The 72,089-nt window shown below is 47.5% G+C and overlaps 1 protein-coding gene and 1 long non-coding RNA gene across 6 annotated transcripts; both read left to right on the forward strand.

The window, feature by feature from the left end:
• The first annotated feature begins 389 nt into the window (after window positions 1-389).
• LOC135373631 (uncharacterized) lies at window positions 390-20,324 on the forward strand. Of its 5 annotated transcripts, XM_064606725.1 has the most exons (10): window positions 393-621; window positions 1,061-1,135; window positions 1,399-1,584; window positions 1,705-1,873; window positions 1,981-2,119; window positions 2,892-3,034; window positions 4,599-4,728; window positions 6,018-6,185; window positions 7,399-7,545; window positions 19,716-20,319. In XM_064606725.1, exons 4-10 carry the CDS (start codon window positions 1,785-1,787, stop codon window positions 19,899-19,901), a joined length of 1,002 nt encoding a protein of 333 aa, XP_064462795.1. In that variant the 5' UTR covers window positions 393-621; window positions 1,061-1,135; window positions 1,399-1,584; window positions 1,705-1,784; the 3' UTR covers window positions 19,902-20,319. The 5 variants fall into 5 exon arrangements, with proteins under 5 accessions (XP_064462797.1, XP_064462795.1, XP_064462794.1 ...); XM_064606724.1 differs by having other exon boundaries at window positions 1,061-1,584; XM_064606727.1 differs by having other exon boundaries at window positions 390-1,584; window positions 4,671-4,728; window positions 19,716-20,324.
• A 4,183-nt stretch (window positions 20,325-24,507) lies between these two features.
• LOC135373629 (uncharacterized) lies at window positions 24,508-31,864 on the forward strand. The gene is made up of 5 exons (XR_010416527.1): window positions 24,508-24,597; window positions 25,153-25,342; window positions 26,931-27,136; window positions 27,519-27,761; window positions 31,488-31,864. It is a non-coding gene; the product is annotated as an uncharacterized LOC135373629 (long non-coding RNA).
• Window positions 31,865-72,089: the final 40,225 nt, after the last annotated feature.

Here is a 72,089-nt window from a genome sequence, read left to right on the forward strand (position 1 = left end):
CCGCCATACACGGGCTTTTAGATTTCCAATACATGGGCCCTATTGAGATATTCACAGGTGAAGCCTGCTTTATGTTTTGTCTCGAATTCTTGCGCATGGTACGACCAGCTAACCTGCATCCACCTATTGCTTCCATTGGCACATTGGCCTCCACCATGCGCAAGGACACTAATCTAGGCGATAAACCAAGACTTGACGTGGCGTCACACTGCACACTCTCGTTTGTTTAATTATCGCGGTGCCGGTTCAGTAGGGTGGTTAGATGGATTGCAAGGGATCTAGCAGATTGGGACGTTTTACCTCCCCGATACTGCTGCCGTCCTCGGCCGTGATCGAACCCACGAGCTTGAGCTCAGCAAGCCAACACATCACCAACTGAACTAAAGACGAGGGCTGCGATCTCCTAGAACCTTCCTGTAAGCAGCTGGCGCTGTGAAAGCATACACCTGTTGAAACCAGCGGCCAGTATCTGTTACGAAGAAGCAGAAGGAAGCAGCGCGAGCTAATGCGAGGACGTGCAGAAGTTCCAACAGTCAAGTCGTCGTTCAGTCATGCATGGACCTCACCGGACGTAGTTTCTTGTGCTCACACAATCCCGCTTCACGTTGCACCTTCTGGAAGGTGAGTGTTACGTTAAGAGCTTTGTCTGCATGATGCTATATCTGTCAAGATACGCGCATCTCATGCGCGGTTTAAAGCACAGTATATAGCGTTCGCAGTTTCGGGGATGTTGGTAACTCCCAAGCTGAAGCCGAGGCGCACTTTATGCGATAATTTTCCTTTCTTCGAACTATGAGTAAACAAAAGCACACGGTTAAGGCAGGGGTATCCGTGATATAGATCGAATCTCCGAATGGGAAGACCTAACACTGTAGTAAATTTTATGCCTGTAACACCAGCACCGACACTTGTGGTAGACTGTTAATGTAATATGTGTAGCAGTGGATGCTCTGTAAGATTCATTCCATGGTATACGATATTGTCGAATGCCTTCTTATATTCAGTGTTGCGACTATAATTTCGATACATTTTCAAATACAATAGTTTTAATTTTCCGTAGGTGCGCAACATCAACCGCGGGGGTCTACAGCTGAACAGCAGCGGCGGACACTGTCGACCCCTCGTAGATGAACAGGTGGAGCTGTGTACCCGATCATTGAGAAAATAAAGTAGCTTTTCTGTTCGGTCCGGACAATCCTCACTGGCCCGTAACGCGTGCGTTTTGCGAAGGCCAGGCACTCGAGTCACCTCGCTCCGTGTTATTCTTTCACAGCTGTGGTTTTGAGATCACGTTATCAGTGCTGTTTTCAGGGAATATCCCGAGATGGAATGTTTTAGCGTAACGGAATTCAAGTGAAGCGATTACGTCGTGGCTACTAATTTTGCTATTCTTAGTAGAAAGCCTAACTCTGACCACGACGGAGGCAACCACTCGGGAAGTTTTCGTTGATACTACGACGGCGATTACTACGACCACGGTGCCAGCTAAGACTACCCACACCACGGCGACTACTACCACGACTACAACCACTACGACAACGACAACAACCACGACTACTACTACTAGCACCACCTTGAAACCACGTAAGTGGTTTATATTGTGAATCCTTGATATTGACGATTATCGCTGCAGAAGTGTTGTTTCTACGTTGTGAACTCTGTTCACTGCGTCACTGCTAATCCATAATGTTCTTTCATGCCCAGCTTTGCCTCATACGTTTCTTGCTTGCGTCAGTTCAGTCGTTCAGGCAATATTTCACCCACTGGACGATGTGTGTTACTTCATGTTCTTCACCGCCCAAGACATCAATCAACTAAAAAACAAGAATCTCGGTCTTGCGAGAAGCAAAATTGGTATCGACATACCGAGCTCGTAAGTGAAGTAGTTCTATCTCTGAAAACGAGTATGCGTCAAAATTAGTGTACTGAGAAGCGCGTGTCCTGGTGCATTGGTGGACGTGTTGGTGGACTCTGTTTCAGAAAAGCCAACGCTAATCAGGGCAAACTTGAAAATTCCATCGCAGCGTACTGGCCAAAGATCAGAGACTTCGCTGTCCTGGACATGGAACTCCGTCCAAGTGTTTCAACTTATGTCGGTCATGTCGAAGCCTTTCTAACAGTAAGCCAGGAGTTTCGTCTTAAACGTTTCTGTCGAAAAATTGTGTTGTGAGGTAGGGAGGGCTGACGCCGACGCTGCTGGGATAAGCCCGTTGTAGTTATGTTCATCAGATTAGAGTGTCACCTTGTAGTCTAGGGCGGATTGAGATAAGGGGGGATCTGAACGTTCCGACACCCCTCTCTTCCTGTCGTTACATAGCTTCAATTGTCCTTGACCATGTAGCAGCATATGCTATCCACGACAGGACCCACACCCCCACCCTCAGAAAAATCCTGGATCCGCCCCTGCTTGTAGTACCTATGTCTTTTCCCAGCGTGCCCTTATTGTGTCCATGACCGTGAAAACGGTTTCATCGCGGCAGTTGATTCGTGCAGGAAAGTTATCATCGAAACGTAACACATCACATGGAACATGTAATAAACATAGTCCGGTGAACTGTTGTCAGCATGTAGGCCCTTTAATGTCCTATTGGGAATATTAGGGGGCGTCAAAAGGGGCGTTCTAGTATCCGCCGCGTGATAGTCGACAATCCCTTACTTGATTCCTTTGTGACGGATCTCTGAAGCTGATACATTGGTGATTTTGCCACAGGATGCAATTTTATGCGCAGCGTGCCGAAGAAGCCAACATTACAGAAACCTAACCATTCGCATACCACTCGCTTATTTCAATCGCCAACTGAGTTGAGTGTCCTGCGCGTGCGTTGTCGAAATTGCCACCAATACCAACAATGACAACGTTCTAGTGATAGGCGTTGATTGAATTCTTTCAGGAAACGGACAGACTTATAAATATCCATATGAGAGCAGAACCAACGCCTAGGAGGAACTTTGGCTACGTGCTTCTAGGTGTGGCCATACTCCGGGGAAGCCAACAACCAAGCACCCTCATGGCTAACTTCAATCAACTTGTACAGTGAGTAGACCATATGTGTCCGACGTGAGGGTCCTATACGAATATCTTAGCGGCAGGCTTCGAAAGGATGGAAATGTTGCGCTGATTACACTTGCACACACTTGATGGTTCAACGAAACCGCGTTCAAGTCATACGTACCAACACTCACATAAGCATACTGTTTCTACATGGTCGTTGTCCCGAAAGAGCCGCGGGTAAACTCAGTTGCCCGTATTCACCAAGCCACTTAAACCGTTGTTTAATGATGTCTAGTTTAAATCGATCACGTAGTCTCTCCGGCTCTGAAGCTGAAACGCACGCGCACTATACACATTGTCACGAGCTGATTGAGGGGAGGGAGAAAGTAGCTCACAATTTGCTCCATTTTGCACGCAGCATCTGCAGATCGTTAAATGTATCAACCAGAACCAGCAACGGCAGCACAGCAAACACTATTGTTGATGATGCATAACAGATGCACTAGGTGTTGTATTTAAGGAACCACGCATAATCAGCGCCGCTTTTGTTGCTGGAGGTAACTGCTCTTTGTGCGCGACCTCCTGTCAGCTTTGGATCGGAAAGCGACTTATGTGTTGCTGCCAATGTTGACATCACTAACGTGGACGATATCGGTTCTAAATTTGCAGAGCGGATTTCAAAATTCCGCTCCATACCGATAGTTAACTTTTTTTGGCGGGGGGTTTATTGCCTCACTTACTTCGCTCACGGGTCTATCACAACGTTCTTTTTCCGTAATTTCTGCAATTTCGACTTGAAAAGTAGGCAACAGTATCTAGCAAAAACTATTTTGGTTTTTTTCTCGAAATGCTCAGTTACAGCTGCTCCGTGCTAGACCGGCTTTAAACTACCCCCCCTCCCCCTTAGTTTAAATCAGTCCTATGCGAATACATGAGAGTTCGACCATTACTAGACCGCCGGGTTCACGCCGCGTGAACGGCGAAAAAAAATGACATTGAGGGCAGGTATTCATTGGAGTGCAACAACATCCGCCTTACGAACGCTTCTAGTCTACATGTAAGTCTAAACTTACCTGTAATTCGCCAAAAAATTTCCGGCGAAGCGTAGATTAGGCCTCTGCACTGTGCACACACTCTATGGAGGCCGCCAAGGGCCTCACGGCAGTCGGCTTAGAACAGCAGGGTGGTGATTGGTGGTTCGCGGACGAAGTTCTCAGACGTCTGCGTGTCATCAGACGCCAGACAATGATTGGTTTTGCCACTGAAATGGCGTGCTCACCCTGCGGTTTCCTAGTATCTGGTACCATCTCCACCACCACACACTAACAGCTGCGACTTCGCCCCAATTTCCAGCTACCGATAATTTTTACTATGTATCCTAACGTATGCATTGCATTGTCGTGGTCATCACGTGCGTCCAGGTTCGTACTGTGCGTGTGTGGACGGTGCGGACAAGCATTACTGTTCGGTTGCCGCTATTCAATGGAATAGGCTCCCTAGTGCGCCGAAATGAATGTCTCGTAAGTCTTGCGCCGATGTCTACCAGCTAGAGAATCTGCGGTATGGGCTTCTGGCTGCTTCTCATGATAGAATTTTCTGTTTACAGAGTAATTAAGCCAGACGCATTGGTGTACCGAACGACTCTCAATCGTAATATAACGGACCCAAACGTATGCAGGGCTACAGGACCGTCACCCTGGCAGGGACCTGGCATGCCGTCTATGCAGTCATCATTCGTAAGCAAAGTTGTCTACTGTTTGGAAACGGGACAATCCGTCGCGTGGGTACTATTACACGATGGAAATAGTGCCACTCGCAATATGACATTGGCGCGGTTTCACCAACGCTGCTTAGCTTCGAACTAAGGTCAAGGGTAGCTAAAAACTAAAATTAACACTTTAATTACTTTTAGCAACATTAGTCAGATATGTGCTGAGTGTTTTAGTGACTACTCTTGATGAAGTGAAGTTGAAGGTTACAATCAAGTTCAGTGACTGCTGATCTCAGTTGAAATGTTAATCTGTTGTTAATAAATGTTAACAACTGTTTCTATGAGTGAGCCGTGCACAGCTGGACAGAACAGTTGAGCCAGAGATTTCCCTACACCCCCCTCAGGGGGGGGGGGGGGGGTTACACCCTCCCTGCATTTTTGGACCCCCCCCCCCCCCCCCCCTGAAATTCCTCAGGTCACACCACCCAACTCGGCCACCAACACATTCTAGTAGTAAGTCCGGCGCAGCGAATTACATCCTGTACTATCAAACTTGGTCTGTAGGACCACAGTGATGCAGATGATCCTACCATGCATTTGTCCAAATTCATCTGAAAATCACTGTTCCATTCATATAGTACGCGCATAAGGGGGAAAAAGCGTTCGGGCATGCAAACTCAATGTGGATCACAAGGAATCATTTGCGCCCAACTCAATGAAGCGAGGTCTTCACCGTTCGTTGCTAGGTATTCATTGAGTTTCGTGAGCCAAGGTGAAAGTCTTTTTTCTTTGTCGGTCGTGCGATTATGCATCTTCTGCACTGTGTTGTAACGTATTAACATGTACAAATAAAACGGGAAAGCTCCGCAGATATGTCACCTTTGTGCCACGATTATTTCCGTGTCTAAGAAAAATTTCGTAAGTGGAACCTTCACCAAGCATACCCCCCTTGAAAGCACGGCACCCCCTCAGCAGTGAATTTCTGGGGAAATCACTGGTTGTGACGAGCAGGTTAGTACGCGTCGTGGGCCAACTTCACAGGTAACTGTGCCGACATGCGTCTGGAAGGTCTGCAGGAAAACCGGAGAGAGCACATCCGCCAGAAGATTCATTCCCACGGCCTCAACCAAACAAGCCAACCAGCCATGCTATTTCGTCTTTCGGCAAAGATCGAGGCGCGTTCCAAGGCAAAAGAAGGGCAAATGCCACGAGTTTTGCTGAATGAAGTGTTCATACGCTCTTAGCTAAGCAAGATGTGTGCTCACCCCATGCATATAAGTGTTGATGTTGAAGCTACCATTACTGTTCTTGCAGGTTGAGTCGTTGTCATTCAGGCATGTGACTGGGTTCCAACCGCTGCCTTTGAAAACAGCAGAATTGCTCTCTTTTAGCGCTGCGGCCCTTATAACTGCCTACACGGATCCTTATACACCACTCACTGCTGCATGCCGGAGTGTCACCCAGGCGAATCCAAAAGAATTGGTAAGCCGAGATTGACTGTCATGGTTTGGACAGTGAACGTTATAGGGGTAAGGAAAAAGAACCTCGAGAAAAGGTGGCAAGAACGATACACAGAATACAGAATCCTCACTTCGGTTGTGTCGTTTTTGTTCCGTGTCACTTGGTCTTTTGCCCCTTAATCGTTATCCCAGTCAGTCTGCGCCCTACATCGCCTTCTAAGGGAAAGGAGACACATTCCCCAGTGGCCAAAAGGATAGCGTCACCAGTCAGGCTTTTAGTGACAGGTGTCCTCGTTGAAAATGAGGAATACTAGCTGCAGCATTGTTCTATGGGGAAACGAGAAGCACCCAACGTCTGCCGGAAAAAAGCAGTTTGGGAAACAGACAGCGAATGACACACTCCGAATGACACACGTGAACTTCGTGTTGGCCAATGCGGGCTCTCGCCACACTCTCGGTGCGAATGTGACTACACCTTATATAGTTACCGTAACGCACTGCCCGGTTGTGTCGAGGCTGGGTGAAAAAAGTGTTATGCCAGCCCGGATTCTGGCAAAAAAGAGAAAGAAAATGGCAAGGAAATGACTAGGCGAGTTCTCCATTACTATATTGCGGCGAAAACTGGAAGCAGACGAGACAAGCGTCTTGGCTACTCTCCCGTTAGCGTGCCCTACTTCACGTCCTGAGGTCCTCAGCTGCAGAGGGAGCCGAATATTACCATATTGTTCCCATAAAATTAGTGATTAGTGATTTTTTATGTAAGGGTTGTCTGCATGTAGCGTGGCGACATGTTGCACGTACCACAGTGTTGGATAGTGGGTGATTTCGACCAGCTGGGGTTCATTTGACGTGCGTCGTAAATCTCCGACAGACGGTGCTGAAATCAATGTTTACCTCTTCCACATTGCTACAGTCCTCGGTCGACTTTCCACACGTTACCGATTGAGCTACCGAGGACGGTTATCTTTCTCGTGCACACGTTTCGTGATGGAATAGTCTTTGGATGGAAAGTGTGACGTGAAAGGCGTTTTCACTGTCACAGTCCTGTTTCGAACATCATGGGCTATGTTCTCAGAGATCCGGCAGAGAAATTTAGTTGGAAGGTTGGGTTGGTTCGTGAGCGATTCCAGTAGTGTATGCGTGTTCTAAAAACGCTAAATGATAATGTATGCCATTTGATCTGTTGCACTAGTTTTGTAGTAATGCTGGCTTTTACCTTGAATCCGTATTTTCAGGTGTGCCAAAATGGACGATATCATGATATAGTGACCAACCGTAATATGTACCTTGAAACCGACACCATCCGATTCGACGAATGGGGCGGTACGTTTGACACCACTATCATAGTAGCGTACGACTCGGATTGCACTATGTCGACAAAGGTATGTATACCATTGCGAAGGTCCTCTATCTTAGTAGCCTTACCACAGCCAATGCGTGTATATATAACTGTATAACTGTATATAAAAGTGTATATTTTATATTTATATTATAAAAGTGTATATAAATGTATATAAAAGTGTATATTTTATATTCCCTTATTCTCTCTTACACTGTATCTTTTTACATTTCTGGTGATTCGCTTATACAGGGTGCCCTAGGTAAATGCGAACATCATCTTTAATCATCATGCATCACTTTTGCATCACTTTTTGCATGCATCACTTTTTCCGAGGTGCCATATAGCATATGCTGAATGGTGCTCCTTAGAAGGGCATTAGTAAACTCCTAAGGCAATGTCTTAATTTACTTGCAATAATTATCTTTTAATTATGATTATTATTATTCTTTTCAGAAAAAGAAATCCGTTCGGTAGATCATCCGCACAAAAATCGTGATAGACAGTTTTTTGTTCATTGCGCATCTCGGAGACGCGTCTTTCCTTCACTCCCAGTGTGAGAGAGGGAAAGACCACGCATTCGGCTCTTGCGTGCTGGAAGAACATTAACATAAAACAGAAAATGCAACCCAACATATGGGCAGTTCCGGTGTCATAGGGTGCATTTGTTTTGTTTCTGCAAGTTAGAGCTCAACTTGGACGCATGAGACAGCACTGCGCTCATTCACCTCTCACACTGGGGATGATGGAAGATGCGTCTCCGACGATGCGCGATGAACAAAATGAAGAAGAAATCGTGTTTCTTCACGATTTTTTTTTTCCGAACGATCTATCAATTTTTTTTTTTTAAACTGCTCTGGTATCAGGTGACCGAAGGGACCAGGTGCTCTCATTCGGACAACTTCCAAGCTGCGCTCTGATTTCGAGTTTGCTAATGCCCTCCTAAGGAGTACCCTTCAGCATATACTATATTTCAATTGATTTGATCTCGGAAAAAGTGATATACATATATTTTTAAAAATATGTTAGGTGCGGCACCCCATATTCAGTGTGTATCACAAGCCTCTGTGGGGCAAATTCCAAACGATAGTTTCTAATTGTGTATTCTACAGAAGCGCCGTGCCAAATGGCGTATTTCATAAAACGCAACATCTCAGGGGTGTGCTCCACAGCGGTGTTTGTCAGCTTTTTGCCTGAAAAAGGGTATTCATTTGCAGACACTCTATGAAGGGCGTAGAAAATTTTCTGTGCTCTTCGTGTGACTGCCACGCTGCCCTTGCGTGTCGGTATATCTCGGGCAATTATCCGGGATAGGCTTGACTACTTAATGAAATAAATGAGTGGATCGATGAAAGAGGTGAGCCTATGGGTCACGCAGACAGGCCTTCCGACAGGTGGCTACGAAGGACTCTGCTCGCTGTCGCTGCGCGCGCCCTCGAGGCCCCCATCTGCAAAGACCACAGCGTATAACCCGGGAGTACCTGCGAAATTAAAGCAGTACGCTGAAAATTCGAGAGAAAGGAAAATGTGCGCGTGCTGTTGCATCATGCTGCGCACTAATCATAATGTTGATAATCAGCTAACAACGAACGAGCGTGAAGTTGTGGAGGGGTCCCACTCAGCAGTTGGCAGTAATGTTTTCGCTTTTAATGTATGGTAAAGGTAGCGCCTCAACGTACACGAAGAAAATGTCACTCGACGATTCTCCTGTTGTGGCACGTTACAAGAGGGGTGCGAACTTTTCGCTACAGCATCTTGGTTGTCTTGGATTTCATTATACACCCCGTCCCTCGCTGCTCGTAGTGAATGAGTGGAGCTTGTGTGCGCACGTACACGTCCTTAGTATTCTTTTCGGGGAATAAGTTTCGCACGTAGTGGCAGTGACACGCTGAGATTTGTGGAAAACCCGGTGTTTCCACAACCTCGGGGCGTCAGTTCGTCCGTTCCGTCGCCAAGGAAGACACAGCAAACGAAAAGGTTCAAACAACAAGCAAGGATTTATTCCATACCTTTACACAGCAGTTCGATCCGCAACCGCCGTAACAACCGGCAACCACCCGAAGACCCTTCCGCACGGGAAAACGCTTGCTTAAATACGAACAACCACGCCCCCCTACAACAGTTCCGCAGCCACAACAGTAGATAATGCCAGCAAATAATGATAACAACCATCAACGATAACAAAGTTCAGCCCGGCGAAACGTGAAAACAGATAAAGTCCTACAATTCCCCCTCCCCACAAGACTGGGCGACCCGCTCACTAACAGAAGATGAAGAGACGAAAAGTTCATGTGAAGAAGGACCAGAGGTCGACCTGACGTCTACAAATGGCAGTAGCCACCGGAAAGTCCGTGGGGCCTCGCCCCCGGAGGTCCCAACGCCGCACCAAGCGGCGACCAGGGTCAGGTAGTCGAGCGGTCCTCACACGTCGTCCGGCATATCGATGACGCAGTCCTCGGGAAGACGGGGTGGAGGGGCGGCCGGAACGTTCAGGAGGTCTGGGCGTTGGCGCTGGAGGAGTGCGACAGCCGCCGCGATGTCGTTCGCCGCCGCACGCTCCCAGCGTGCTGCGCGTGCTGCATCGAGCCGGGACTGATGTAGGCGTCCTCGGCGATGAGCGGATCGGTGGATCTCCGGCACCGCACACATAGGGCAGAGTGCCCGCCGTTCCTCTTCGGACAAGGGGGAGAGAGGGTCCGCCGGATGCCCATGCCACCGGGTACCCATCCGCAACCACGGTCCATGTAGCGATGTTCCTCGGAGGCAAGCGTCGTCGAGGCTGCGTCGAGGCTGGTGGCCTGGCCGAAGGAGGCGTCCCTGGAGGGGTGTTGGTGGGGTTCTGTGTCCTCTGGCGGGAGCACCCTCGGCTACTGCTCCGGCCGGTCTGGTTGTGACGTGGAGCCATCTTTAAAAAAATGATAAAAGAAGGGAACGGTCAGGAGGGAACTCCCAGCCGAGAGGGTCTGTCCAGCCCTCGCACAACACTAATTATCGTAAACAGTCGTGAAAACGGAAGACAGACAGATAATTAGCGAGAATACCAAACCAAATCGAGAGCACTAGAAACTAGCGGCCGATGAGGTGGCGTCACTTGCGCTGTCTACGGGGACGTAGGTTGTAGCGTCGTCTTGCAGGTCCGGGAGGGGCTCCCTGGTCCGAGTCCTGCAGGGGAGGAGGCGGGAGGTCGGTCTCGTCTCCGTCCGGGTCCCGGAGGTGATAAGTTTTCAGGTCCGAGATGTGAACTGGCCCAGTCTCTTCGCCGGTGTTGCAGCGACGAAGCCTGTAAGTGAGGCCGGAGGAGCACGCACTTACCTCGAAGGGGCCGTCCCACCTATCTGCGAGTGAAGCTGCAAAGCCTCGTGACGCATCACTTAGCGGGTGAGTCCGTCGAAGGACGAGGTCACCGACGCTGTAGGTGAGGTTCCGACGTCCACGGTTGTACTGGCTAGCCTGGTCCAACCTTGCGACGTCCACGTTCTCCCGAGCCGTCCGGGCTGCATCGTCCAGTCGACTTCGGAGGTCCTCAGCAAACCTTCAATAAGGAGGCTGGGTACTGCCATCCCGGAGGCGTAGAGAATTCTCCACTGGGATAGGGGCCTCTCGTCCCAAGTTCAGGAACGCCGGGGTGAAGCCTGTAGATCTGTTTACTGTTGTCCGTGTAGCGAACGTCAGTTCAGCCAGGCGAAGATCCCAATCACGGTGGTGCTGACTAGTAAAAGCAACCAACATCATTTTCAGGTTCCGATTAACACGTTCGGTAATGTTAGCCTGAGGGTGATATGGGGAAGTCTTCTTGTGCTGAATGCCTAAGACAGCGCAAGAATCTGAGAACACCTTACTTGTAAAGTAGGTAGCGTTATCTGTGATGAGCTGAGCAGGAAACCCGAACCGGCAAAAGGTGTCGAAGAGTCTTTCCTACACTCTCTGGGAAGTCAGCGTCCTGAGAGGAAACAGCTCAACCCATTTCGTGAAATGATCAGTAACCACAAACAAATACTGGTTACCTCTAGGACTACGGGGAAATGGTCCCATAACATCACAAGCAACTATCTGCCAGGGTCTATTGCTCTGAACAGGCTGTAAGCGCCCAGGGGGTAAACCACCACGAGGTTTTGCTCTCTGGCATACGGGACAAGTACGAACATACTTTGTTACATCCTGCCTCATTCCTGGCCATGTCGCAACACGACATAACTTTTCGTAAGTTTTCCTGCCACTGCTGTGACCTGCCAAGGCCGAATCATGAAAGTAACGTATGAAAGACTTACGCAACTTCCGTGGCACCACGACTCTGAATGGGGATGAGCCGTCATCGTCATCCGCCTGGGGTATGTATCTGAACAGGATGCCATCCTCGCCCAGCAGATAGGAGTCGTGCCGTCCGTCAATCGTTCCGGTGCCTGCCGAGTCCTGCTCAGCTAACCATTGAGACACCCGCTGACAAAGGCCGTCCGCTCTCTGAGCGTCTAGGAGCTGCTCTCTGCTCACGACCGTGCCCCAAGACGAAGATACGTCTCGTGCCACTTGTGCTGCTGCCAGGAGCTGGGAAGGAGCCTCGGTGCCTTCCTCTTCCCCCTCCGGTAGAGGCGCACGGGAAAGCGCGTCTGCTACCACGTTCGTCGAGCCCCGCCTGTACTCCACGTTGAAGGAGTAGCCTTGTAGCGTCAGGGCCCACCTGGCAAGACGTCCAGATGTGTTGCGGAGCCGCTGCAGCCAAGAAAGTGCCTGGTGGTCAGTCTGGACGGTGAAAGTGGTGCCGTCCAGGTACAGATCAAACTTCCTGAGAGCGAAGATGATCGCCAAGCATTCCTTTTCCGTGACGGAGTAATTCCGTTCTGCGGGATTCAGCGTGCGACTTGCAAAAGCCACTGGACAGAGAATAGCGTCATGCTCCTGCAAGAGAACTGCGCCAACCCCATAATCGCTAGCATCTGTTTGCACTACAAACGGTTTGTTCAGGTCAGGCAAATATAGCCTGGCCGTATTAGCGATCGCGTGAGAAAGAGCTCGAAATGATCGTTCGTGCTCCCCTCCCCACTGCCAGGGTGTATCGTTGCGCAACAACCGGTTAAGCGGCTGCGCTAACTCAGCGCAATTAGGAATGAATTGTCTGTAGAAACCAACCATACCCAAGAAACGCTGCAAGGCTTTTACGTTACCGGGAACCGGATACTCCATGATCGCCTTTAGCTTGTCATCGCTAGGACTGATGGTTCCTCCGTCCACCATGAAGCCGAGGAGGCTGATCCTAGGCGATGCCAGCTGCACCTTGCGGGGGTTTATGGTTAGCCCCGCCTGCTTCATCCTTGCAAGGACGATTGACAGGTGTTCCAAGTGTTCCTGAAAGTTTGTGGAAAACACTACGACATCATCCATGTACGCCATCGCGAAGTTATACTTCGCATCTCCCAATACGGTATCCACTAGCCGTTGGAAACTGGCGGGAGAGTTAGACAGACCGAAAGGCATCCGTACAAACTCAAACAAACCCCTATGACAAGTAAAGGCTGTTTTCGCGACATCCTCCGGGGCAACTTGGATTTGCAAAAACCCTCTACTACAATCAAGCGTTGAAAACACTGTCGCGTTGCCCAGGGAATACATAATAGACTCGATGGACGGAAAGGGGTAAGAGTCCCTTACAGTTACTGCGTTAAGTCGACGGTAGTCGACGCATAACCTAGCCGTACCATCACGTTTCGGAGACAGGACGACAGGAAACGCTCAAGGGCTCTGGGACCTTTGAACTGCACCGGTTTGGAGCATTTCATCAAGAGCAGCGTCCAACAAAGCACGCTTATGCACACTCAATGGTCACGGATTACAACGCCAGGGCCTAGCGTTACCCGTGTCTATGCTATGCTGTAACATAGACGACTTACCGGGTTTTTCCGTGAAGACACCGTCAAACTGCCGCAGTACTTGTTCAAGCTGACGGCGCTCCTCCTCGGGACCATGAAATGACCCCAAGACAGTCGGGAGCGGGGGACGGTTCAACGGACGTTGCTGCAGCTTGCTTAGCTGAACTGCTGTCCTGTGGCACGGCGAAAGGAAAAAATCCTGACGATCCGTGGTAGACGTATCCTCCATTGGGCAGGTCCAGCACAAGTTTCTGCCGGATGATGAAGTCCCTGCCCAGGATAACGGGCACTGCCAGGCCAGGAAGGTGGACGAAGCGCTGCTTTCGTCGTCTCCCATCAAAGCGAAGCCAGAGCACAACTGCTGTTTGTGCTGGAATCACGTCATTGGAAGCAAGACGTAGGGTGACATCTGTGGATTGCAATTCCACATTCCGTGATGCGCAGTGCTCGTAAACACAATCGCCGATAAGGGAGACTGTAGCTCCCGTGTCGATAAGGGCGATGTAATCTCTCCCCAAAATTCGAACAGCGATGTTTGGTTCCTTGTCCTCGATGTTATCTCGGACAGAAAAAGCAAAAGGAGCTAAAGCGTCTCCTTTTATCTTGCTGCTTGCAAAGCCAGCTTCTGAATTATCAGGGTCACGGATTGTAACCGTTCGTTCGCTCTTTCGGCAGATAGCCGACGTCGCTGAGCGATTGTTTACCGGCGTCGGCTGCGACCGTTTCCCGTTGGCACATTACGGGGGTTTGGTCTTTGCTGCGGACAGTCCCGACGAAAGTGGTCCGGGCTGCCGCACGTCCAACAGCCGGCTGGCATTCTGCGTTGCTGACGCGGAGCATGCCGTTGCTCTTGCGGCCTCCTTGGGGTTTCGCCAGCTAAATAGCCGGGTTGCCCATGATTATGGGACAGGACGGGTCTGCCAAGGCTCGTTCCTGCGGGGATCGCCCTCTGTTCATAACGGAAGGGATCGGGTGCTCGGCGTGATGGCTCCGCATAATAATTGCGGTTCGGCTCATCCAGTCCCACTGCAGGTGGGCGCTCAACCGAGGCTGCTCCCGCTGACCACGCACAGCGCGGTTCTAACGCCAATTCAGGCGGCGGCGGGGGCCGATACTCGAGTTCCGCTAAGAGGTCTCCTTCAATTGAGCGAGCCTCTTGCGCCAACGCTTCAAGGCTATTAAAGCGATGGGCTCGAAGATAGGGCCGGTAGCGAGGATGACACTGACGGATAGCCCACGTCACACGCTGCTCCTCTGTAGCAGTAGGTTCAGCTCTGCTATACAGGTCTTGCAAGGCCCGAACGAATTCTGCTAAGGTCTCATCTGGATGCTGAGTACGCTTATGCAGCTCCTCCAGGATACGATATTCGTAATCCGGTGGAAGAAATTCGCTCTTAAACCGCTTCTGAAAGTCCTGAACGGACGTAAACCTCGACTGCAGCCGAAGCCAGCGAGCGGCGTCTCCGATCAAAGCAACCTGCAGGATGCGTTGTATCAGGACTTCATCTGAGATTCCCATACCAGTCTGATAGGCTGTAAGGTCATCCAAGAAGTCTGCGACCGACTTTTTATCGGTGTAACCTGAGAAGGTAGGGACCGGTAAATTCAGTCACAGGGGCGCTTGTGCCTGCGAAGGCGAGACCGACCCGGCATCAAGGCGTTGTGCCACCAACGAACATAACTCCGTCATGCGTGACAAGAGTTCTGTCGTTATGGCGGAGTCAAACTGCGGCACTGCAGGCACTGCAGATACCGTAATTGACGTACCTTGGGACGGAGGCACTGCATGTGCTCCTTTGCCCTCGGCTGGTCCTTTCGGCTCCGAAGGCGCCGAGTTGTCCGAAACCAGTCTCTCCTCTGAACGAGACCGCTGATGAACAGGGCCCTTGTTCCGGATGTTGTATCTGCCTGCCGGCGAATGGTGCATCGGCTCCGGGGCTCGGGCACCGAGTGGGAGCTCTGAAGCACTGAAAAACACACTCAAACAAACAAAACGCTAGCTCAGAAAAGAAAAAAAAATGACACCCCGGAAAAAGAACAAAAACAAACCGGCGGGTCGTGAATGAAAGAAAAGAAAAAGAAAAAAACGTACCAAAGGAAAAATTAACAACGCGTGCTGCGTCCTCCCCGCTGTCGAACGGACGAACTGTGACCCCAAACGTTGGGCGCCAGTTGTGGAAAACCCGGTGTTTCCACAACCTCGGGGCGTCAGTCCGTCCGTTCCGTCGCCAAGGAAGACACAGCAAACGAAAAGGTTCAAACAACAAGCAAGGATTTATTCCATACCTTTACACAGCAGTTCGACCCGCAACCGCCGTAACAACCGGCAACCACCCGAAGACCCTTCCGCACGGGAAAACGCTTGCTTAAATACGAACGACCTCGCCCCCCTACAACAGTTCCGCAGCCACAACAGTAGATAATGCCAGCAAATAATGATAACAACCAACAACGATAACAAAGTTCAGCCCGGCGAAACGTGAAAACAGATAAAGTCCTACAGATTTAATACCCCAAACAGAACAAAACCTCCCGGGGTGTTCCTGTGGATATCCTTTCACGGAAATTCGGATCTCCCTGGGAGACAGACATTTTTCCGACAGACGTCCCCCACATCTCCGAGTGGCCACGGTTCGTACTTCCCACATATATCCGTCGTTTGTCCTCACAGGATGTTACATGGAGATGTCTGGACATTGCACGGACCTATTTATGTACATGCACACGTTGTGTGGATATGCAAACATCCGTAGAGGAGAAAGGCATTTATCCTCAGTTTTCGTAGAAATCAGCATTTTTCTGCCTGCCATTTTGTTTTAATCCCCGCCTCCGCACCTTTTAATTTCTGTTGCTCCTCTTTGTTTCTCGTACATGCCATGACGGAGAACGAACGCAGCGTTTTAATAAAAAAAAATATACATATATAAAAGCTCCGACAGGACCACCCAGTCCCAGAAGCTCACTTCGAAAGGCAGTGCCATTTCCTTCCAAAGAGAGAACAGATACTATATACTGCTTGTCTCCCCGTATCCCCGTATTCCAGATACCTTCTCGCCTGTGAATCAAAATGATGGGTGAGGTGACTAAGCTTAATTCGATTACGCACGCATACGAAAACGAAGTGAGAAATTGCTCGGTGTATTAACTCGCTTTCAAGATAACGTCTGTGTTTCCTACTCGTTTTGGTTAGAGACATTCAGCCGGTACATTGAAAGTCGATCTTCGCAGTGCTACATCGCCAACCGTTTCTCTCTCTCCCGCAATAAATGATCCGTGTAACATCCCGACACGGATCTAACCCCTACAATTCTTGAAACAGCCGCGACCGGACATCCTGTGGATACATATCCTGGGACGTCCATGTATGAGGCTCCCAGTGATATCCGACGGATATACATTTCCGAATATGGGCCATGGGATCTGTTTCGGACGTCCACAGGAGAAAGTGTTCTGTCTGGGACAATATATCAATTTAAGTGGAAAAGTTAAACATTATGGTATATGCTCTGTACGTCATGTAATTAGCACGTAATGAGCATGTAATAGCATTAGCATGTAACTAGCTGCGGCATTTTCGAAAACATAGCGATACATGCTATTACGTTCAGAGTGTTTGAAATTGTCGTGTATCTGGTACCTAAAAAGGTGTGTGGCACTAACAGCATACACCAACAACTTTATTTTGCGTCTGTTATAATGCGTCTGTATTCGTAATGTTACGTTCCAAACGTCATGCAAAAGGGATCGAACAGCAACCAAAAACGAAGTGAAACTGCGCACGCCTTCGCGGCTCGTGATGCCGCTACAGGCCATCCACCGGCCCAGTTGCTTTCCAACTGTCGCACACGACATGGATAGGCCAGCGATCCTCGTCGGCGAAATCCCGCTGGGCACGCCGTGCCATGCATAATACCCCCTGAAGTTTCAAATTAAAAGAAAACACTGGTCCAAGATGTCTACTTGAAAGAAATTTACATTAATACAAATGCGATTTCGTCTGTTTCGGCGTTTGTCTGTTTTCTTAGTGCGGGCCGCTATCATCGTTGCAATCTTGCCAACCCGGAAGCGGCAGTGCGAGCAGCGAGAAGGCGAGGGGGAAACGGAGCCACTGCGCCTGCGCCAACCCTCCTTGTATCTTGGAGTCTGTAATCATCCCGTCGAGTGTGTAAAGTGTGTGCGTTGTTGATCTCTGTCGCCGAGACTCGCTGTATCCATACCTGGGGGATATCACAATTGCTGCCTAATCATGATTGCGTGCGATGTGGATCCTGCATCATTACGTTTTGGGTATTACTCGACGAGGTGCAAGGTTCTGCCTTTCACAGGAAGACACGTGAGTCGAAGCAGAAGAGCATCTCGCAGCCCCACAAAAATCGTTCCGCGCGCAGCGAGCGTCAGCGCATACATGTAAACAATGTAACGTCACCGGGTGTCATTTCCGTGACCACGCGCTCCCATAGATAGGCCGGTATATAGCACACCAGTCCATCTAGATCACCACAGTTGCCCGCCAGCCGCGTAGCGTCGTCGTCTTCGCGGCGACTTTTAATTTTTTTTTGCGCGCGCTATCGATAAACCTGGTTTCATCACTGACCTGTGCCTCGACGACATCTCCTGTACGATCCCACAGTTTGGTGACACAACCTTCGAATGGCCGCACTGTAACCGTCCTACTTTGGTAGCGTTTGCTGAATTGTGTCCACAAGCCTAAATCATTTTCTCACTGCCTTCGAAAGAGGGAGAACGGGAGAACAAACTTTGGAACTTCTACGACTACATCGGTGTTCCTATGTGTTTTTCTACGATATACGCTTATGTGGCTTTTTGTGTTCCTATGTTTGACATACTACACCACAAACTTAGGTTAACCACCACTAAGTTAGGTTCAAAATACCAGACACGCTGCTGGAAAGCAAAAGTCTCGTTCAAAACTGTATGATAGTCTCTCAAAATTTGTTCCTGGGAGGCCAACCGAAGCCGTGTTGTCCGAGCTTCGAAAGCAAATATTGAGTTAGGAAAATAGGGGGGAAAGGTGCAGGTGCTCTACCTCCGCACATGCAGGAACCGCTTAAGGAAAACACATACAAGTTGCACATGAACAGTATAGCTGTCTGACTTTGTCCGAATAGCGTCCCTATACCCTGCTGCGTCTCTATATATAAGGTATAGATTGAGAAGTTACCCGTCAAAAAGAACTGGTTACAAGTTTCCGTGTGCGAAATGAAACTAAGTTAATGACGAAGTTGTTCAGCATGAAACGAATTTGCAGTTACTGAGTTACTTCCAAGTTATTTCCAAGTTACTCCGGACACAAAATAACATTGCGCAGGTGCAGACGTTGTGTTGCCTGCGGAGGAGTGCAACACGTTTATGTTCAACACACGTTTATTTCGTTTATGTCCAACAATAGACCTCTCCCTGTTTGTAAACAAATGACGTCGTAGTCTTCGACAGCGCCAAAATTCGGTAGAATTCAACGACGCTCGAATCTAAAGGTGAACAAGATCGCGCCCGAAAGCCACGGTCTTGAGGAAACTACGACATAGTCCCTTGAAGGGATGCGACCCTCGGGCTTACTTTTCTTTCAGTGGGACACAGCGAACAAGTGTCCGTTCGTGGAACCTAGCCAGCCTTCCGATTTGTTTCGGTTTAATTTTGTCTACCAATGTCATGATGTCTTACCCCAGGTGGGCGCACAATGGTTCAGCTTCATTTCAATGACAGCGGTTCTTACTTCCTGAATAAAATGTAATTGATTGAATATCACGTTTTATGGCAAAAAAGAAACGCGATAAAGGAACCGGAGAGCAAGCAAGAAAATATGTGGACGTGAGTGAAAAACGAGTTAAGGTAACTGATAACTTAACTTAGTTACCACGGCGCAAAAGTACCGAAGGAAGTTACAGGCTACCAAAAAAAGAACATAGTTACAGTAACGAATTACTTCAAACTTTGCTATAACGCGAAGACTGTTCTGATTGCTTCAGATAACGGCCATACCTCCCTTCTATTCGGAATATTCGTCCTTCCAGCATTACAAGCACTAAAGTGGGAGGTGGGTGCCTGTGAATGATGGTGTTGTGGCAAGACGAGCGAAAAGAAGGGTTCTTGAAGGGACAAGTTGTGTGTGTGTGTGTGTCCCTTGTCCCTCGTCTCGGGGTTTCGTTAACATGAATGGATGTCGGTTGGCGAAAAGTCCGGATATAAAATGTGGACGCGGAATTGTTCAGACTCTGAAAGAGTATTCTTCGGAGACGTAATTTGTATAAACTCACTCATTCCCTCAAATATGAGGAAGCAAATTATGAGGAAGCATTACGACCTGCTGACAACATATTTCTTCTCTTGACAGATGTGTCTGTCTTTCAATACCTATGGCTTCACGGGCGGCTACGTCATCTTTGACGTTCACTTCCACTACCTGTGTTCAGCACCTCCAGCATTCGTAGATTCCAAGGGTGACTTTGGCGTTGTGAAGTGGGCGAAAGTTAATATGCACAAGAACTACGCCGGGTTAGATTGCGAGAAGCTCTGCTGATAAGCTCATGGGCAAAGAATGTGATTGTCATTTGGATGCGGAGTATTGTTTACATGGCCGTGAAGCAATCTCATGTGATATGACGCAATATAAAATGTTCCATCCATAACTCCTGCCAGCAGTATTCCTGCCGTGTTAGACAGCGTAGGGGCTGTGTTATGCTGCCTCGCGTGATGGCTGAGCCAAAGTCTTAAGCGAAACCTGGAAAGCCGAAGTCCATAAGTATGGACTCAAATATAAAGCTGAGAAGTGTCGCCTTTGCATTTGAGTACGGCCAGGCGGATATCCTCTCGTAGACAGTACGTATACTGCAATACTGTTGGGCAAAGGCCGTTCTATCCTAAAAATCGTGAACCCCAATTTTGCTATGGAAATGAATGAGCCAGGGAATGAATGGACCATGGTAGGTTTCATTTATTATCCTGGTGGGGTTAAAACATCCCAAATTAATTCGAATAGAGAATCCCGTATTGGGTGTGATTCGCTTCAGTATTCGCTTCAGAAGGCGAAAATTCGCATATATGCGATGCTGCGAACGACCCCAATCATGATGTCACATAAAATGAGAAAGCCCATGGCCATGCCCAAGCCCAAAGCGGAGTGGGGCAATAACGACATTTTATAGTTTTCGGTATCGACCAAGCGGTCGACACTTCCGCGAACAGAGGTTTCTCCTTTCTGCCCTTTCAGACGAAGAGATTTTCTCCTGGCCGATACAGTGAGCTTTACTCTATACAGGGTGTTTGACGCAAATCCCCCGGCTGGATAATTCGTGAACAGGTGGCGTTATCGAAGAAATTTCTTTTTGGTAAATTTCCTTAGGGCACCGGCTATGAACTGAGTAGTGAGCGCGTCATTTGCATACGCTCATCAATTAACTTTTCACTTCGCACGCTTACGGAACCGCTATTTTACGTATCGGGAAATATTGCAAGAAAAAAGCCGCGTCGACACTCGTTGATTTTTCGATTAATTCATTGGTTTCGGTTTACACATTTCTTGCGTGGAGCAGCGCCCCAATGCGCTCTTTGGATCAGCTATCCGGCTGTCAATTTCATATTCATCCGCCTGTTTGACACACGGGGGTGACGAAAGATAAGGAACAGCCGCAAGCCAGCAGGAGATGCTGTGGTGTTCCTTCTCCTTCTCTATACTCTTGAAAATGAACTTCGCCACATAGAACAATCCTAGCCAACCATCATCCCGGATGACAACGTTCTCTCCCATGATTTTATGAATATGGGAGGCGTGTATTTTTTTCTTCCCTTTCTTGTACATAAGGAAAAATAAACAAATGTTTTGTTTATTGCCTGCCCTTTTGGACAAATCGTTGCCATTCAGGACGATAGTTGGCTAGAGGCGTGCTATCTGGTGCAGTATCCAACTAGTTCACAGTGCTCGCGGGGCATTCGTCATAGTCAATGATAAGAGCACGTTATCTCTCTCTCACACACACACAAGAACATACCTGCCAGTGCTGTTTACCAGTCGCTTTAAGAAGGAATACCGAAGCCTCTCTAGCGGCCTTTCCTTATCTTCCGTCAGCATCGTGTGTCAACCAGGCGGATAAACACGAAATTGACAGCCTGATAGCTGACTCAAAGAGCGTACTGCTGCGCTGCTCCGCGCAAGAAATATGTAAACCGAAACCAATTAATTGCTTCAAAATATTTTTCACTGAAGATCCCGATGCGTAAAACAAGGGTTCCGTAAGCGTGCGAAGTGAACTTTAAAAGTTATGATGTTTATTTCATTAATGAGCGTATGCAAATCAGCCGCTCACTACTCAGTTCATAGCCGATGTCCCACGGGTCTTTACCAAATTATTCAGCCAAGGGATTTTCGTGAAACACCCTGTAGACATGTAGACTGGGGGCGCGTAGGCTGTCTGTGTGCTGTGGTTTTTATTGAAAAATAAACTATATATGTTGTAGCCTGACTCAGTTCGAGCATAGAAGATAATTTTTTCTCTAGTTGCCGTAGGTCCCGAGAAAAGAAAATCCGGAAGAATATGGCAGGTCTGACGGTAGAGCGATTTTGGCATTCAATATATTTTCAAAGGACAAATTATCGGCTTTTACTTTTTTCCAAATGTTGGCTTCTAGGACGTGGGTTCAGTTACTGCGGGAATTCAGTTTTTAAAATATTTATATGCCATCAGGGCCAGGAAGGCATCATACATATGCAAGACACTAATAAAAATATCTTGAGTCGATTACATGCGTGGCAAGTTCATCGTACTATTTGGAATAACACGCACTATTACACAAATAAGTAATACAGTAATGTGTAACAAATGTAATACAAAACAAAAAACATATGGCGAACGTAAAGTCAAGGAGTACCAAGGTACTTGAAAGATGTAGTAGACTCGAGAGCATCATTGTTAATAATCTACATCAAATGGGGCGACGAGTTACGTGAACGAGAGAATCTTCAATGTTTACATATGTCAGTTCCACTGACCACGTCGAGCACCATGTTAGTAGTAAGTACTGGACTCTCATAGTGCACAGCGCCCAACTGACCTGAACACGATTTAATTAGCAATTAGAGCTAATTGGAAACCCCACATTAATCAGCACCCTCCAGGGAGCCACCATACTAATTGGGGAGCATCTAACTCGTGTCCAGACCAGCTGAGCGTTGTGCACTATGAGAGCCCATAAAAAAGAAAAAATGGATAGAGATAGAGTGGAGAGAAGAAGTTTAATTGAAGATCAACGACGCCATCTTGAAGAAAGCTGTCCGGAACGGCCGCTGACCATTGCCGGGCGACGGAGCACAGAGGCAGGTTGCAAAGCATCGCAGCTATGACCACCAGTTCCGGACATCCTGTGACGTCAGCTGTGACTTCATCATGGCATGTCTGGGCAAGTTAGGACAGCTCTGAACATGCAAGGAGAAAAACACTCGTAATATAGAGGCTGGGAAAGCAAGAGTATGCAAACCATCAGTAGCTAACAAGAAAATAGAATTAGTTACACAACAAATGATCCCACCACACAAGGAGCGCAGAACGATGCGACTGCTCCATCCGAGAGGCAGGCAAAGAACTGACTCATAATGTTTTTTTTCTCCTGTATAAAGCCCCGCAGCTGCATCCCCTAGCGGGTACTTACTCAACTAATCTCACAACAAAATTAAGAATCACGCCAGCGCTACTCCCGTTCCCAAGGCAGAAGAAGATAGAAAATGGCAGGGATACCCGGACAACAGCAACCACCACCCGACGTGCACTGGCACAAAAATCGCAAACAAAGCGGGAAGAAAGTTGGCGAAAGCATTAGTTACACAACAAATCAGCTCACCACCATGCAACGGCCAATATGTAAGTAGATGATATGGACAAGAGATCCTTGCACACCGTAAAAGAAAATAGAAAGTGCAGGTGGAGGATTGCAACCATACAAGGATGAACTTAATCGCAGAAGGTTTCCTGTTACAGCAAATTTCTCTACTGTGTGTCATATAAAGCTGTTGTGCTTTGGATATTGATATACTCTCGATTGTTATTTGACAACCATGGAACAAGCAGCTGTGTATAAAAGTTCCTTTTGGTTGGTGACTGTAGCCTACACCCACATGACATTTTGGAGAATGTCAGGGGCTTTTCTTCCCGTAACTAAGTATTTGAGGCTGTAAGCTCTAAGTTGTTGAGACACAACTGTCAAAATAAAATGATATGTATATATTTTTTCACCAGAGACTAATCCAAGTTTGGTTTTGTTTGCGTCAACACAAAATTTCTTGAATAGCTAGTAGGCTGAATGACAATGCGACCAGACTATGGATTTCTGTTAGAAAGAGTGCAATTCATTAGACTGCCACTGTGTTGAAAATCTACAAAAAGAAACATTACATAGCAAAATGTTTCAAGTGTGTATTACGTCTGTAAAAAATCGTGTTTGTATTACGTTGCTAGCGGACAAGAAAGATCCCTTTCACATGAACGCCTTCACTACATTAAACTATCATTGTAAATGTCAGATTGGCTTCACTACTCAAAGCTGTGTCAGCACATGCTCTAATGGGTATGCCTTTGATTATTTCATGGGCCATCATGGGTAGTACAGAAAAAAGTGCTCACAAGATTAGGCACTTCACATGCTAAGTCTGTACATCAAATTTTGAGTGCACAATCATATGGTGTGGAGCACGTACTTGCTTGCCCTAAGCTAGGAGAAGTTGCAAAATACTTTTTTTTGCTCGCTTAAACAAAAATAACATATCAATGTGAGTGCACAAAAAGGGGCAACAGACTGACATGAAACTTTGCAGGTCAGCGCTTTGTCCCCTTTGTTTTTTGTACTTTTGCCAGATGTATTGGGAATGTTCTAAAGCAAAACTCTTGGCACTTACTGAACTGTCCACACAGCAGCAATGATTATAATGTGTGGTAATCATGGGCATAAGCATACAAAATGTAGGTCGCAGCTAGTTAATGTTTACAAATGTAAAACATCTTAATGTTTCGTTTACTCTTTTGTAGTATAACTAGCAGCTCTATCTGTTACTTTACAGGCTACTACTTAATGAATACAAAGCCCAATAAGTGTAATTTGATGCATTTTTGTTTTTGTTTTGTTTCACTCGTAGTGTCCTAGCACAGTTATGCCATTCTATAAAAACGAAGGATATTTCATGGATCCTAACAGCACGGCGGGGAGTTCATCTAAGGCCATTCTGACTGCATGTGAGACTACAGAATTTGTGTAATTCCTGCTTGGGGGAAAAATGGTAGTGTACCAAATTGAAGCCTCGAGAAAACAATGCTTGGCAAGGATATATGAAAAACATTGCAATAACTGAATAACTTGGTAGTTACATTTTGCAGTCACTTTAAACAAAGGTGACAGCTAGTTACAGTTACAAGACATTTTTACAAAAAGTTACTAGCCACACTTACAAATTACTACCAAACACTGCTAGATGGAACTACCACTGCTACTTATTCGTATGGGAGGCAGCCATTTAAAATGCCAGTGTAAACATAAAAAAACAATGCATCATGCATGTACTTGTCAAAATGCTTTCATTTCTATGTGCAATTTCTTGAGTCTCCTGAACGTATGGATAAAACACACGCACACATGTTCAGGCTGTCAGAACTGCGAGAACACGACAATAACATCATCTTTGCTTATTATGCTAACACACACAAATAAAATTGTTCAGTAGATAGACTACATGTAAAACATATCATACATTATGGAGTACTCTAATGGATGCACTTGTATCATATCTACAGTGGACATGTGCAAAAAATCATGGAAGAAGCTCTATGACAGCTTCAAGAGGAGCTATACAACTTCCAAAAAAGCTGCAGCTAGTGGTGCAGGACTTGATGACATCCTTGAGGCAGAGCAGAGTGGAGAAGCCCACAAGTGGAAGTTCTACAGCGCTCTCCTTTTCCTCAGGGATGTCGTCGCCCCAAGGAGGTAAATGTCACTGTCTTATGTACCACTGTCAATGCATCATTGACATAGGTCCCAGCCCCATTAACGGTAATATATAAAACGTTGAATGCATATAACATATAAAACGCACTGTCTTGTCATAAGACAATATGCAACCGTCCCCACAAACAACCTGCAGCGACCGTTCAAGACCTTCCACATATGGAGCCGGAAGTTCAGGTAACGCTAAATAAGGTGGTATGCTTGTACAGGTTACCAAAGAAGTGTGTAATTCACATTGCTCAGTCCTAGTTAACATGTAACAGAGTAAAATTCTAAATACTCAACCTACTAAAATAATCAAGACACATTTGAGCAGAATGCTAAATAATTTAACACAAAAGCACCTATGTATTAATTACAAGAACTTTGTTTAATGCAAGGAGGTCTTGTACTTAATAAGTTGATAGATGTTTTTAACTGTCCTCTTTACATTTCAAAGTACAATCTTCTCCACAACCTGAATTGTTCTTTCACGCCTTTTTCTACACTTTCAGAGTACAAAGTAACTCATTACGTTTAAGATATTATAATCCATGAAAATTCTGTGAGAATGATGGGTAAATTGATACAATCACACTGCATATGAATACTCCCTCGGGACTCCCTTTGATATCTTCATTAGTTTCCACAAACCCTCAGCATTCACAAACCTGCCATTCAGGCAAACGCACTGCTCCTTGTACTACTAAGAACTTAAAGCACCCTCTGCTCCTGCAAGCCATGCCTTTACTACAGAGGAGCAAGGGTAGCACGAAATACCTTACACAAGATGTATGCATATGTAAGTGGCATCTAATCAAAAGAAACAGATCATAACCTTTCTACATCCCCCCCAAAAAGTAAATGAATGTGAATATCCCAGAAGTTCATTTGAAAAATAAGTACAACTTACAGCTCAAAAGTACTTTAAGATGCTGTACGCTGAACTTTAAAGCTAAAGTACTTGTAAAGTTACCCTCAAAAGAATGTATGACAGAACAACTCCACTGGAGTATGATCGATATATAGAGCCTGAAGTTTTCAAAAAATATTTTTCTCTAAATTTCGGGGGTAAAAATCACGTAAATAATCATGTGCACAAAATCCATGTGAATTTGGGTGAAAAAAACTTCTACTATGCTAAATTCGGGGCGAAATCTGGCTCAGTTACTTTATTACTAACTGTAGTGGTTTGGTAGTAGTTTGGTGATGTAATTGTATTTGCTGCAAAACAAGCACAGGTAAGTTAGTGCATTCCTACAGACGTCCCAGTGAGGGGAATCTGCCGGGCAAAAATTGGGTTTCATCCTAAGGACTCAAACTTCAATTCGAGGTGCAAATTCGGGGAAGAATCGGGTGAAACCCTAAAACTCCAGGCTCCAGTTACATGTATCAAAGTGGAAAATGTGGAAGCACTAGGAAACGTAATACTGCACATGTCAGATGTTCTAGCATTTCTTCAAAATGTTATACACAATGAAGGTTTCGAGAACTTTTGAGAACTTTGTGGAATTATTCATGATGACCATATACGTCGACATCAAAAGTCACAGAGCACTAAACTGCATGCACTTCTTTCATGCCTTAGGTCGACGTCGCTGCAAATGAGGACATGGGCAATGCAGAACATGATTATTTCTGTGCTGGGCCATCCAGGGCAGGCAGTGCTGTGCCATCCAGGGCTGGTAGTTCTGTGCCATCCCTAGTCCCAGCTGCAGAAGGCATGGTAGAAGAGGAGGAAGAAGACGTGTCTCTTACATCAGCAAGTGCAGCGCACATGCCACGAAAGAGAAGGTGAGTGTCTCAGACAGACGACAGCAACATCGCTGAAGCTCTCCGGGCTCTGACGGCTGAGTTGCATTGCTAAACTGTAGAGCTGCAAACCGCTGTAGATGCCCATGAACACTTTGGGGGTCTTGTGAGTGCCCTGCTGAGGGAGGTTCCACGAGCTCACGAGCTTTGCAGCACCTGTGCCGGGTTAGTCTAGCAGGTGCTGGAGTCACTCATGGAAGGCAAGATTGTGCACATTATAACACAGCAAGAACCGTTAGTAATCATTTCTTCCACTCATATATTGTAGTGAGCTGCTTTTCTTTGTCACTTTCCATGAGTGAGTTCTTTGCATGAGTCACTTTCCATGAGTTCTTTGAACTCTTTTCTTACAATGCATTTGCAGACCTTTCTAGAGCGGCTCCACGACACCAGCCTTCGCCCACTGCCAGGAAACTGCACCTCACGAAGTAGTCGGCAAAAACGTTTCTCACACTTGCTGCCCCACGTGAGAAACGCCTTGCAAGCGTCGGTCTGAGGTCCTCCAGGGCATTTGCAGGATTCCTGGCAAGCAGGTTCCTCCACTGACCATCCTCGGCATCACTGGCATCAATGTTGCGGTCCGCGAACCCTTCAATGGACAAAGTCTGTAAGCCTTACATTCAGCAACACCATAAGAATGCACAGTTTCACTGGTTTCTTACCTCTTATACAGGCTGCCCCAGCTAAGTGCGAACAGATCTTTTCTAAATATATACAACACTTTTTCTGAGATGAAATCAATTGCAGTATAGCATACGCTGAAGGGCACTCTTTCGGAGGGCATTAGCAAACTCCTAAGGCAATGTCTTGATTAACTTTTTCATTATCAAAGCTATGAACCTGTCCCAATGAGAATATGTGGTTCCTTCGGTCACCTGATACCGGAGCCGTTCTCAGAACAAATGTCCGTTCGATAGATCATCCGAAAAAAATTTGAAGGAACAACATTTTTTCCCTTTATTTTGTTCATTGTGCATCTCCAGAGACGTGTCTTTCCTTCACCTCCAACGTGAGAGGGTAAAAGAGCACACTATCGCCACTTGCGTCCTGAAAATAGATTAATCAAAAACAGAAAATGCGACCCAAGATAAGGGCAGCTCCGATAGAGTCACCCGATACATTTGTTTTCGTTTTGTTTCTGTAAGTTAAAGCTCATCTTCCTCGCATTAGGCGGCACTGTGCTCCTTCGTCCTCTCAGATTGGGGGGGAAGGAAAAACACCTCCCTGAAGATGTGCATTGAACAAAATAAAGGAAAAAATAGTGTTCCTTCTCGGTGTTTTTGCAGAGGATCTCTCAAACAGATTTTTGTTTTGAGAATGGTTCCTGTGTCAGGTGATCGAAGGGACCAGGTGTTCCCATTGCGACAACTTCGTAGCTTTTATAATTAAAAAGTTTGTTGCTGAAAGCGAATTAATACTTTACCTTAGGAGTTTGCTAATGGCCTCCTAAAGAGTGTCCTTCAGCAAATGCTATATTGCAATTGATTTCGTATCTGAAAAAGTGATATATACATGTCGTTAAATAATACGTTTGCATTCAACTGGTACACCCTGTATATTCTTGTGCAGACTCCAACAATACACATGCATTTCCTTTTTCCCTTCCTAATCCCAAATGTGTCACAGCATAAGTTATTAACAGGGCTTCATATTTTAGGGCTGCACGTGGTAAAATCTATTTTTATCTCTGACTTACGTTATCATCACCCTGAATAAAGCCTCATGCCTCAAAAAAAAAAAAGAAAAAAGAAAATGGGATTCCTGGATTTCGTCACACAGGTTCTGCAACATGCTAGATGTTTTGCACACATCATAATTGCTGAGTTTGCTGTGTTCACCCAAAACAAACAACACGTCTTTTCTTTTTGTTTGTTTGTTTGTTACATGCAATATTACCCTGTTTTATAGTTCCTGAAACAAAACCTAATTTTTACGTCCCAATATATTGAAAAATACTCAAACACATGAGTTTATGTACCGATGCTGCCTTACCTGGTGGACAGTACGCTTCACTCCCTGGTGCTGTCTCCTCCTGAACCCTGAGAAAGTTGTGCAGAACAACACAGGCTTGCACCAGGAGGTCCACGTTTTCCACCTTCACAGTGATGGGTCGCCTGAATATACGCGACCGTGATGCGAGGATGGCAAAGGCATTCTCTACACACAGTCTGGAATGTGTATCAATATAAATGTAATGCAAAAATGGTCTAAACTAAACTATCTAAACTTTCTAAATTATGAGACCACATCCTGCATATTATCTGCCTATGGTACTTCTTCTTGGAAAAATAAATAAACAAACAAACAAACAAACAAACAAAATCTACATGAATATCTGCAAAGCTAATACTTTCCTACACATATGGATTAGTATTGGCATTTATTGACAGAATAATTTTTTACGACTGTGGTGGCGCGACTACCAAGAAGAAGATGCGCGAGAGCACCATATTCTACTCTGGCATGTGCCAGAGTAGAATATGGTGCTCTCGCGCATCTTCTTCTTGGTAGTCGCGCCACCACAGTCGTGCTGCACAACGACTTGTGCTCAGATGAGGACATGTCGCTCTAAACACTTTTCACGTTACATGTTACAACAAAACAATGACATGAGTGACCTCATCAAGTCACGTGCAGTGGGTTTTTGTTCCGGGTTCCAGCCCCTTATGTAGGCTAAAACAAATATTAAATAAATAAATAAATATGTTGGCAAAATGCACGATGTCCGACATCGAAGGCTACCTAGTGCAGGATTGTGGGGACTGCATCTGCTTGGCACTTTCCGGAGTTATCTACATAGCTGGAGCATAATGCATGGCGGACAAAACCATACAGTACCTAGCATGTGACAGCCGTATGTTGTACACACGCTTAGTGTCATTGAGGTCGGCACCTGGAAAGGGCCGCAAGAAATCAGGGCGCAGCTGATAGGCCTCGTCTCCCACAAAAACGTACGAGGCCTCCAAGGACGAACCAGGAAGCCTCCTTGCTGCTGGGAGTCCGAGGCAACCAGCTTCAAGGTCTTTGCCCAACGAGCAGGATTTAAAAACCCCGCCGTCAGACTGGGACCCATATGCCCCGATGTCCGCATACAGAAACTTGTACTTCGCATCGGCTACGGCCATTAGGACGATGGAGTGAGAGCCCTACAATAAAATGCAGATTTGTAAAATATGCGCCAACTAACTCAGGCAAATCTCGCAATGTCACACCACCTTGTAGTTGTAAAACATGGACCCTGCACGGTGTGGGGCTTCAATGATGATATGTTTTCCGTCCACAGCCCCAATGCAGTTTGGGAAGGACCATCTTTCCTCAAACTGCCTTGCTGACTGGGCCCACACATCTAGTGACGGGTTCTGCGAAGTAGCAACAAATCGCCACCGGTTTGAAAATTGCCATTCCTACAAAAAGACGAGGACATTGGCAGCAGAAAGTGCTGGCACTCCTTTCGGTATTTGGTTGCACAATGGAAAAATACAAAGCATGCAACTAACATAGGCCTTGAAAGAACGAATGCCCTACACACTGGTAGCGCTGCACTATGTAGTTATAGGCAATGGTAGTGCAACATGCGTGCAAAAATTCCAAAAAAGACTGCCTGAGGAAACAAAGTTCTTAGTTTTTCTGAATGACGAACTGTATGCTCTGTATGCACTGTCGCAAAGCTATTTTAAAAAAAGGTAAAACAAAGCACTGAATGTTTCAGTTCTGCTGTAGATGGTACATGTACTCAAAAATTTTTAAAACATCAAATTGGTATGTGTTCACCAGGATGTATGCAACAACAAATGTCTCGCACTCAGGGCCGGCGATAGGGGAGGGAGTAAGGCGACCTCCATAGGTCCCGCGCTCGAAGCCCTCAACCAAGGATTACTTTTTTTTTAATATCTAGTATGCACTTAATCGTGTGAAACAGGCCCTGCGATGTGCCTTTTCCTCAGGCCCCGCACACCCATAGCATCGGCCCAGGTCGCACTTAGTGTAAGATGTATTCACCACCCCACCACGCTCTGCTCTACGACACCACATTTGTCGCTTGACACTCACGGGAAGGTAGATTGGCATCAGCTCTTCCCACAGCACCGTGCATGTCTCATACACAATCCTTTTGATTTTCGTGAAGCCAATCCGAAAGCTGTATGCAACACTGCTGAGGTAACTGCCGGAAGCCAAATACCTGCATGAGTCCACAATGCTGATTATGTCAGCATCCCAAACAAATGCCCACAGATGCAAGAACTAATAATCAATATTTGTAAAGAAAGACATTCTTCCTGACGAGTTAAACTAGCACCTTACCAATGGATCATCACCACATCTATACATGCAGGAAGAAAAATTGCCTCTTCTTCACAGTGTGGGACACAAACTTGCCTCAGTGTGATGGCCAGTCTGTGTGCAGGTTCCAAAGCTCGACGACCCTGGGGGTGCTTCTCCAGTCAGTGCTTGACGAGGCTCAGCAGATAGTCGAATTGTTCAGGAGACATGCGCACATACCTCCTGAACGCAGCAGAATCATGGAGTCTCATCTTTGACATCTGCAGATGTGATACCAATAGCACTACATTCAGCACTGCATAATGTTTAATAGTAGGTTTGAAGGCAGTGTTATCTTACTAACCAGTGTGTGGAAGTCCCCCTCAGTCTCTCTCGCTCGCCACAGGACACTTACCCATTGCGAATGCTTTTTTGAGTGTTTACGCTTCTCGCGACGTTGGAGGGCCAATAAAGCTGCGGTTATTCTCAGCAAAATTCGCTTCGCTAAAGCAGCAGCAACCACTGGTTCCAGCGCGGCATTCTAGCTAAGTGCCAACTTAAGGAGCGAAGCGTGCGAGAACAGAGTGATGCCTCTAGATAGAAAAGTTGGTCCTTCGAAAGGGGAAAAAGTGGAAAGTTTCCCATTTGGGGAAAGAGGGACGCTGTCTAATTCTTTTCAGCTTGAGTGTTAAGCGGCCTTGAGCCAGTTTCCAGTGGCCTTGCATACTTGGGGACAAGGCAGAAATGTAAGCAGGAGGCTGTATTTCTAATAGTTCTCACACAAGGTTTTATTTCACAAAATGAGGCGAGCATTTTGTAGTTTGTGCACAATTAAAGTGTAAAATGTGACATCACACAACATTTCGCTGAAAAGTTACTGTGCCATCAGAGTACGCAACAACTCACGCACACGATGCTCACAGTCCTACGTTGAGGAACATGGACACGAGAAGGAACATATGATTAGTCGATCGAACACATGATTACACACCATTGGTGCATTTATGCGATCGGGTTGCGAGACTGTTTTGTTGTATGTCGTCGACTGTTCCCACTGTAGACTGTTCCCACCATTTTGTAGAACGAATACAAATCACAGTACAGAATGAACAGTACACAAGAAAAAGCGTGTGCAACATCGTCCTCATCTATCTGTTCCTCAAAGTTCACTTGAGAGCTCACAGTAACGTGGTAGGTGTAGGTATACACCGCACATGCACTTCACCATTTCCACCAGAATGTAAACAATAACACGGTTGCCAACACGTTCTGGGCCTTTACGCCACTGCTGCCGCTAAACTAAAAACGAGGCTACGGGACGCCCCATGCAGCGCTGCTTTAGCAGCAGAGGACTGCTCTGCTGCCATGTCGCCGTGTTGCTGCTTCTCTGTTGCTGTTGCTCGATGAAAGCTATGGGACCCGGCCCAAAGAGTGTTTCTTATCAAATGATTTGTGCTAAGCTATGGTACCTGGTGCGGGTAGCTCACCCGCCAGTACAGTTCGTTGTGCGGTTTGACTCCAAGTGCTTTCCATATTTTGGGGAGGGCAGCGCTGAGCTTGTGTCACGAGATGTGCTCCGATTGTCGCGGTTTCAGGGTGGTTGGGGCTTGCCTTGTCTTTCCATTTTTAGTCAGTTACTATCTTTACGCCACATTTTAGATGTCTTGGATGATGTTGGGTGTCCTGCCAGACCCCTCGTCATTTACTTTCTGGGTCCATGTCGTCGAGAGCGTGTACCGCGATGCCTGGGAAATAATAGCCCCAGCTGTAAAGTCCCGCCAAGGTTTTACGCCGAGGTTGTCCGAATCCATAGATGCTTTGTACGGGAGTGCCCCCAACTCTATGTTAGGCAGTTGCCTGTCTCTAGAATAAGCGAAATACTTCTTGCTTCTCGAACAAATGCGTTGCCGTACGTTCACCATCTCCCGATTACATGGGCCCAGATAACATCTCGACAATTCCCCGATGATGTGCAGTATTTTCTGTGGCGAGCTGCGCATGGGGTGTTACCCACTCTTGATAGGTTGTCAAGGTCGGGTATCACCAGGCGTAGGGACTGTCCAAATTGCGGTGCTGTTGAAACCAATCGTCACGCTGTTAAGCATTGTGCACAACTGAAGAGCTTCCTGACTCTTGTCAGCAGGGCTCTTACATGCAGGGTGCAGGCGCACCGGAGGAGTCGCTTGCAGACGTTGGTGTGGGCCACAGCGTTGTTCGTCGCGTGGAAGAGCCGTTGCATATCACTTTCCCAGCACAGACCATACCCCATGATGTATCCCAAGATCATTCGCCTGCGGAAAATCCTGTGCAATTATTTAGAGTTGCAGTTGTTCGAGTTGGGCTTACAGGAGTTCCTCAAGAAATGGAGCGCGCGGTATTTTGCCGTTAGCCAGCATTTAGTTGTCCAATTGCCCTTCCGAATGCCCTGATTGTTATGGTACCCTTACTGGCTTTGTTTTGAATGTTTGTGAAAGCGGTTACCTGGCACGCGGACTGACGTATCTGTCAAGTAGCTACAGCTGTATGTTTGTTTGTGTGTTTGTGTTTACTTCTACTACTTGTACATGTCTGTTAGGTATGCTCGGCCCAGGTGTATGATGGGTAATAAAAGCCTGTTAAAACACCTGAATTCCTGGGTAAAAAAACCCTGTTGACACCTGCATTCCTGTTAATTATGTCCTGTTCCGCGCGTTCAGCGTAAACGATTGACTTTATTAATTACCGAGATCAACGTTTAGAATTGTATCCGTCTTTGCCTGCTGGCTTTAGGTGGCTCAGACGTCGGAGACACAGCTATATTTCAGGCTGTGAGGGCAGGGCTTCGTAGTCACATTGCCCGTGAGGAAGCACTGTACGGTCTTGTGGAGTGCTCTCGCCGCTGGCTGATGTCTACTCGTCTTTTCCGCCACGTTCATGTTGAGTGGCAAATCATGTTCTAGCTAGCCCGTTATCACGGTACTGCACTCCGCAGCGACCCTTCCGTGTTTGGATTATTCGCATGGTATGGTCAATACGAAAAGCAAACTGTCCTAGAGAGTGTTGTTATCTAGCTTGTAGGACTGTAACGTAAAGATGAAAGAACTGACGTTCTGAGGCTGGAACAACATGGAAGGGACAAATACATACAAAGTCTCAATACAAATCCTCCTGTGTTAGCTTAGCTCAACTGGTAGAGTCCTGGACCGGCAATCCAGAAGATGTGGGTTCGACTCCTACAGCTGGCAAACCTTTTCAGTAACTTTCATCTTTCATCTGTAACGTAAAGTTAGTGTCTGTCAAATGGGGACTACCTGCACAGGCAGCGCTCCTGCTTGATGAAAATACACACTTCGGGTCGTACTTCGTACTGTGGCCGGCCTTCAATGTCATGCCAATACACTCTCACTTCGCGTCACACTACAAAGTACTTTCGTGGGTAGTTCGCTTGCTTGATGGTAATTCATTCTTCGGGTCGCACTACAAATTGTGAATTTTTTTTTGCAAACTTTCGTAGTTGAAAGCGGGAATCGACAAACGCTACTTGTCTAAATTTGTCGCTTCGCTTCTATCTCAATTGCTTCACGACCTTTATCTCCTCGAGGAATGAAAAAAAAAAAAAAACTCTCATTACATCTTCCTTTCCCTTGATGTCTATAAAGGCCTTGGTGAGCGACTCTCTGCACGATGCCCTTGTCGGCCCTTGCGCGGCCCTTTATGAGGAGGTAATTCACGACCAGCCTGTTCTCAGCCCAGTATGCCCGCTGCCGGCGAACAAATGGAGCATGTTGACTCAGGGCCGCTCACGCAACGTGAAGCTTTCACATCTATCTCCTCAATGACGAGCAGAAAGTGATATAACTGCCAGCGATTCCCCCATTGTTGATAAAATTGCAGAGGTGCTACTGGGTGTGGCACATGTGCTGGGCCTGCCTTGGTGTTGACCTGGACTCGAACCTGGGCTGGGCTCGCCACATTAAACACCGTGAAACCGAATTCCAGCGATGGCTTCCTGTATTTCAACATCTTTCTGGCTTTGGGTGTGGCTGTGATCAACGCTACCTTCTTGCCGCTCACACGGCTTTGGTAAGAAGGGTTGTGCTTTACAGTCTTCCAATCTTACACAGCGTTTCACCAACGTCGTTAAATACCATTCGGACCCTGTTTCTTTTTTTTTTGCCCGTTTTTTTCTGGATTGCAGTTCCAAGAATGGCTGAAATACGGCAAGTCGTAGCTGAAGCTGGTGAACTACTGAGCTGGTGGAGGAACTCCGCGAGCGGGAAACGGCTCGACACTTCCTACATTTGCGTGCGTGCATTCCCCGTCAGCCACTTTCAGGAAAATTCGGTTCTGTCCTGAAAGTGATTTCCATCGTGTACTGCAGACGACACGGCAGGCTCTCACTGGCTTCATACATAACGACTTCACACCGCCAAACGCCCACTGCTCTGTGTCGGCACCACAAACCTTCACATATCTTCCGGACCTCCAGGACCGCAGAGATCACGTCCCCCCCCCCCCCTCCTCGTCCTTCGAGCCCACTTTAAGGTCTGGTAGACGCTAAGTTTTTTACCTATGCTGCAGCATACACCGCTGTCTCATATCGAAATGGCAACAAAGTAATGTTGCTTTAACAATAACATGAAGAACAAAATTTACATTAGTAATAACGACTTTATTTTGAGATGGAGAGTGAGGAGGTTCATCGCCGGAGGCGGTACTCTATCCCAGGGGTCGGGAACCCGTTGCGCGCGGGCCGCTTGCGGCCCAGCTGCGGCCCGGCGCAGACCAAGCGCACGACGAAAATCCCTGTGTTTAGCTGGGCGAATTCCTAAAGCAAAAGTGCGCTCTCTGTGTTGCCTTTCCCGCGCTTAAAATTAACAAAAGGTGTTTGTCGTATTCTGTCGTAATCCATAACTTTCTGAGCGCAACAAGCAAGCTTACAGTATTAGCTGCACTTGTCGAATGGTCAGCTTGTCATTCAACAGCGATGAATAATTTTGGAAGGCTAATTTAGTCTTATTTTCGAGTGGGTTCGAATCTCATCTGTGGCCCCTGGAAAAAAGTCGACGGGGCGGGGGTGATATATGGCCCGTGGAACTGTAGAGGTTCCCGACCCCTGCTTTATCCCATTGCTGGTGGGGATGTGGGGAATGAAATAATGAGCCACTTCACATTAACGATCGAAGTACGATGCTGTCCAGAAATGTCAAAAGAGCTTTGAGCGCACATCGTTGCTGGACTGGATTTGGCCAGAGACCAACCAATTTCGATAGGGAGAAGGCGCGTTAGTCCAGCTGAGGAAGAGACTCGGAGAGTGCGGTTCAGGAAGGTTGGTAGTAGGGACAATGAAGAAGAATGTGCTCAAGATCCTCTAGAGCACCACAGTGGCAGCAGGTGGGGGAGTCAACTTGTCTCAAGCGGTGAAGCCACTGAGCTGTAAAGGCCACATCGCGTCGCATTCGGTGGATTAATGCAGCATCTTGACGAGATGTGTTTCGTGGTATGCGGAAAGCGAGCGTTGGATCAACTCTGCTCAACATAGATGGAGGCCATAGCTTTTCAACTTGAGCATGCATTTCTTAGTATCTTCCTACACACACATCACACATCTTACGTACGCATCTTCAGGACACAAGTGCACGATCTCACATTTTCTGTCCGACATTTTCCTACCAACTCGTGTAAATTTGTCACTTTTTCACGCTGCTTGTACATTTCTCTCCGACCTAGAACAGACGATGTTATGAGTTCATCCGAGTTGACGTCTGATTGGGTGCTCCAGTTGTACAAATAATCTAAACAGTGCGGTGATCTGGATCCGTATCCGAAAAATAGCGTTTTTTATTGACACCGCACCCATTATGAAAGAGAAGAGTAACGGATAACTCGAAGGCCGCGCCGTGACGATGGCTGATGGCCTGTTTCGTAGGTCCGAGGTTTTTACACCGATCCTGTTCCTTGTCTCACTCCCGGAGCCCCGACGACTGAAAACCCTTCCGTGATGTATGCGAAGGGTTTATTTACATATGGCTATTTACACGTTTGACATTTGGTAAACCATATAAGACAGGGAATCTGGTGGGCTCGCGATGTAATGTTTCCGAGCGTGCCTTCCGCATCGGAGCCCAGATTCAGATTGAGTTTTCTGGCCGTGAAGGCCCTTGAGAGGTGACATCTTGACCCGTGCCCCCGCACCAATCAAACAGTCCTGGCCCTCACCCATCCAACTTCTAATTGGCCTAATTTCAAATCTCAACTGGACCAGGACCTCCCAAATGTCCGCCCACTGCTGGTTATTTAGTGCCAACGGTCTTGGCTGTCAGGCTGTGCACTTCGTAACTTCCAGCAGTGCAAACTTCTGGGTCATTCTACAGATTTATTGCCAGTGGGGGCCTGGCGCACGCTCGGAAACATTACATCGCGAGCCCACCAGATTCCCTGTCTCATATGGTTACCAAATGTCAAACGTGTAAATAGCCATATGTAAATATATATGGGACAAGCCATATGGGACAAAATTCGGGTCTTCAACGTTGGTTTGAGTACATTTGCCACGTGGAATCGGTTGTAAAACTATGGCAGGTAAAACGTTGTTGAGTCAATTACGAAAAATATCAGCAGCTAATTTTGGAAGTCAGGTCCTCAAACGAAGGGCGCAGACGCTCACGCTGTTGCTAGGAGAGAAACAGCTACCCTCAATGACTTCATGTATACTTCGAAAATCCGAGTATATGGAATTTTCCGGTTCTTTTCGAAAACTCGTGGAAATGGCCGGTTTTCTAGTGACGAATTTTCTACTTTAAATCTTCTGGGGAAGTTGATTCATAATAAGGAATAAATAAATTCAATGCATGATATTTCAATCTTCCCTACGTAGGTGGCGCCGACTGTTGCCACCTTCCATTCGTTCACATTCAGGCCACCTTCTTGTTTGTCTTGTTCTTCTTGCTGTCAAATTTTATAAGCACTTTTTACGTTTTCATTTTGGTTGGCGATGACTCACTAAAGCATTTTGGTGTCAGTATATCACTTTTTTAGAAACATCAGCTAACTTCTTAACTCTTGATTTCATTGTGATATCATTACCTCTCATGGCATCTCGACTTTTACGACTTTACGACGACTTTACTGGGAAGCTGAATTAAATGGTCGTTGTAGGTAATCAGTAGCTTAACAGTTTCAACACCTGAATAGTTACCTGAGAACACGCCATAGTTTGGCGTTCTTCGCCTTCACAATGTGACATCACCATCGTCGAGATTTATATCAGTTTTAAAACTGAATCGCCGTCGTCACTGCGTGCCACTAAGTGCCGGGACTGGCGAACACTTTCCTTCTTAAAGCTTATGCCACACCGGCAAGCTTTGATAACTGCCAGTGATTGTATACAGCAGTGGTCGCTCTGTGACCGTGTCCTTGCGGTGATCTTCGCAGTAACATTTGCATTCTTCCAATTATTGGCGTGACTTTGACATATCTACCGTAAATTGGCCACGAGTGTTTAATCGTTGCAGAGCTGTCCTGCGGCAGCTTAAGTTTGTTGATTTGCCCATCACTTTTCGCGCTCATCTGCTACTGGCCTGGTACAGCTTGGGACAAAAGTTTACGGAACAGCGGGATGTGACATTTCTCCACTTGAGCAGCGCCCTAGCAGCATACGGGAGCAGACACACATACTAAAAGAGGGAGACAACAGCTGCTCACCTGTTTCTTATTCAAGCTATTCCTGGTAGGTTTGACGGGGCCGCTCCGATGAAGAAATACACCAACGCCGTGTTCCGTAAACTTTTGTCCCAAGCTGTACTACAGTCGCTTCTGGTTTTTAGGAGTCGTTGCCACGCCGCCACCACTAATCCGTACTGCCATCACCAGGCACGCGTTCAGTTTCCTCTGGGACGGTTCGGTGGAGTGGGTCGCGAGATCCGGCTTGCACCGTACACGTGACCGGGGCGGCTTAGCCTTGCCGGTGGTGCTCGACAAGTGCCTTGCACTTCAGTCGCGGGTTTATTACGAGGCATTGCACATTCCCGAACACCCAGCGTGCGCATTAGTGCAGTACTCTCAGGGATGTGCTACCAGGTGGTTCGTTGAGAGCCCTAGGTTTCGGCCTAGGTCCGAAGTCCTGCCTCATCAATACAGTGCTTGTGTTGATGTTGTACGGCGTTTGCGACTCCAGCTTCCGGACGCTGACACCCAGTTATGGGCTGTCAGCGATTTTTATGCATCTATCCGGGAGTTGGAGTCTGGTCCCCCAGTTCCTTCGGTGCCGACGAAGCTGTCTTGGCGTCGAATCACTGCGGGCTGGATAGATGCCCGCCGCGCCAGTCTTCAGTGGAAGTTTCGACGTTCTTCCTCTTCGCGAGCGACTACACCGTTTTCACATCTCTCGCTCTGACGGTTGCCCGTCTTGCGGGATGTGTGAAACCGCAGAGCACTGTTTCAGGCGTTGTCGTGTTCCTCTTTTGCTGTGGCGCAGAGTAACCCAGATATTTCAGCTGTCGACTGTCGCCTGGGCCACCGTGCAGTTCCTGGAACCATTGCCTGTTCCGCGCGTTCAGAGTAAACAATTGGCTATATTAATTACCGAGATCAACTTTCAAATTTGGATCCTTCGTTGCCGGCTGGCTTTCGTGGCCCAGACTTCCGAGACGCAGCTATATTTCAGGCCGTCAGGGCAGGGCTTCGTAGCCACATTGTCCGTGAGCAAGCACTGTATGGTCTTGTGGAGTGCTCTCGCCGCTGGCTGACGTCTACTCAGGCTTGTACGTATTTAGAGTATCGTATTTAAAATACTGTATTTTAAATACAGTTTGCGGTATTTTGTTACTCTACTCAATACTTTTTGTTTTGTGTATTTGTACTCTATTTAAAATACATTTTATGGTATTTTCTACTCAATACTCTAATTACATATTTTGGATCTCCCTCTCAAACTTTGTGTCTCGTCTTTCCGTTATCTTGCTTGTTTAGTGGAAATTTCCTGAGTCCCTCGGACTTGACCCGGACATTGGCCCTTCTTCGAGGTCTCTATTTAGAGATCTTGCCCCGTGTGTACTAATCCTTGGGGAGACGAAGTGCATCACTGAACAAAACCCAGTTTTCCCGAACTGAGCGAGATGTGTACTCACTAAGGAACTATGTGTTGTACAGCCGCTATGTGAAGTGAGGCCGCAGTTTATAGCGGAAGAGTTGGCTCTGTTACAGGCACTTATTAGTTTAGTGCTGTGTTTACGTGGCAGAGGGCGATGAGAAGATATATTTAAAAAAAATGTTTTGTGGCCGCTAACGCCATCGAATACAGATAACTGAGATACATCATCAGGTGTGTTGTTAGCACAAGGTCCAAAAGGGATACAGTGTTTGATGAAACTCTGATGGGGATGACAAGCAATAATACGTATACGAATAAAAATACGTAATTATACGTAATACTTGAGTTCTGGACACACTTGTGCCCTACATGGGCAACATATTCCACATGTGTTCAGTGCTGCTCACTTTGTGTAGCCCTGTGTTAAATCAATATTTTTTTGGTATTTTAGTGTAGGGAATAGAAGTTGTTAGTATGACAAATGCGCAATATGCGCAACACTGCATGATATGGATTACCGGTCTCGATAGTGCCGGTACCAACGTGTAGGCTTTTGGTGAGCACCCCAAGTGCTGAAAATTGTCCACAGTCCTATTCCTGGCTGCACGTGCAGCATGTAACTAGCCATACTGCAGACCCCCTTTACGCTAGCCAGCTGTAGGACTCGAACCCACATCTTCTGGATTACCGATACAGGGCACTACGAATTGAGGAAAGCTAACATGCCTCACCCGCGACTGCCAATGGTGCGTTATCTGAAGGTGACAAGCCAGCCACTCTCTCTCTCTCTCTCATTCATCCTCCTTTCACTCTTACATTTTCGCTCACTACACAGATTCATACGACGCGATCGACGCAAGCGGCAATTGTTGAACATGAGAGAACTGACGTTCCGAGGCTGGAACAACATAGAAGGGACAAATACATACAAAGCCTGAAATTGCCTAAGAAATTACCGATGAAAGATGAAAACCACCGAAACGTTTACCCAGCTGTAGGGCTCGAACCCACATCATCCTGAAGATATGGGTTCGAATCCTACAGCTGGCTAACCTTTTCAGTGACTTTCATCTTTCGGACCTAGGCATGAATTGGTGGTGGCTGTGGGGGACGAAAGGGGGCGCAGGTTGGAATCTCGGAGCCCCTGCAATCAGGACGTTGTCCCTCCCCTGGCAAAGACCGCGCTTTCTTTGTTGCGATCTTATCGCATTGCACGCGCGCTTTGCACTCAGTCATGGGGTACAGTGGATTTTATGTCTGATTCTCCATCTCGTCCATCTCCACGCAGTTTTCTTTAAAGATGTCATCTGACCAACTACACCACCTTTCTGCAGATGCTCGACGTTCCCGCAAATAGTGGCGCCTTTACCCATGAAGATTGCCGCAGGGCGTACGATCCGAGGCGAGCAAACACCGGCAACAGTATTTTCGCACCACAACCAACACGGGAACAACGCTCGATCCAATCACTAAGCGTTCACACAGTGCAAGACGTATGTCACCGCGAGTAGAGCGTGTCATTCTAGGGCAAGAAATGCATTCCAGACTAATCACTTTCAAGTTCATTTATTTATGTCAGATGGTTCACAAGAGGGATCGTTGCTCTAGTTTAACCAATGATTTTTTTAAAGTACTGTGCCATGTGACCGAGCACTTCCAGATTTGGTACTACATCGTGGATGCAGAGCTGAAACAAGATACAAACAGCAGCTTTATTTACACGCCGGCCACTGTAGCGTCACTCATGATCGCAGTTGTCTTTGAGATTTAACGTCATGAATTCTAACTATTGTGGGGAAGACTCTTCGCCATCACCTGCCTCTCGCTTGAAATTTATTCGAGTTGTACGCTACCACCGCCATGACCGGAATAAACCTTAGAAGTGCAGTTCATTCCCAGTGGAAAAAAGACACCAGGCAGGGCCTGTTGTGTTTTTTGTCTTTCATACCAGAGATGGGAATTCAGACACTGGTCTGGCGTCCTGGTGTGTCCCGTCCTGGTGTGTTTCCGTTGTGGTGTGTTCCCGCTCTGATGTGTTACCTTTCTGGAGTGTTCACGCCAGTGTGTAATTCACATGAGTGCCAGAGAAATGAAAGGCAAAATGTAACATTGATGTACAGGATGTCTTTTTTAGGCGATACAGACTTTTCATCAAAAAACTATAAGAACTATAGACATGCTGTTTTCACTTCTATCATCTCTGGGCCGGCGGACGTTCTTGGCCGTATGGTCCTCAAGCGTCAAAGCACTTTTTTTTTGATTGGGTGTTAGCGCCGCGAAGCAACTGTGGCAATGAGCGACGTACAGATGTGGACAGACGGAGAGAGGATAGCAGGAAGGAGTGGGGGACAGGGGGGTTAGTATGCGTCCTGGGCCGACTTCAGGGGGAACTGTGCCGACATTCGTCTGGAAAGTCTTCGGAAACCCCAGGGAAAACCTCAGACAGCACAGCCGGCGGTAGGATTCGAACCCACCACCTCCCAGTCTTCAGCACGACCTTGGTTACCACCACCGAGCGGACGCCTTAGCCCACTCGGCCATGCCGCTGGTCAAAGCACTTTTAATTGGAAGGAAAAACTCATCTCGGAAGGTATAGCTTATTACAGCTTATTTTTGGAAAATCTGTATCGCCTAAAAAAGACCCTGTGTATGTTTGGCGACATAGCCGTTTATTCAGCTCTCCTCTGTTACAGCGCCTGGCAACTCGAGCACCAGGTCGCGTACTGTGCCGGACGTGGTCTTCGATCCGTTGCGTGGCCATTCTGCCGTTGCTGACATTCTGTAACAAATATATTATCAAAGAGCTAGAAATGGAACCAACATACTCGTTCCGTGTGGGTGTAAGGAAGACACAATTTCCCTGTGTTTTGGTGCTGTTTGCTTGACTCCAGAAATAGACGCGTGCCCCAACAGGCAAATACGAACTTCATTGTTGGTTGAGGTCCTCACCTACAATCCGTACCAGCCTTTCAAAGTAACGACAACGTCTCCATGCACGCCATGCCAAAATCGGAATGTCCGTTAGGAAACCACACAGACACAGCACGACATCAATGCGTAACCGGCTGTCTGGTTGCAGACTGCAGCAGGCGTGCTGGCGCAGTCCTGCTCGCGTAGTCGTTCTTGGTGTCGATGGGACGACCGTGTTACGTGTCCGGGACAGCGGGCACCGGTTCGTCGTCACAAGTTTCGGTTTTAAATGCGTTCCTTAAAATATTGCTGTCGTATTTGTCTTGAGTGATCATATAGTGTCTTACGGTGTTCAGCAATAATGTAATAAGGCATATGGATTACCACGTCAGTTGCATATATTAAGATGTGATATATAGATACATCCCAGCAGGCTATAATGTTGGTGCGTGCACTAAGGGAACACCACACCAGGCTGGTGTGTGCGCCAGGACACATCAAGGAGTCTGATGCGTACACCAGGACACACTGAGAAACACCAGACCAGTCTGGTGTTTTTTTCTTGCAACTGGGATATAGTTAGACACGTTGCCGTATCATGAAGTGACACATTTAGACCTATTCGGACCCCATAGTTGAAAGCGTATCGTAATTAAAATAAATGTGACTCTTAATGCATGAATAATAATAATAGGGTGTACATTGACACGTAAGGTGACTTCACCAACATATGTGTGGCTACATGGTGCACGTCCCATAGAGTAGGACTACGGATAATTTCGACCACCTAGTTTTCTTATGCGTACGCCGGAAATCTCCGAAACATTGCAGATTGTGGTATGTTTACTTGTATGGCACTTCATATTGCTTCTGACTCTTCACGTTAGGTGAGAGAAGGAGCTTGTCGACAACCGACGCAGTCGGCGGCCTAGCTTGGTAGAGCTCATAGCTCCTTTAATGCAAAACCATAGAATATATAAGAAAAATGATGGCGCATATGTATGGCTGCACTCAAGCACACAAGTTTATAACTCCAAAGTAGGCGTATGAGGAGGAAGGTGATGTCATACATCCCTTTGTTGATATAATTTCGAACTAAAAACAATAGAGCACCTGTTTGGAGTGATGAAGCAGGCTTTGTTCATATTGGTGGAGTTGGATACACGCAGAGGTTTCGGTTTCAAGGTGACCTATACAAGACCTATTGGCTCACATTTTGTCTACCAACTTGCAGTTTTTAAATTGTTTGACTAATCGTGGTCTTCACGAGCTATTTCAAGCGAATTCCCTGACAAAAATAAAAAGGGAACTTGGTTCCTGCTGCTGTATTTTGATACGGATACTTCGTAATAAACGGGTCATTTATTAAGCGGTGAGAAAACTAGAGAGGTGCAGGGGACCCCGTGTACTCTATAAAGTGATAACATTTCCTTGAGTTTCAGGAACACGCACTACGAGGAGGACAACGCGTACGAGACGACTGATCAGACCAGGGCGATAGGCAGAACTACTAGTTTATTGCTGAGCGCGAGGATATCCCGCGCAGTGTTGTCGCGCGGATATGGCCGCTACAGGGCTTCCCCCCCTCCCCCCAGAAGCAACAGGGGCGCTTCTGGATACCCGCCTGGGGGGTTTGAGAGGTAGGTGTAGCTGGCAGGTGGGGTTGGAGCCGGAAGCTGTAAGGAAGGGCGGTTGAGTGTCTGATTCGGTGGAAGCAGCTTTCAACCGATCGATAGACACCGTTTCCCGACGACCACCGTGGTCGATGACAAAGTATTTGGGATGGCGTTCGATCGCGTGGTGTGGTCCAGAGTAGGGGGGCTGTAGAGACCCCCGTAGGGCGTCAGTCCGCAGAAAAACTTCAGACGCTGATCGGAGGTGGGGTGAAACGAAGGTCCGATGAGTACTAGGAACTCGAAGGGCACTGGATCGAACGCGGGAGAAATGGTCGCGAAGGCGCCCAATGTAGTCTGTTGCTGTCAACTGTAGGTTGTCAAGCGGCTGGGGTCGAAGAACCTGCCAGGAAGGCGAAGGGAGGCCCATAGACGAGGTCTGACTACGAATGCCCAACGGCACGAGGGGAAGATATTCGCTCAATTTTGGGCTGTCGTCGTAGAGCATTATGGCGGCCTTGAGGTGACGATGGAAACGTTCGAGGATGCCGTTAACGCACGGGTGGTAGGCCAGGATGGTACTCCAAAACGGGAAATCCAAGTTGAGATTAATGTTTGCGCGACGGTCTCGGCTGTAGAATCATGCATCGGGGCCGCCTCCAGCCATTGGGTGAAACGGTCGATGCACGTCAGCAGATATCTCTTGTTATGGCACGGAGGCAGGGGACCGACGATGTCTATGTGCACCTGGGCGAACCTTGAGTCAGGTAAGGGGAAGGTCGTCAGGGGAGACACCGTGTGTCTGTGAACCTTTGCCCGCTGACATGCAGGGCAGGATCGCGTCCAGTTACGAATGTCGGAGTTCATCGATGGCCAAACGTAACGGGTGGCTACCAAACGTTGCGTGGCTTTGACTCCAGGATGAGAAAGGCCATGAATCGATGAGAAGACCGACCACCTGAACGTTTTCGGTACAAATTACAAGGGCGAACCGGTTCCCGTGTCACAAAGGACATGCTCTTGGATACCAGAAAAGTGAACAGGCTGCAGGCGGAAGGACGAATTGCCGGATCAGATGTGCCTAAGCTCTGTGGCGAGCTCTTGCTGCCTGGCAAGATCGCCGAGATTGATCGGGGTGTCACGGAGGGAAAAGATCCTACTGAGAGCGTCGGCGGAAACGTTATCGGTTCCTTTAACGTGCTTGAATTCAGCGTTGAACTCAGCTATGAAGGCGAGGTGTCTGATTTAGCGTGGGGAATAGCGAGAGCTTCCATATTGATACGCATAGACCAGTGGCTTATGGTCCGTGAAGATGACGAATGACTTGTCTTCAAGGTAGTAGCGGAAGTGTTTAACCGCTGCGAATGCGCCGAGAAGTTCTTGACCAAAGGTGTATATTCCTCTTCCAGAGGAGATAGTTTCTTCGAGAAAAGGTCTAGCGGCCTCCAGTGACCGTCAATACGCTCCTGTAGCACCGCGCGCGTAACTCGGTTGGATGCTTCAACCATGAGGCATGTAGGAGCTCCATTTACTGGATGACTTAAGGACGCGGCTGAAGCGCGGGCTTCCGTTGCATGGCCGAACAACTGGAGGGCCTGTTGAGGCCACGTGAGACCTGCTCAGTTGGGCGTACGTGCCTTTAGGAGTTCTTCTAGCGGTCGCAGAATTGCAGCACAGTGGGGGACGAAACGACGGTAGAAGTTAACCATGCCCCGGAACCCGCGGAGCTGCGGAATCTGCAGGCAAAGGAAAATCCTGGACCTGCTTGACCTTGCTCTTCAACGGTCAAATTCCATGCGCGTTGACGTTGTGGCCCAGAAATTCTAGCTCAGGCACGCCGCACTCGCATTTATCGAGGTTGATGAGCAATCCATGGTCAGATAGACGTCGGCATAAGATGCGAAGGTGCTCTGTATGTTGGTCGGGAGAAGCACTAGCAACCAGCAAATCGTCGAGGCAGGCAAATATAAAAGGAAGGCCGTGCGTGACGTTGTCGATAAACCGTTGGAAGGAATGCGCGGCGTTTCGTAGGCCGATGGGCATCCGAAGGAATTCAAAAGCCCGAAGGGTGTTACGATCGTAGCTTTCGCTATGTCTTCTTCGGCCATGGGTATTTGATGGTATTTTTGAAAATGTTGTTGCTCCTGAAACGCCGGCGGTGAAGTCCGAGATGTTGGAAGAGGGTAGCGGTAGGGAAGTGCTGCCATGTTTAAGGCGCGATAGTCTTCGCGTGGCTTCCAGTCTCCAGTATTTTTTTTTTGGGGGGGGGGTGGTGCTGACCAAGTGCTGGAAGACGGTCTGACGATACCGAGCGCGAGCATACGGATGAATTCCTGCCGCGCAATCGCCAGCTTCTCGGGACTCAGACAACGTGCTTTGGCAAAGACCGGCTGACCCTGCGTGGGTATGCGGTGCAGGATAGGGTGCTTGACGGGTTTCGTCCAGTCGCAGGGGGCAGTCAAGGATGGAAACTCGCGTAAGAGCTCCGCAGAGGTGGTGTCTTGGGGGCGGTACACCAGCTGGTGGTATGCACTGCGAAACGCTGTTCACAGAGAGGCCTGTAAGGTCGTCAAGCAGCATACACCTAGCAACATCGACCAAAATATTGTGCGCTAGAAAGTCGCTTCCTAGCATGTAGTGCGTAGTGTCAGCTACCAGAAATACACAATGGAAGATGCGGCGTAGCCCAAAATCCAGAGGCAAGGAGCGGCGGTAGTACACTGCAATACGGGAACCGTTTACTGCGGTCAAGTACATGATAGGTGTACGTCGTCGATCTTGGTTAGATGCTGGGAGAGCACTAACTTCAGCGCCAGTATCGACGAGGAAATTCTGACTTCCGGACCGATTTTTTAGATAGAAGAGGAGACCTTGCCGCGTCGAGTGGGGCTTCTTGGTCGCCGTTAGGAATCCCCGGTGAAGTTTCCCTGCCATCGGCATGGTGATTCGCAACGTCGTGCCCTGCGAAACGACGGTGAAACCAGCAGACTGGACGACGTTTGGATGACGATGGAGGTGTTGGAGAGCGTACTGTTGTGCGGGACTGTCCATCACGGCTAGGAGAGTGGCTGCCGCGGCGCGCGGACCTGTTGAAGGCGTCAGTGAGCCGCCTTATTTCATCCGTAATGCGATGAGTTCCGAGTTTTCCGAGGGCACCGCTAGAGAGCTGAAGGCACCGCAGGGTTCGGGTGAGGATTGCGGATGGGTGGTGTCAACCGGAGAGAGAGTGCGCGCAGAAGCTCGCAAGGAAGCAATTTCCGTTACCTCGTCGGCGCGTGCTGCGAGGGTCGCGTTTTCCGATGCGGATAAGACCAGCTGTACGGACGGAGGCAGTCGAGAAAGAAAAAGCTCGCAGAGGAGCTTGGGGTCCAAGTTGGAGCTTCAGATAAAATGCTGCATTTGCCACAAAACTTGAGAGGGCTTGCGGTCGCCAAGAGGCTCGTTCAGCACAAAATCTTGCAAGCGCTGGGGGTCAGAGGGAGAGGTTCGCTCGACGACGGCAATCTTCAAGGCGTCGTACGAAGCGCCAGCGGAGGAACTGTTGATGATGTCTGCTACCTCGACGAAGAATGTCTTCGGGAAGGGCGAACAAGGCATGGTGAAATTTCATTGCTTGGGATGTGATGTGCGCCAAGGTGAACTGTGACTCTGCTTGCCGAAACCATATGTCCCGGCGGAAACGGGTAAAAGGCGGCAGTCGTACGGCGAAGGAGGATACCAAGGATTGCGTTCCGTTGCTGTCCATGATCACGTTCGGGTCACCAGTGTAGGAGATGACTGATCAGACCAGGGCGATAGACAGGACTGCTAGTTTATTTCTGAGGGCGAGGAGATCCCGCGCAGTAGTGTCGCGCGGATATGGCCGCTACAAACACATTACTCAGCCTTGTGTTATCCTCTTCGTATTATGTGTTCCTTAAACGCAAGGAAATGTTACCTCTCTCTATTGAGTAGTATTGATCAAGCACTAGTTTTCTACAGTTCACTTTGTCATCTCGACAAAGTGCTGCACTAATTCATCGAATGCGACTCGATCTGGCTTTGCAGCTCAGTGGCTTGACGTAGACAAGTTGACTCTCCCTGATGCTGTCACTGCTGTGCTCTAGAGCATCAGGAGCACATTCTTCTTCATTCTGCACACTACCAAACTCCCTGAACCACACTCTGGGGTCTCTTAGTCAGCTGGACTCTCCCCATTCTCTCTCTCAAAACTGCTCGCTCCCTGGGCGAATTTAGCCCACCAACGCATATTCACTTCTTTGCCTTTTTTACTTCTTTTGATCTTTTTGGACACAATAGGAGTTCTATCATTATTGTGAACGGGCTTGTTATTTCATTCATCCCATCTCCACCAGCAAATGGGTAGAGTATCACCCCTGGCGATGAAACTCCCCAACCGTCAACTTGATGTAAAGTTGTGCTACTCGTGACAACGTCGCTCCGGCACGCGTTGCCGCTCATCCCCTGATCGTCACTTATTTTTGCTGCTCATCGCCACGACACTTATCTGTGATTTTCCCTCACTGTAGGTGCTTTTTCGCAAATACTCTGATAATTCTTGGTTTACCAGGTTGGTAGGCACCCTGCACGTACACTGCGTGACTCAGAAAAATGTGCCACCAAAACAAAGTAACACAGTTTCCTGAGGACCGTATTGATTTATGGTTGAACATAACAAGAAAATTTTGCTTCAAGAAGGTGGTTTGATTGCTTGCCAAAACAGGAACATGATGTTACTGACAGACACAGGAACACTGTTTCTAAAATTCAGGTTTAAACAATTTGTTGCTCATTAACATGTTTAAGGCGATGACTCGAGGTACCATGAGAAAGTAGTTTAGCTTCGTATTGGGGAGGACTGTGTCTTTACATGTCAGAATGCTAAATGTATTGCCTGTATATTAATTGGTTCACTTACCCCAGCTTTGACAAACACTTTCTTGTCATGTTCATCCAATTCTGCCATTCTGGTCTGCAAAATAACATAGTGCCAATTACTTCAACATATCAGCGAACATACTGACATTGAGGTACTAAGCATATCAAACGTCCTGCTAAGGCTCTAATGTTTTATTGCTCATGACATTATGGCAGAAGTTTGCTAAGATGTAGAGCATCATTGCAAGACCAGTATTGTGAATTCGCGGGACTACCCGTGGATAGCACAAAAAAAGAACACAACTCACATCACACTTGTTTAAGCAAATTTGGCGCTGCTCTATGCGTCTACTAGATCCCAGTCCATTGGGCCTTCTCAGTTGTCGTAGGTGGGCATTGCGTGTTCCCCGCCTAACCTACCCTTATCTACCATGATGACACGATACCTCTTCTTGATCAGCTTCGGGTATGTTTAAACACCGCACCAAATGCGCATTGCAATGTTGCAAGGTTGAGCAGAAGGTTGAGCAATAGGCCCCTGGTTGGAAAATATATATTCGGCATATTGTATCTCCCAAGAGCACTACCTCTTTTTTGTTGTGTCTTCTGTACTCCTTCAGCTACATGCACAAAAACAATAAACTGCTGGCAACATGTACGGACATGTGTTGGACAATATACTCACCCAGTTGGATAAGTACAGTTCCATTATACACTTTCCATACTGTGAGAAAAAAGCAAATGTCAATCATTATTATAAAGTTCAACACAAAACAGAACGCTACTGAATTAGTTGTGAGTTTAAAGTGTGTTAAACGATGTACAAAGTGAAATCATGTCCAAAGCTGAGACTTTGAGGACGAAGCTGAACATATACTCCAAGGATTGCATTCTCTTTCCAAGCTTCCTAACGGGTTGGTCAGAACTTGTCATGTCTAGCTAATGCTGCTGTGTTGCTAGACGCGAGAAGCGACATTAAGTTGGCAGTATCACCTTAAAGCAAAGGTGTTACTAGAAAAAAACAAACAAAGAAATAAGATGGATTACTGCTCCACGACGATGCGAAATTAAGGAAGCAGAGAATCATCAGTTGACCCTCAATTTACCTTGAAAAAATGATAGAAGTATTCATCTCAGAGTATTAATTTAATAATCCCGAGCTTTGCGACGCGATACAACTGCAATCATGAGCGACGCCACAGTGGTCGGGGTCTGTTGATTAATATGGACCCCTGAAGGCTCTTTAAGGTGCAACGAAATCTCGACACACGGCGCACCACATTTAATGTCTGTTACGGGTGACAGCAACCTGTACCCTTCAGCCAAGATGCCACCGTTCTCGACAACGTGTTGTACTCGCTATCTTCGCATCAGCAATGTGGTCTGGCTACCGACGGACCTAGCTATGCCGGCAGAATGTCAGGAAGATACGCGGAGAAAGCAGTTGGTCAGGCACCGAGGGCGGGGGAGTGGGAGTAATATAATTATGTGGTTGCATGAGGGCAATAAACTTTTGTTCGCAGATCAGATCAATGGTGTGTCTTCTGCTTAATAGATGTCTGGCACCATTTTTGTTCCCAGCACTCATGGATTTAGCGGCTCAAAACCTACCGACGACGTTGCGTGGTGATCACCTACCCAGGAAGTCCTCCATGTACCAGTATACCATGAGCCACGATAAGGTCAATATCGCTTCCATATAAAGCACACGTTCGAGTGAAGAACCTGTATTCGTAATTTGAAGACGTTGTAGACGTCACCCACCAGTAATGCGATTTGTATTGCAGGATTACGCAAGTTATAAAGCAGAAGGTGTCTCTGAAGCATGGCTCTCATTAAAGCTCACAGAAGCTTTCACACCTCGAACTTACATTCACACTTGATTTGCGCGAGAACAAGGGCGCATTGTTCGTCAAGTACGACTACTAAGCTACATTGTGGACAATATTACGGAAAACACTGAGTGGAACTAGCCACCAACTGCGCATTGCTCGTCAAGTACAGCCGCTAAACCACATTGGGACAATATTACGAAAACAGTATTGCGAAGTCGCCACAAACAACGCAACTCTACGCTATACTGCATGCGACTAGTTGTCGGCTAAGTAGTCATCATGTGTAGCGAGCCAGTAGGGAACATAGATCACTGTTGCCTGACAAATTTGGGATTTTTCGCATCCAGACGCCGCTTCCATCGATTTTACCGTCAACTTTACTGTCACAAATAAATTCAAAAAAGTTATCTGTCACATATATGACTTCCTGAGTGCAGTTTACAAATGACAAGATCTTAGACAACGCCGGCAACACAACCTGTCTGTCTGCCACTTCACAACACATTTAATAAAGCATGGTCCACGCGTCATATCCTTTGTATTTGTCGTTCGTCTAATGTATTCAAAGTATAAGCATCAAGTGTCACCTTCGGCATTTCCTCTCCCACCTTCTCAATGCAGTGATTCGCATTGGCACAGCCGAACGTGACGCCCTGAAGAAGAAACATGAAGCATGTGTAACACATATTTCTCGTGTAACCTTTTTGTAAGTACGGGTACACGTCCTAAAATATCATTCAACGAAAACATGTTGCCTTTGTGCCCCTTGCAGTTACGTGATTGCGTGACCTTTAGGTATCGATGGGTACAGTTCGCACGCGTCATCGCCGAAAGGAGATTGGTCCGCCATGGGTTGGAGTTCTAGTCAACGTGTACTAAACAGTACTTCTGTATGAGAGCAGTGGGTGCGCATCCCAGCATGGTGAGGTACTGGGGTGTCACCGCATGGGTGGCCTCGAGTAAAGGATAATGTCCGCATGCAGTGGACGCGCCACGTAGTGTTTCTTAGTAGCGTAACATCTGCGAGCTTCCCCATCGACATTCCTTTACAGCAAAGGACAGTCGTGCGAGCCACGAACAGCATGCGGCAACGGCTAGTGAAAGCATTTTTCTCCGAAGTCATCGGCGAAAAACCTCGTCAGTGCAAAAAGACAACTAGATACAGATGAAGGTTACTTTCTTAGAAAGAATAAATACTTACAGTTACTACTTATTTCTGAATAATTTACTCCCTACTTTTACGCGCGGTTCACCTAAGATGTACTTTTTTTCATGGCCTTCCAGCTTCACCAACGTGCAGAGTTTCTGGAGCTTTTCTGGAGAGGTGACCACCGCTGCCGGTCTAAATATGACCACCATTCTGCCAATATTACAAAAGATCCTGTGGGTCACCAGTCCCGCGTTATTTGCAACTCTCACTACGGTCCTTCCACCCCCTTCGTATTTATAAGAGAGCCGGTGTATTGAAATAATCCCTGCGTCCAGTTCTCCTATCCTATCTCGTATTTACCCAAACATCATGTCACGAACATAAAACATAGCTAATTCAACTAATCAAGCGCAAGAATTTTGTAGTTACACACTCAGCCCGACAGCTGCATAACCCTGCTGCGAATACCGCATCTAGGTAGCTCTAATCAGTTTTGTTGTAAACAAATATGCCGAAGATTAAGACACATAGTAGTATATCCTTCAGCACACTCACATCATAAAGGAACTTTGCATCGGGCTTCTTGTGAAAGTCGTCGATCATTCGAGCACAAACTTTAAAGATCTGGTGGGTGGATCGTCCAATCGCTGTTGCGTGAAACATCGCTGCCAAACAAGTACAGAAAAGAAGAGTGTCACGAACGCCTTTGCTATATTTTTTGTTCGTCACTGGATGGAGTGAGCAACACAAATAAATTGTTCAGTATAGCGTCATGAGAGCACAAATGTGCGAAAACATGGGTCACATGCAGAACGTCCGGCGACAGTGTGTGCTTGAGTCACCGGGGGCGTTACTCCTCCTCCTCCGCCTCTCATCCTGGAGAACGGGGCGAGCGGGACAGTGTTGCCACTTTTGCTCTGAATGTATCGCTAAATTTGGTCTAACAATTTGATAAACCTAGCCGAGCCTGGACAAAAAGTAGCAAAAAGTCGTCAATCTTAAGATACTCGCGTAACTATACCATCAAGTACTGTCATTGGAAGCTTTAGAGAACTACACAGCTCACTGGTTTATCCAGAATTCCGAGCACGGAGAGGTGTTGTGGAAAAAACGGTGGGGGGTGGGGGGGTCATTATTGTAGTTACGCCGTTACACCTCAACGTATTATTACCGACATATGTCCAAAGTTGAAATAGCAAGGGCGGGAACCCCGTGTAGGGAGTACACAGGTCAAAAAGTTAGGGGGTGTCTCTGAACATTTTTGGGTGTCCTAGAGGGACTCTGGATAAATCACTGGACTACCTTTCCAACGATCTTTCTTCCAGTTGTTCTTTGGGGCGGAGGGGAGCCTTTCTGGTTGCATGCGATATTCTGCAGAACCAGTTAAACAATTTGGAATTACGGTTATTGGCGTGCGCATCACGAAATACGTGCTCTAGGTGCACTGCACTCTGCACTGGCTTTGGAACTTCACACTAGGTCGAGTAATGTGAAGCTATGAAACATATTCTAATTTGTTCACGACCGTGATCGGGAAAAAGAAAACTTTATTTACTTCCGCACTCAGTACTGAATGGAGAAACTGCACTGACGGACGGCTTTAAAAGGCAGCAATAGAGAAAAAAGGTACATTAGATTAGATTCGATGAGAGCAAAAGAAACGGAAATAATGAATTCAACAAGACTCAAAAGGGGATTGTAAGCACGTAAGAAAGAGCTATGTGACGCCAAGAATAGAGTCACTAAACAGGGGTACAGAGTATCTCATTCCTTTTTCGCGACGCAGCCGCCGTTCGGTGTCCGCGATTGGGCTGATCGTGTCACGCGGTTTCTCATATCAAGAACACGCCGCCCATGTTGAGTCCCCTGAGTCCGAAACCGGTTTCTCTGGTTGCGAGCTGACTAGGCTGCGTGCTGTTCCCGAGGGCGGAAGGGGGGGATTGGCGTCCCATTGCTAGTCGACGCAGCCGCGCCGGCCACAAGATGGCGCTGTCGTTCCCCGGCTTGTCTTAGTATCGCTACTCTGCTATCTATTTAGTGACTCTAGGAATAACTGGAAGCTCGTTACCAAACGCACCTTCGCCTCTTTCTGACTGTCATTTATGCATGACATCTAATACCCCTGCCACACGTGAACACTTCAGCGATCATTGAAACCAATCGTCATTGAACACGCGCGTGGCGCCACCAAGCGTGTAACGTGTTAACTTCGCAAAAAGCATTGAATCCAATGCTCCCTGAAAGGTTGACACGTTACTCCCTAGATGACGCCTCACGCGTGTTCAATGACGATTGCTTTCAATGATCATTGAAGAGTGCACGTGTGGCAGGGGTATTACGCAAATGAATTCGACAGAAAACAACAACAAAACACCTGAAATCATGCAGCATGTGGAATTTGGTGCAGAACGGGCTATTAGGGACTTGTAATGACTAGAATCAGGGATGCATACCGAGAAACAGTCTCTTAGCCCCATTTGACTAGTCCTTCCACTCACACTATCTCGCTGGTTCAGAGGAATCGAGCTTATGTTCCATACGCACCTCGACGCGCGCTGGTTACAAGCACACCATGTACCTCACTCACTGAGCGTCTTGCCATTGCACTGTAGGTCGAATTTCCTGTTCCTCTCAGGTCGTCACCGCATGCGCACGGGTAGGATCAGGGTGGACTGTTATATCTCTCAGTAGTACACGGCAACGCACCGTTACTCATTGGGAGAGACACTGATAACTGGCTTCCTGGCGTAGCGCACAACAAAATTGTTAGATTTAGCGTTTTCGAGTAGCATACGAACCAGAAGCAATTCCTGTCGTTTCTTATTTCCACGTTCTATCAGACTGACGCCATCGAGTCTTCAATGCTGCACGAACCGATCTTTTACCCGCGTTTTTGTATTTTCACTGCGTTTAAAAAGCCTCATGATCTGCTGGAGGAAGTCGCTAAAAGAGCCGCTAAATCCAGCCTACAAAAAAAAGTCGCCAAGCAGAGCAAAAAGTAGCGACAAAGGCGATAAAGTGTCAGCGCTGGAGCGGGAGCACGCACGTCGACGTTTGGGTGCGTTTTTTTTTTCAAAAACATATAATCAGGAATTTCTTTCGTGTTTTTTGGTATTGCTCTCATATCTTCTTTCGTATCAAAATATAGCTTCAAAACATAATGTAGAAAGAAGAAAGGGAAGCAAAACAGCCTCTGAACAGACTCAGGGTCGAGGATGGAAAGAATGGATGTACACGCGGCAAGAATTGCTGCCTCCTGTAACACTGCAAATAATCCTAGGCTAGGGAGGTGATCGAGGAAGGCTGTATTTAGAGTTGGGAATCCGGAGGCCTTTTCACGATCCGAGATTTAAAAATTCTCATCCCGGAATACCAGGACGGGTCCAGAATTTTCAGCAGCGGGTATCATATTGCTATTTCCAGGGGTCATTACAAATGGCAGACACTGTCTAAGGATGAAAAAACAGGAGGGGTTTATTATATTATCTTATTGCCTGCTTTGGTTTTCAACGTTTTAAAGGTTCAACAAACAATCCTTTCCCGCGCAAACAAAGCGACTTTATCAGTTGTGAGTCCTATCTCTGTCGCAATCACAACCACCTCGTTGCTCAAAAGTACCCTCAGGAAACACAGATCGTCGAAAGAACTGTCGTCAAGGCGTGATCGAACTTTTGTGCAAAGGTTTCGTGCCGACCTCAAACTTCTTTCCGATCCCACGCGGGTCGAAACAATTGATTGCAGACAGATATTTGCTTCTATAAGTCTTTACCACTCTATCACATCTCTTACATTTCGCCGACTGTCCATCTACTGCACGCAAGTAGTAGTACCACACACTGCTACTATCATTACATTTTGGCTCAACTTCGAAGTCGAGAACGCCGGAGGTTGACACGCTTCGACCATTTACTGGTGATGGAAGCACAACATGGGGACGCTGGGCTTGCGTCGGCGAGGCAGTCGGACGCCGGAATGGCTGCTTCCTCCGGCTAAAGGGAGAAAATCAAGCGATGGCCGGTCCCTCTCCGGCAACAACTGTAAGCTCTTGCGTTGCGCTGGCAAGATTTTGCCGACGGAAGGCAGGAGCTGCACAGCGCATGCAAGTTGAAGCCATAGGGGGTGCTTCCGATATCCCGGGATTTCGGGATCGAAAAATCGTGGCGGATCCCGGATTCCCAACTCTAGCTGTATTATTCTCACATTCGTAAAGCGCAGCCGCCGTGTTAGATGTGTCGGGCGCATAGTAAGCACTGGGTCATCGCCCATGACGCATATGGGGTATTTCTGCAAGAAAACGCAGATATGTCCAAAACCATTGTTATCCTTTGCGAACCACGTTGTTTGGAGAAACGAAACAACTCATTTTTTTGCCCGAGAGGCTAGAATGTACTCAAACGTGTGTTTCGTTTCAATAACATGGAACCACAAAGGTGTCAAAATAATTGTGCCTGAGACCTCCCGGGGACAACAGTCCAAGTTAACTGTTGCGTTCTTTGATGGAAGGGTCTTGTCACATTCAGTAACGAACTGGCCATTGTGAAAGTGCTCAATTGTGTTATTGTGAACGCGATTGTGGACGTATGTCTGCTAAACTCGTGGGAATCTGTGATCAGTTTCATCGCTGATAACGGCTCTGCACATGGACACTTGTATTACCTGTATTTGTGTCCACATCGCACTCTTTGCAAGGATCTCCAATACTTATACTCGAAATCAGAGCCACGTGTAGAGAGAACGGATATTCTTCAACGTGCTGATGAACAGCGAATGGAGGAAATAACATCGATCCACCAAGGTATCTAAATAACTGTGTCCCAGACATCCTAGGGAGAACGACCTACGTTAACTCGAACGTGCTCTGATGAGCGTCTTGAGACGCACCTTCAGTTTCAGGCACTCGTAAAAAGACACCTAAAATCGTAGACCCGTTGACTCGCAAAATAATCGTAAAAAGTTTCAGATACTCGTTTAAAATCCTTCTCGAACTTAACTTTAAGTAACAAACTGGCCACTGTGAACGTGATAGTGGACGTATGTCTGCTAAACCCTTGAGAATCTGTGATAAAGTTCATCACTGATAACGTCTCTAAACATTGACACGCGTATTACCTGTCTTTGGGTCCACATCGCACACATCGTAAGGTGCTCTAATACCCGTGCAGGGAGACAGCAAGAGCCACAAGTAGAGATGACGAATATTATTCAGCATGCTGATTAATGCGAATGCTGCCGAGCGAATGGAGGCAATGCCGTGAAAACAGCAGCGCTCTGATTCACACAAGTTGCTTTGGCGATTTTCCGCCCTTGACATAGCTGTGCGGATACACCTGCATATGAACAAACAATAGGACGTCCGCATATAGACGGTCGCGAAGCGTAACTCTGCTACACTACTGGCGCAAACAAAGGCCTCCATTTTTATTGATTTTTTTTATACTTCTTCAAGCCTCGTGCTCAGGACTCGTTCCTCCGTTCCGAAATTTCAGATGCATTGAAAGAAACAGTGGGCGCAGTAACACCGCAATGTTCTACAGTCGTTGCATTGGAAAAAAAAAATAAAGAAGAAAGAAAGCTATTCGGTATTACTTGTTGACAACTTACTGATCACCCTCTGAGGATTTTATGAGACTTCGAAGATGCAGGGCAGTGCCTTCGTCTTTCAGGAGCCGCAACATGACCCAAACTCTATGCGCGTTTGTTGCTTTGAGCACACCCTTTGTGCCTTCCCGATGTTGAAAGGCCGACATCGAGGTATATCTAAACTGGTAGCGGAAAGAAGCCAGCATACGATGACAGACACATCGGGAGGGCGATAGCGATTCTGTGTGTTGGTCGTAGAGGTACGTTTGTAAAAAAGAAAAGAAGAATACAACACGGGCATAGCGTGCGCGTGTGCTAATTGGTTTTTCGTAATTTCAACGGGCCGTATTTCGGGCGGCAACGGGCCGTAATTTCGTATATGTGCCCCACTCGGGCACATATACGAAATCCTCTACCACCCGAGTACGTTTCCGTAAGTTGGTCCCCTGCGCAGGTGTCACAGTGGTTGTGTTTGATGATGATGGTGATGATTAGAGATTTTCTGGCGCATCGAGAACTATGGCCAGTGGGCGTGTTTATCCGTGCATGTTTGTATCCGTGCCGCGTGTCCGTGCATTGCGATACGGAATTCACCTGTGCACCAACAATGTCTTGTTTGTTTGTTTTTTTCTTTTTTGCAATGAACCCATTATGCCCAATTATTGAACAAGTCACTAATAACTACGTGCACGTATAGCTCGAGGTAGGAAATTCACCTTAAATGAACCTAACCAATTTCTCTGCGGTCATCGCGATGCCCTTCTGTTTGGAGTTGCCAAAATCTGTGATAACTGTATGCATTTCGAATTCGTATGTGTCGTTAAACCTGATATGGTTTATATTTATCTGTTCTCGTCTGGTGTTGTTGCCCTTGGAGATTACTACGGTTAGGTCATGAAAAGGGAACGGGAATACAACGCAATCAAAGTGCACGAATGTCAGCGTGCCGTTACTAATTTTCATGACTAATTATGCACTGCTTATTATTCATACTGCTGACGTCATCTCCGACGTGATTTATTTACAAACATAGTAGTCCGCGCAACGGATGGATGGCTCTAACGGTCTCCATCGTGGTGTCATTTTGACGGCGCAGGGGCCTATGGGAGTTACGCTGCCTGTTTAGATATACCTTGTCGACTGTCTATGCCATCCAACGCAGTATTCACTGATTGGTGTGGAGCAGTGAAGTGTATACGGCATATCGTTGGGTGCCCGCGTCATCGGGCGTGCTGGAAGTTCGGAATACCGACGTGTCATATCCAGTTGGTCGTACTCGTTTGATTGACCACTTAAAGTGTCCTGGTATTCTCTGGAGCGGATACGAGAGGTAAAGATGGCACCTATATGCGCGACAAATCAATTCTGTATTAACACACTGAGCAGTACTCTGCATTAACACACAACACTGAGCTTGTCGTGTTGTATTCCTTGCTGGGGACAACGGGGCAGACATTTGATCGTTTCAGATAGCTTTCTCGCTATTTTCCCCTTGACGATATCTTGAAAAGTACGCGTGCGCCTCAGTATTGGGCAGATTAGATGACGTCACGCAGTAACCGCCGAGGGAAGTAGCTGTTCTTGTTCACTCAGCTGACTCAGCCGTTCAGATAGGAGAGATGGACATCTCTCGTGTGCACTTGGAGTTACAATTTGATCGTGCACTTCCAGCCAAGGACAGCTGTTTCGTTCTACTTGGAGCTCGTCAGCCTGGCGGGGAAGTTGAAAACTTCCACTAATTGAAATTTGCACTAAGTATTGACACAATATCGCCTCTAAGTAGGAAGAAGTATGTGTCGCAACTGCTTGGAAAGAAAATTGATACACTAATTTAAGGAACTTTTGGTTAGCTGCTCGTGACGCACCCTGCATACATTGTGTCCCAGAAAACATGGCAATCAATTATAATAATACTATTAAAAAAGATTACGCCACCTAAAATCTCGCGGTCAACAACATTTGTCCTTACTAGGTTTTCGCCACCTCGTGATGCGAATGCCATCTAACTTAAGTTCTATTATGTACATTTTTACGAAGTGAACTCGAAAATTTCCAAGGTAAAAGTCGCTTTTTACCCCACCAATGTGAAGCGCTTGCCGAATTTATTCAAGTTCATACTAAATTACGTACTGAGGAGCTATCCCATGGGAGCAAATAGCCGACCGTAGTGTTTTTGGGAGCCTTCAGAGCGTGGCGCTCGGTGAGTTTTTTTTAGCGCCTTTGCGAAGTTTCACGAAAGGAGGTTGCTATACGCAGCCCACTGAGGAATAGTAGAAAAACTGATAGTTATTCCAATTGGGAGAGGGAAAGCGTGATTCCAGCGGAAGCGATAGGCCATCCCTGTCTTATCTCTTTTTTGCTATCTCTGTGTGGGCTGAGCATAGCAACCTCCAATCGTCGGCCTGAACACGAAGGCGCGTAGAGACTCGTCCACCGAGGAATTGGAGGGATAGTGGTGGGATAACTCCTGAATATCCGTGTCAGTTATCACGAACTTGACTTAACTCGACAAGCGTTTCAGGTTCGAGCGGTATAAAAACTACCTTTACGTGGCAAATTTTCAAGTTCGGTTTGCAAAAACTAACGTATATAACAACAATAATAACAAATGTTGGTAACTCAAACGTCGCCATGCCAGTGCTGTCCAGTACTGGCATGGCGACGTTTGAGTTACCAACATATGTTATACGTGCAGCCAAAGAGCTCCGGCTATTTTTTTCATTTCAACAATAATAACAAAGACGGTTAAGAGCATCAACTATTTACTATATACATTAAAAAAAACAAGACTTTCGTGCAGTAGACTGCACTTCTTCAGGTTTGAGGACCTATTACAAGTGGTAAAGCATATATAAAAAAACAAGTCACATGGTACAAGAGAAAAGGGTAAGGGTGAAGAGAACTACAAACGCAATACAAATATAAACAAAAATAAAAATAAAAACAAAACGCAATCAATAGGAGGTGGCCGGACAAGGTCAGACTGACATACAAACGAGTCGGAGTTGTACGTGGAGGATACCAATGAACATCACATGAATAGGCACAGCGGCCAGTTGGCACAAAGAGCATTAGAATGCGTACGGGGAATTAGGGCTCAAGGGCGAAGGATTGGGAACACGCAGCACCTTGATGGCTAGGAGCTTCCAGACTGTGGGAAAGTAACGCGGAGTTGGTGGCTTACTGATTGTTACTCGCTGTTGTTTCTTCACGCTCTACATTGTATTCAGGGTGTTCAAAATTAAGCTTTCACTAGCACTTTATAAATAGGCGAACAAAAGAAAACTGGTGCTGCTTTTTCTGTTCCTTGAGTGCTACAGTATTAGCAACACCTGTTTCTTACACAAGTAGTGTAAAGTTTTCATCCGGTTTCCTGTCATCGCTGTGTTTGCGTAGCACTGGTGAAAGCTTAATTTTGAACACCCTGTATAAGAACACTCATGTTTGATCATATTCACATGCGGAGGTGGAAAAGACCTAGTAAGAGGAATGCGGCTGAACGTATGGTTCTATGTGGTGTGGTGTTTTTTTTATTTTTTTTATTACAATCCCTGACACCCTGTGTGTAAAGTAGACATGTAAAACTGTAACCATTACACTCTTAAAAAAGGGTGTACTTTAACTCATTTCCTTGCCACATATATAACACCCTTTTAGAGAGTACAATTACGCTCAAAAGGGTGTCTCTCACTCCCTCAAGGGAGTAGCATAACACCTTTCTCCCTACTAGAGAGTAATATTACTCCCCGGCAGGGAGAAGGTGTTATGAAGAAGCCTGTTTATTGGCTGGGAATTTGAAACGTCATGTTGGGAGCTCGACCCACTGATTGGACGGCAAAAGGCTACGCGACCATGTGACGTATGCGTGGCGGAGAGCCGCGCGCTGGTTACCCATCTCTGAAAGCATGTATATGGGTCACTGAGCTGGCACTAGCCGAACAAATGTATATTTGAGTATTATGACCTGCGTTCTTTCGTGGGGTACCATTATTCGTGAAATGCTTCGCGGCATGTTTGCCGACCCATTAAGGAAGTCACATGGTGTACTATTTTTGAAATCGCATGTTGGCAAGCTTTTGCTTTTCCCATCCTACGGTTGGCAATACGACAGGTATGTATAGCTTGTGGGATTGTAAAGTGCAGTTAGTGTAAACGCAAAGGGGGCTACCTCCATAGGTGGTTCGCCTGCTTGATGACAATACGCCAGGGCTCAAAACCGGAATCGAAACGTAACTGAAAACCGCAAAAAGCTTTATTTTTTTGCCGAACCGAACCCGAACCGTAGACATTTTTTCTCTCCCATTGAACGAACCGGAACTGAACGAAAAAAAATATGATGCGGTAACGGGTTCTGTAGATGGTAAGAACTCCTATGCCTTCCCACTCGACTGCCGCACACCGGCTCCCTGCGTCGATCGGGATCTTGTCGAATTCATAGAGCGGACAAATTGATAACCAAGAAGTGGTCAGACCATGCACCTCCTACATCCTCACTCCTCAAGGTTCACGGCATTCCTGTACATTTTTGTCACTCGAGATCTAAAAAAAGAAAAAAAAAAGAAAAAAAAATATGTGCAACACGACAGCTGCACGTTGGATTGTCGCCTCGGCTGATTGCATTGATTCTGTGTCACACTGTGAAGACGACGTAAATTTTTATAGTTCACAATGTGCTGGCGCGTGGTCGAGACCTAGAGCATGGAGGAAGGGAACACAGGAGGGCCCTCTCGCACTGTTTTAAATGGGGAGCGACTTGTTCGCCAAAGGCCAAAGCGGATCTACGAAGAAGGGCATCCCACAAGCAGTTTATCTGTGATACATACCGCCGAATGATGAATAAACGCCCGGAACAGGCGGAAAGTAGTCAAGAAAGACCTATGTACGTTACCATCCCCAACCTGAAGGGTGTGTCAGAACCAACCAGACGGGTGCTCTCCCACGTGAACATTAAAACTGCATTTAAGCCCACGACAACACTGAGGAACGTACTTGGCCACCCCAAGGACAGAACGCCACCGGAAGAAGAACGAGGCGTTGTACACAAGGTATCTTGTCAAGATTGCCCTGCCGTGTATATCGGAGAAACAGGGAAGGGACACGAACAAGGATGAAGGAACACAAGAAAGATATCGAGAAATCAGCAACAAACCCAACAGAACTGTGTGAACACGCGCGCAAAACACGGCATGTGTTAGACCTGGACAACCCATGCATTCTGGCGAAAGAGAACAAATGGGGGGTGAGGAGACAGCTGGAGTCATGGCATATACACTCAGAGAAAAATCTATACCTTTAGAGGTATAGATCGCCTGCTCAATAACTTAGCCCTTCTTAGGTATTATTTTATACCTCGGTTACAGGTATAAAAAAATAGTCCTCAACAAAGGGCTATATGCCATACCTTTAGGGGTATAGCTCTATACCCCTGTGAAGGTCTGCACGAGTACCATCATGGTGTTACATCACACCTAGGCATTGGTATTTTTAGAGGAAGGAACTAGAAAAATCACCTTTGGAGGGAAGAAAAGTTTTTGACATACACACACACACGTACTACAAACACACGCAAACGCATGGTTGGCACGCACGCAAACGCATATGGTTGTGAAGTAGGACGAAAACCTCGTGCACATTACACGGCATCTAAAATAAAAAAATGTGGAGTTCAAATCTAAAGAAAATGTTCAAGGAGCAGGACGCTCTGCGCAGTCATCATGTGTGTATCACGATGTATCGTGAGACAGATACATTTACAGAGCAACATATACTGATGTACTGGTGGCGACTTGACAAACTGTGGAGCAGCTTTCGTCTGGTATGCAACCCTAAGGGTGAGGACATATAGATTCAACATTCCAGCAATGAAGATTTTATGCAGTCATAAACTAACCATGTGGATTTAGATAGTACTGTACTGATGTGTATGTTTCTTAGTTAAATATCCGTTTAACTTAGCTGATACCGTCTCAAGAAAAAATAATGATGATGTGATACAGCACGTTGCGGAGGTAAAGGTATAAAAAACCATAAAGGTATAAAGAAACAGAAGGTATATATAAGCAGCCTCATCGTATCCGTGAAAGGCATAGCCTGGTGATCTATTGCTGGTACTGGATATGAACGCATGGTGATGAGGTATAAATATGGTACGTTAGCTCTCCTTTATACCTCTTTCATACCCTTGAGAAGGGTTGGAGGTATAAATAGGAAATGTGTACCTCTTCTATACCCTCCAAAGGTATATATGTGAAGCAGAAGGTATAAAAGAGGTATAAGAGCACATTATTATACCTTATTAATACCTTTTTTCCTAACAGTGTAGGGAAACCAAAAGAAGCTATCAATCGACAACCAGGCCCCCTCCCAGAATGCTACGCTCCTCTTCTACTTAAATACCCGGTGGCGACGAGGACAGCGTCATTCTGATGATGGGACTCGAATGGGACCCGAAACGTTAACTGTATGTTTGTTGAAAGTCGGTGCGTTTCAAGCTATTAAAGATTGACGAAACAGCGGCAAAAAGTTCATTTTGCATGAGCGGCCCTTAGTATGCAATCTCCATTTGTTTCACTGGGAGTGGGGACTCCGGGCTAACCACCGGCTCGTTGGATGATGCCTCTTGATAAAGGGCCGCCCAATGCTCACGCACTGCAGCTCGAATGTCATCAGGTTGTGTAAGAAGTGAGACGTCAGCTGACCGGGCAACGGCGATGGTTTTACGGCCACATAGCGCCAGAGGAGTAAGCGGGAGCAGTATGCTTCCCGACACCAGCGTTCGACGTTTCCTTGTGCTGCGAAACTGCGCCAGGAGCGCATTCTCATCGCCCTCAGGTGCTTCTGCACATAAGGGATATGAGTTGCAGTGTCACGGCTGCGAGAGCCAAGGTGGCGTAGAATAGCTAAGACCTTCCTGACTGCGTATCTACTGCCGTTGTTCACGTGCGCCGTGAACCGCAACATCGAAAGCGATGAGCGGCTCCCAGGTTCAAAGCCTCCCAGAGATCGAACCCAAAATCGGGTACCGAACATTATTCCGACAGGCGATCTTGCATGTCTTCTTTAATTTCCTGGTCAAAGCAAAGATGCGTTCAATCGCCAAAGGCAGCGATCGGTGCGAAAATTCTTCAGCCATGACAAAGATAAAACGACTTCATGATTATCAGTGAGGTATTCGGCCGGTTTCGTGTTGCACCCAGAGAAAGAATTCAGCATTCCGGGCACACATAGAAGCGATCCAGCCGACTGCGATGTCCACGGGAGTTAAACCAAGTGCATTCGTACCTGTCGCCATGATCGTGAGACCTGGCGTCAGCTAAGGCAATGGCGCTTACAAGGCGGTCCAGCTCTCTGCAGGCCTGCCTACCGGGTTGGCGGTCGATCGCGCAATTAAAATCACCAGCAAGTATCAAATTTTGGCTGCCAAGAAGAAAAGTGTCTAATCGACGGAAGAAGTCTGATCGCTCAATACGATGTAGAGTCGCATAAACATTTACAATTCGACATCATTTACAGTCTAGCTGAAACTCCAGAGATACCAGCCTCCCATCCGTATCGATGTCAAACCAACGGATGGAATCCTGAAAACACGGAAAAATTAAAATACCGGTGCCAGCTCGCTGAGGCGAGCCACAGCTGAAGGATGCCTTGACCTCGTGTGATGTTTTTAGAATTTGAATAGACCTTCTGGGTAATGAGCTAGTTGCAGCTGTAGAATATCAACGTGGGCCAATTTCGTCCAGCTGGCAACTTCCAACTGTTTGGCCTGTTTGGAAAACGAACGCACATTTAAGGTGGCAACACGAAGCTGGGACATAAAAAATGGGGATAAGAACGCAAACATAGAATTGACGGATAATCCCTGAAGGGACGCCGGGATCGGCGGGCTTGCGCTTGGAACCTGGAGGTGCATTTCGACTTCCGTCATTTTGGACTCGGAAGTCGCGACACTTACGCTGTCGTCATCCACAGTGCTTATCTGCTCAACTACAGTAGCGAAGGAATCACCCACGGGGGCGGTATCACAGTCGCCGCACTCCGTACCCCGAACAGATGCAAGAACAACTGCCGCGGAACAACTACTGGTTTCCTCTTGAACTGCCACACTGACGGTTACTGCGTCTGCTCGCTTAGCTACGGCAGATGCGGTAGAGGTACACTCCAACTCTACGAAGCGCAGGCTCCCCCACAACGGCCGCAACACGCACCATGGGAGCCTCTGGCGACACACTATGACCGACTACAAGTGAAGCCCATGTAATGACATGTGCAAGAAGCTATGGCGTGGTCACTGCCGCAGCGCTTCCACACAGCATCACGCGCCCCATGACCAATCTCGGAGCAACGGGCGCGCACTGGTGCGACACAATCTTTCTTACCATGCCTTTCGTAATTGCAGCGTAGAGACACGCGCTTGAGGCCATCGTAACTGCACTCAACCTGCCTTCCGCGGAGGTCGACGAAATTGGGAACGGGGCTTTTCATTTCCATCAAAACTCGACGGTTGCCCGTTTCGATGCCCTCTAACTCTTTCTGGGGGAACGTTTCCCTTGTGACCTTACTCACAGGCCCAAAACCAGTAAGCGCCGCCTCCACAACCTGATCTGGGACAGGATCCGTTTCGGACACTACCGTCACTGTGATTAAGTTAGATTCCAAGGAAACCACCTCAATCTCCTGCTCTTTCACGGTGACCGAACGGAGGTCCTTTATTGTTTGAGTGGCCTGCTTCGATCTCATTACGAGGGTGCATGCGCCGCCGCCCAAATGACGCATACTAGGCAGCTCCTCTGCTGCGGTTGTTTACTCTTACAATACTAGACGCAAAGATAGATGTAAGGAAAAAACTTCCCGAAAACAACACCGCAAGCGATGCTGCCCAGAAGGCCGTTCCATACGCCGCGAGTTCAAAGACACGGTCCACCCGGGGGAGGACCACGTTACCAAGGAGCTCTTCTCCGAAATATGAAGGACCGGCACCCGTTTGCCTCCCTCCACCGCTTACGCGGGTTTGAAAGGGACCAGCAGAAAAGAGCGTGTAATAACTACCTATGGAGGCAGCCAGCAGCAAAAAGATCAGGAAAAGATCTTCCCGGAACAGCACCGCAAGCGGTACTGCCCCGACGACCTTGTTATCGGCCGCGCGTTCAAAGACACGGGCCACCCAGGGGCGGACCGCGTTATCAAGGGGCCCTTCTCCAAATATGAAGGACCGGCTCCCTTTCGCCTCCCTCCACCGCGAAAGATCCTAGCCCAAAGGCGAAAGAAAGGCAGCAAAAAGATCAGGAAAAGATCTTCCCGGAACAGCACCGCAAGCGGTACTGCCCCGACGACCTTGTTATCGGCCGCGCGTTCAAAGACACGGCCCACCCAGGGGCGGACCGCGTTATCAAGGGGCCCTTCTCCAAATATGAAGGACCGGCTCCCTTTCGCCTCCCTCCACCACGAAAGATCCTGGCCCAAAGGCGAAAGATCAATACGCGGATTTGAAGGGAGACCAGAGCAAAAAGATCAGGAAAAGATCTTCCCGGAACAGCACCGCAAGCGGTACTGCCCCGACGACCTTGTTATCGGCCGCGCGTTCAAAGACACGGCCCACCCAAGGGCGGACCGCGTTATCAAGGGGCCCTTCTCCAAAAACGAAGGACCGGCTCCCTTTCGCCTCGCGAAAGATCCTGGCCCAAAGGCGAAAGATCAATACGCGGATTTGAAGGGAGACCAGAGCAAAAAGATGAAATGTTAATCCAACGATCGCCTTAAACACAAATTGGGTTCTGGTGACCGCGACTTATCATTAGTGCCTGCGATACAAGTTTGCTGGAGCGGCGGAAGCGTCAACAATCAAAGTCGTCGCCTCTGCAGCTCCTTAACGATGTACGAAGACGACGACGAGTGGGTATTCAAAATCCAAGAAATGTGGTATTGGTGACATGGTCTGGCTCAAGCTAATTTAATCTTTTTGTTTTCTTTCTTGGTGACCCCTGTGTCTGACGTCCTTATGTATCATGGAACGTTTGCGGGAACCATAGTTGCGGGAAAAAAAAGGAAGGTTGTACTCCGTCGCGTACTGCCAAACGCGTACGAAATGCGATGCCATTACAAAAGATGTATAGGAAGCGATCCCATTTCGAATGCAGAAGATACACACCACACTGTCGTCTGTTTTAGCAAATGAGCAGCATTCTACTGAAAAGGTACGGTGAAAGAAGTTGTAATAAGAAGGGTACAAAACGTCATGCAAGTCACCTCAAGCGAATCGGACGATCACATACCATGTTTTCCAAAGCGTGGCCGTTAAGACTTTCCGATGTTCAAAAACTCCTTGTTCCTATGCCAATGAAGCTGAACACGTGAGTGCCAGCGTCCACCACCAGTCGGGCGATTCTTGCTCGTCCGTGTAGTTCTAAATTTCGGTAACGCGGCTTATAGGTTTGTGAACTCCGTGGTAGGATATGTTGTCCATGCGCTATATGGCTTGGTTCACACTGTTGCGCTTCGTAGCGTGAAGACACATGCGTAAGTATACGTAAGACGACAGAAGCGATATTGGAAGCGTCACGGCTGACGACCGTATGATTGTGCGTCCGGGGCGGACTTCTAAGGTAACTGCGCTGATGTCCGGAAGCGTCTCACGAAAACACAGGAAAAAACGGAGACAGCACTAGCCGGCACCATGTTTCGGACCCGGGAAGTTTACATACATGCGTGGTGCCGCAACTGTCACCCATCGCGTGCCTTTCGCGAAATGTTATGGTGTCAAATTCGATGTCCACGTTTTAGGTCGGCACATCGCAGACTCCAGCCAGTTAGAGCGTAACTAAAGTGTTAATCTAATCCAATTAATCCTGAGTAGTTATTACTTGCTACCTCCATGCACTTCATGTATTCTGCGGGCATGGAGAACTATGTCACATATAGTGCCAGCGACGGCTGGGAAGTCAGTCGGCCTCAAGCGGTAACGCCACTGCGCTGTAATAGCCACACTGAGGGGCACTCGATGAATTAATCCGGATTATTGACGAGAGATATGCAGAAAGGAAGCGCTGAATCAACTCTGCTCAGCATGGCTGGGGGAAGAATGTCAGCGGTCCTTTGGCGGGAGTCAGAGGAGGCACAAGGCAACGAAGCTTGACGCTCCGCTGGTATGTCGACCAGCTGAATGTCCAGAAAAAAAAAAGCGTCAAGTTGCACGTGCTGTGCCTCAAGTTAGTCCTGTGGGGGGCGCTGATAACCCGGCAACTTCCCCGCGATAGCGCAGATAGCGCAAGAGATAAAAGAGCGAGCGCTCGGGGAAAGAGGGATTCGTGCGGCAGGCACGCTGGCAGACGGTCACAGAAGCGAGGAGCGACGAAGCGGGCAGACGACCAGCAGCTCTGATGTAAGGCAATAAACTTTGTTTCTTTTGTTCACCTGCTGTGTCAGTGTTCTTCGGGGTTACGGCGGGGTCGAATACGGAACCACCCCGGGTTTGTGCGCCGAGGTTCCCACAGTCCTCATCCACACTTGCAACAACACTACTCTGCAAGTAAGTGCAGTCCATGATTGCCACCGACATGCTTCTTCCTTAGATGTCGCCGGAGATTTGTTGTGTTCCCACCCTTGTGAGAGATCAAAGAAGAGCAGTGGTTGCACTTTGCATGTGTCTCCGAGCTTGGCAAGAAATGAGTCCACATGAGACTCCTGTTTCCCCGGAGGGAGCCTCGCAGAGACATAACTGGTCGTAGCCCACACTGGCGAGCGCGGCTGCGTTGCACTGTACCCAGCTATGATACTGCGCAATAGAAAATTCCGCCATACGAGGCCCATCCGCATCCCTAGTCACAGATGTGTTAATGGCTTACCATACTATCTACGCAGCAGGCCACAGGCTAGTTCTCCAGTGGGTTCCAGCCCATTGTGGTGTCGTGGGGAACGAGCAGGCCGACAGCGCCGCAGAAGCAGCATTCTCGTATCGGAAACGGACCCGTATTGTTCTGCTGAGAGGAGATCGCCGTTCCATTCCGCGACGCCTTGTGACACCCCCGGCTTCCCGCCAATGGACAACCGACATTCTCCCCCCTCCCCTCTATGTTGAGCAGAGTTGATCCAACGCTCGCTTTCCGAATGCCACGAAGCACCTCTCTTCAAGATGCTGCATTAATCCCCCGAATGCGCCTCGATGTGACCTGTACAGCTCAGTGGCGTTACCGCTTGAGACAAGTTGACTCTCGCACCTGCTGCCACTGTGGTGCTCTTGAGGATCTGGAGCACATTCTTCTTCAGTGCCCCAACTACCAACCTTCCCGAACCGCACTTTCCGAGTCTCTTCGTCAGTTGGAATCTCGACCCTTCTCCCTATTCAAATTGCTTGGTCCCTGGCCCAATCCAGCCCAGCAACGATCTGCGCTCAGAGCTCGTTTGACATTTCTGGATGGACTACGATTGTTATTGTGAAGGGGCTCGTTATTTGATTCCCCACATCCCCACCAGCAATGTGGTAGAGTATCGCCTCTAGCGATGAACCTCCCCACTCCCCAAAGTCAAAATAAAGTTGTTTTTGTTACCCAACAGTAAAGCGTACCACAAAACAGCAACCGCCTGAGATCCCTCAGAAGCCTTCATTGGGATCGCAAGCGCCACCAGTGGCACGCAAAGGCTCACGGGAACTTGTGGCACGCAACTTGTGGCGCCATCAGTGGCACGCAAGGCCTCATGGGAACTTAGAGCGCCTTCAAGCATTATGAGAAGGCCAGAGGCGGAGGTAGAAGAAGAACAACATTCCCGGTGTGCGCAGCAGCGGCGTCAACCGAGATACACCATAACGGTAGCAGGCGACAGAGAATGTCCCTCAAAGTTCCCACGCTGCTTTTCTCCGCGCGCTTGGTGGCGCGAGCATCTTTTTAAAATCGCCTATTCGACTCAAACTCGAAATACAGTTTTATTACACCCAACAGGTATGGCAAAATGAATAAAAAGGGTGAACACGGACGTAGAAAGTGACACGCAAGTCACCTAAGCAGTGATGTTATTCGGGAGACCAATAATAGGTTGGAACAGGCCAGCCATGAAGGCCTCCAGATTACTATGGTGGTGGTGGTAATGGTGAAAGGGCTTGCCGTTGTCGGCCTCACGTGTGTGGGCACCGTCACGACTGGCGCCCTGGGGGAATGTTCGTTCTGGGCCGACTTCTAAGGGAACTGTGCCGACATATGTCTGATAGCGTCTGAGGGAAACCCAGGAAGAACCCCAGACAGCACAGCCGGCACCGGGATTCGAACCCGGGTAGCTACCAGTCTTCCCAGATTCCCGTGTCTCCAGGCTGCCTGCTTTGGCCCGAATATTGATATTGCCACGAATCATCTTCGAGAAACTTCCTGGGCAGGCACGAAATGGTACATCAAACCCCGGTGCGTGCTGAAGAAGAAGCAAGAAGATTCCAGGCACGTCGGCTGCTCTCTGGCAAACGCACGCGCTGTTTCTAGACTTTTCGGCGCGACGCTTAAATGATTGTGCGCTCCAGGCTGGAGCATTCATTCTTTGGATTCAGTTGTGTTCAGAGAGTTTCATTCTTGTGTTCTTGCTACCAAGTAGTTCAATAAACCGTTTGCTGTTTATTCGACGACTCGCCGGCCCATTTCGCTTTGTGACATTTCTGGTGGAGGTG

The sequence above is a fragment of the Ornithodoros turicata genome, unplaced genomic scaffold (genome assembly GCF_037126465.1).
Source record: "Ornithodoros turicata isolate Travis unplaced genomic scaffold, ASM3712646v1 Chromosome28, whole genome shotgun sequence".
NCBI classification, from domain to species: domain Eukaryota; kingdom Metazoa; phylum Arthropoda; class Arachnida; order Ixodida; family Argasidae; genus Ornithodoros; species Ornithodoros turicata.

Excerpts from the sequence above, each read along its gene's own strand:
- LOC135373631 (XM_064606723.1), top strand. The coding sequence starts at position 1,785 with ATGTTCTTCACCGCCCAAGACATCAATCAACTAAAAAACAAGAATCTC. Across the intron at positions 2,120-2,891 it reads ATGTCGAAGCCTTTCTAACA|GAAACGGACAGACTTATAAA; the intron begins GTAAGCCAGGAG and ends GAATTCTTTCAG. Across the intron at positions 4,729-6,017 it reads CGTCTATGCAGTCATCATTC|GTTGAGTCGTTGTCATTCAG; the intron begins GTAAGCAAAGTT and ends CTGTTCTTGCAG.